General features: G+C 44.2%; 1 protein-coding gene across 1 annotated transcript; it reads left to right on the top strand.

Moving 5' to 3' along the window:
• The first annotated feature begins 23262 nt into the window (after positions 1-23262).
• On the top strand, positions 23263-55346 carry EGLN3 (egl-9 family hypoxia inducible factor 3). The gene is made up of 5 exons (XM_087747155.1): positions 23263-24046; positions 46173-46292; positions 48219-48355; positions 49057-49130; positions 50498-55346. The coding sequence occupies exons 1-5, from the start codon at positions 23690-23692 to the stop codon at positions 50533-50535; spliced, it is 726 nt and encodes a 241-aa protein (XP_087603281.1). The 5' UTR covers positions 23263-23689; the 3' UTR covers positions 50536-55346.
• Positions 55347-71818: the final 16472 nt, after the last annotated feature.

Here is a 71818-nt window from a genome sequence, read left to right as displayed (position 1 = left end):
ACCCTAGGACACATTAGAATACAACATATCATAGGGCACCATCCTGAGGCAGGAATGGACTATAGTTCTGGAATTTTTGCCTGAGGCTTATATCTGGAAATTAATATCTTGGTCATTGAATCTTTCTAAGTTTCTATTTGTATAGTGTAAACCAAATCCTACTGCTCATTCTTAACCCCTGACATTTGTTGTGAGGCACGTTCTATACAGAGTAAGGTTGTACAAGTTTGAGGGCGCTTGGGTACAAGTTCTGTCAAGGTGGCTATGAGGCTTCCCTTCATAAGCAGGCAGTAGGGTTAGTATGGTTTAGTGGTGGACTTGGCAGTGTTAGGTTTACGGTTGAAGATCTTAGAGGTCTTTTCCAACCTAAATGATTTTATGATTCATTCTGTGGTTTATTTTTTTATTACTACACAGTGGGTTGAAGCTCATAATTTCTAATAGGTTAGAAGACCTTGTGTATTTGGAGCACTTGAAATATGTCATTACACTTCAGATCTGTGCCCTTTCTCGTTATTCTAAATCTGTTCCACACTGTCAGGCTCTTCTCCCTGGGATTACCCTATTTAGGATTCACTGTTGGTTATGTTGTGTAAGCACATTGCACCAGATAACTCCCACTTAGATGGGTAAAAAAGAAAAAAAACAAACCACACAAGATTTTAAAGTGTAGAATTTGCTAATGCTATTCTGTCAGAAAAGGCACAAGGACAAGGTTTCTGGGCCAATGAGCTGGGGTTATTACTGAGACCTACTCAGCAACACTGATAGGGCAATTTGCACATTGTCTGATGTTCCCCTTCTGAAGAGGAGCTAGTAATACTTTTCTACCTCATCCATAACTCTGAAGGGAGGGGCAGTGTTGAGGATGAAATCCCAGACTCGCTGGCAAAATTCCTGCTCAGTGAGTAGAATTTTGCTCCCGTGCTGCCCATTTTTCTGGGGATAAATTCTATATAGTTGCATGCAAATTCCTACAATTACATACATGCCTTTCCATAGCAATTTTAATGCAGTATGAAGAGGAAGAATGCTTCAGGAAAAAACACCAGCATATGGATAAGTAATGTATTGCTAGAACACAGACCACCAGGTTTGAGACCACTTCATTATCCAAGCCACATTCTCCCAGTGGAGTTCCCACTGTGCAAAAAGATTTTCAAGGAAAGCTGTGTGCAGCCTCAGCAAACTTCATTATTTTAGAAATGACACTTGTGTCTGAGTTCTGGGTAAATGAAAGAAAGCAGGAAACAAAGTCTCAGATGTTTGCTTACCTGGTACATTATGGTTAGTTTTGCCCCTTTTCCTGCATTTTCTGTTGGGCAATCAGTTTCTTGGGAAGTTTTGTGGCTTTTTCCAAGATGTGATGTCATGTCTTGCTATTTATAACTACTCAGCGTTGTGAAAGAAGGGGATTTATCAGAGAACACTGAGGCTGATGTAAGCTATTTGCAGATCATAGTGTTGGGTAGAGGGACAGTGGAGATGCCCTTTCTGCTGCAACGTGTAGATTTTCACACCTGCAGAGGACACAGAGCACTGTGAAAGGAGACAGTAAGAGCATGGAATGAAAAGAGCTATACATGCAATGCATGATATGGACCACATCATCTATTAAAAGTCACAGCATCTATAAATAGATCAGATTTCGAAGCTGAGGTAAACAGCCACCAGCAGCTATTATGTGGACATGGGTCAGATGTTAACAGCTAGGGAGAACTCATATCTGTTTAGCTGTGGTTTAGCTTCTTGGCTCTGCCTTGCAGCAGGGAGAGGCAATGGGTGACCTCCTGAGGTCCTTTCCTGCCCTTATTTCTGTGATTCCAAAAGCTACACGTAAGTAGTTTGTGTTGAACTCAGAAAGCCATCAGGAGAAAGATAATGGCTGTGACAAGACCATTCATAGCTCAAATACTTGTTTTTGTTTGCATAACTACAGCAAAGCTAAAACAAAGTCAATGATGCAGAGCTCTATTTGAAAGAAAATCTCAGTCACAATTATTTCCTGTTTTAGTGAATGATAATAGAATAAACATGGAAATGGATGCACTTACATAAAAGAGAGGAAATAGAAAGATACTTAAATACTGCCATTTTGTCAGTTTAGCTACTTACCATACCAATATGAACGATATGAACATGGACTATAAAAGCAGCACTGTTGATTCTTTCATTGCTTGGGTGTTCAGGCTCTACAAAGTAAGTTTGTCATAGGGTTGTTATTACCTACTACTGCTTATGTATCTTTGCAGAAAAACAGCAGTCACATTGGACTAACATGTGAGTAGAAGCACTGGCTATTGTAATGTCCATACAGGAATGGTGTATGACATAACAAGCATTTCTTGTCATTTGCTAACCTTTACGAGTCAGTTAATAAACATTAAGATGATTGGCACCCAGTGCTATGCCCCATAGCATATCTTACAGAAAGTGGACAACACAGAAAATATATCTGCAAAATAAGGTGTCTTGTGATATAAGGCACACTTCTAATGCTGAAGAGGGCTTGACTGGACTAGTACCTGCATGGAAAATCCATTAAAGCTCCTGTGTATAGAAATGTTTAACTAATCTGAATGATGCTCCAAAGTGCAGTGGTTGTACAGTATTTATCCTCCTGAGTAGATACTCTTACTCAGAATGAAAGTAGGTTAATATAATTTCTTCTCTTAGGGCTAGATTCAAACAGAGATTTAGGAGTGTATAGCCTGAGTTATCACAAGGCCTGTGTCCCAAGTGTAAGGAGCACTACCTGCTAGACAGGGATATCTTTCATTTGACACTTAGGACTGAAAAGACTTGGACTTCTTATAATCTGGACCATTTGTTTTACAAGTACTTGCCCTGGCTAAATTCCAAATAGCAGTAAGAATGGACTTAAGGAAGAGGGGAAGGGGACTTGGAAGACATGAAGGATGCCCTCTTGTGAAGACTGTAGATATTCTGAATTTAACTCTCTGCTTAAACATAGCTTTCCTTCGTCACCTTGACACATCAGAGTTTCCGTCTTCTTTCCTTGGAGTTTAAAGAAAAGACAAGGATTGGTGACGGGGGCATGAGGAATAAGTATACTTTTCAGAGAGCGATCCTATGAAGGCACCTTCAGGATTGTCAGGTGTTCAGAGGTTCTGTTGGGGGAGAAAAATAAGTTCCTGATAGAGAGCCTGGGCTGTGTGAGAGATGGTAGTGCAGAGATAACAGTGGAAGTGGGAAAAACAATGACTAATGGAGCAGTGTGGCTAGACAAGTATGTGGACTATATTAGGGATGCAGAGAAAAAGTCTGTGGAGGAGAAGAGACTATAGAAGTTGACAGGTGGCTGCTTGAGGTCCTAAATGATATTAGAGTTCTTCCAGTGGCCATGCTGGATCTGTCTCTCCCTCTGCTTTTCGTAGCTCTGGAACTAATTTTACAAATTAAATAAAGTACTTTGTCAACTCAGTGTGTCTGGCACTGAATTTGTAAGTCCATCCTTTCAATTTCAGTCATGCATGACTGGGTGAACAACCTCTATAAGTAAAAGAAGTGACATGAATAATTCTTCCTTGAAATAAGGTCAATGTTATCCTCATGTGACTTGAGCTGTGTGGAAGGAACAAAGACCTACATCAACCTGGTGCTATTAGCAACACTGGGTGCAGACATATTTTGTCATAAGTCTCAGCTAATAATTAAAGAGTCATTACAGTTATCTCAGTTTTTACAGGAACCTCAGTATTCTTCATAGAAATGTATTTCAGCATCAAATTCACCTTGGGGTGAAAGAAATTTTGTCATTACAAAGCAGCTTTTGTGTTATGCCCAAAGCTCTGCATTCATAGTGCACATTTACTATAAAAGTTGCTAGTATTCATATTCGGCTTGGTCTTTGTCATTGTAAAGCCTAGTCTTTTCTTGTCACATTAGAATGCAGTTTATGGAATTTTTTTTTGGTTTTCTGTTCCTTTATGTACTTCTGACTTCCCATTTCAGTATATAATGTAACTGATTTAAACTGCTATTGTCAACTACCTTTGCTATACATACAATATTTTAAATGTAAAAAAAGTGGTAATGGTTGGTGCAGCCTGCTGCTGTTTTCAGATAGCATCAGAAGGGAATGGTTTTTTTTAAAAGATACAATATTAATCTAGCTTAATTTAGTGTGGAAATCTTATTTTGTCCTTACCACAAAAAGAAATGGACAATTCTATAGATGATTTTTTGTACAGAATGATAGAATAGCACCAGTGGCCATAATAGCAAAATGCAGTATGTCTTGCTAGTAGAAAATAACAGTATATTTAGCAAAATGAACTTGCATAGATTATTCTTTGATTTTTAAAAATATCCTTCATTAAACAGTAGGTAATCTCTTTAGAAATGCTTGTTACCAGTTTCACTGCCATATTATACTTCTGCTTATCTGTCAACACAAGTTCATATTCTGCACCATGTCTATCTCTATTCTAGAGAAAGGAATGATAAGGCAGGTTTTTTTACGTTGGAAGACCTACATTACTTTCTTATCATCTTCCCTACTTATCTGTAAACATTCTCAGTACAAATTAAACAGCATAGGTAGGAAAACTTGTCTTTCTCATATATACTGATTTTTCAGTTCTACATATAATATTAAATCCATGCTATACGACTTTTACAAACAAACCACCAGCTTCAAAACATAGGACTTCAAAAATAGCTTGTGATCTACTATCAAATCACCATGAAAAGTCTCTCTACCATACAGTCCCTTTTGTTTGGCATGGAGAAACGTTACTTAAGAGTTTTTTTATCAATTGATGTTTTGCTTCAACTCTTTCAAAATCTGCAGTTATTAATGGTATCTCTTAGCCCAATTCTTAACCCTGGCTGAGTGCTCAGTGCAGAACTTGGGATATAGGAGTAAAATCCCTTCTCTGTTTACTGGCCAGTCCAGCTGGATGACAAGTTGATCTGGATCCCAGCCCTGGGACCTGCAGGGGCTGCCCTCGACTGCAGGGGCTATGTCAGGAGCTGAGAACAGTGATGGAGCAGGTTCCATTGCCGAAAACAATGTTGGGTGACTCACAAAAGCAAAATCACAAATAACCTATGGGAATCACAACGTCTGCCTAAATTTTCATATTGCAAGCCATTTAAGACACGCACCTTTGAAAGGCCTGTGAACAGACTGCTAGCAGGTGTAAGCAGCAGCAGGAAGCCGGGTGCTGTGTGCCCTGGCGCGCTGCACTGCAGTCATCTCAAACCAGAGGATGCAGTCGCTCCCTCCCTCCTCCTCTAAGGAGCTGGGATAAAGCAAGAAGGCAAGATCTGCATTAGCCTTAGTGGCTTCAATATTTCAGTGGTTTGGCTGACACTATTAACTGGGTTTTGTACAGAGGAGACCATTGCCAGGTAGCAGCCAGCAGGAGGGAGGAGGATGTTACGGATAGGAATCTGTCTGAAGTTCAGAGGACACAATGCTATCTTTGGAAGCGCTACCCCCTTGTGCCAGTGTTCATTAGCATATTCAAAGGTTATATAAGGCACATATAAGGCACCGTGAGGCTTTGCAAAAAAGGTCAGAAAACAATATTCTGTACTATAGGTTTAGTGAATCTTCTCAGATTACTCAAGAGAAGACATCTAAAATACCAGCTAGTCTGGCAAAGGTGTGGAATAATTGGTGCTGCTGTATTATGGGAATCACTTTCTTTAACTCCCAGATTATCTTCACATCAACATATTTGACTATTCTGGTGAGTTTACCAAGGTTGGGTAAAAGAAAGCAGATGGACATATGGGTTTATATCTTTTGCTGATTTTACAATATTTCTTGATAAACTTATTTCATTATTGGAACTTGGCACAGGTCATAGAAGACTGTGTTTGAGTAGTATTTTTTCTTTATTATTGACTTAACTGGTTTTTGCCCTTGTTGCCTAAATACAGCTAAAAATAATTATTTTTACATTCTGTTTCGCAGTGGTGGCCAGCTATTTCCAGTGATGGTAATTACTTTTTTTTTTTTAAGTCTAGCAGATTGCACAACTCTGGTTTTACTTCACAGTCTTTCTAGGTATAGCTGTAGCCATTAACAGCAGATTTCAGCTCTTACATATTCTAAAGGCACAGAATTCTGGCCAAACTCATCAGTCACTTCAGTGATATGGGAATATGACCAAAAGGCAATTTCTTATCCATTGAAAATAGGTCAGGAGATTAAAAAGGGCTGAACAAAGGCAGAGAGCCATTAACATAGGTTGGAAAGTAAATTCTAGATATAGCAAATTATAAAACTAAATTAAAGTGGGACATATTTGATTTTAGGGAACTACAGTGATCTAGATCCTTTGCACCTTTTGATTTATATAAGTCAGTTTATATAAGCTGGCTCCTTTGAAGATGTGGGAATTAAATTTACCATAAGCTCTGTTTTTCTGAAGACTTCAGTGAATGTACTTCTCCTTAAAGCTGGTGGTTCTTTTTAACACTGCTCCTTCTTTTGGTGACAGATATTTTAGTGATTGGAGAATTAGAAATTAAAAACTGAGTTAATGCCTTTTTCTTTCTTACCCAAGCTACAGCTCTGCTAAACAAATTGTTCTGTACTTTCCAGGGTCCTGCCTCCAGGGTCCAATGCAGGGCAGTCAAAAATGGAACTTGCACACCCTAACTGTATTTAGACTGGTTTTCCAGAAAAGAAGCTGAGTCTGATCTCTGAATTTAACCTCACATCTAAACAATACAACATACTGAACCCATTAGCTCTTTAGCGCTAAACTTAGCGATGAGGAATTCCTTAGATGATTTTTGCATTCCAGGGCTGCTACCACACAAGATTCGTGGGGACGTGAGGAAGATTCAAGATGCTTAACAAACATATATATATATATATATATAAAAATTACACTATTCCCCAAACTGCCTGGTGAACTAACATTCTTTTCTAACCTTGCTAATTAGGTCTTGAAAAATTCTGTGATGTTGCAAATGTTACTGCAGAGGAAACCACACTGGCAAGCAAGAAGGAAATAGTAACAGCACTTTTGTTAATTTAACAGAATAGAAGGCTTAACCCTTTTAGTGTTAGAACAGGGTCTGATGTTTTACGTTAAATGTTTTCATTCATTTCAAGGTGTCAGTACTTTTCCCCTGGAAAGAGGTTTGGCAGAGACTGGCTGGTCATTTCACATAGGCTCCATTTCATTCTGTCCCAAGGGTCAAATGCCACCGTATCAAAAGGCGGATCTTTGAGTTGCAGAACACCAGATCACAGGTTCTTTGGAGTGATCTGGCTTCAGACTCTACTGATAAAATTCAGAGCAAAGTCTAGCTCTGCAGACCAGAGGGAAAAAAACATCTGTGATACAAGTAAAAAATAGTCATGCAATATAGTTTTCACATATATATGTAAGCAATGCTGGTGGCTACCACAAGTTTGTTTCATCACTTCATGACCCACTCAGTCTTGTCTGTTCTCAGAATCACAGAACCGCAGAACGGTTGAGGTTGGAAGGGAGCTCTGGAGGTCATCTGGTCCAACCCCCTACCCAAGCAGGGGCACCTAGTGCAGGTTGCCCAGGGCCATGTCCAGACAGCTTTTGAATATCTCCAAGGAGGGAGACTCCACAACCTCTCTGGGCAATCTGTGCCAGTGCTCAGTCACCCTCACAGTAAAGAAGTGTTTCCTGATGTTCAGATGGACCCTCCTGTGTTTTAGTTTGTGCCCATTGCCTCTGGTCCTGTCACTGGGCACCACTGAAAAGAGTCTGGCTCCATCCTCTTTGCACCCTGCCTTCAGGTATTTGTATACATTGATGAGATCCCCCCAAGCCTTCTCCAGGCTAAACAGCCGCAGCTCTCTCAGCCTTTCCTCATAGGAGAGATGCTCCAGTCCCTTCGTCATCTTCATGGCCCTTCACTGGACTGTCTCCAATATGTCCATGTCTGTCTTGTACTGGGGAGCCCAAAACTGGATGCAGTACTCCAAGTGTGGCCTCATCAGTGCTGAGTAGAGGGGAAGGATCACCTCTCATTGTCTTTCTCTTCTGTTTTCTTCCTTAAACTAGGATCAAGGGCATTGTACTTTCCAACATCTTTACCCCAATTTGATAAAAGATATTTACTCTTATAAAATAAAATAAATTAAAATAACATAAAATAAATTAAGATAACATAAAATAAAATAAAATAAAATAAAATAAAATAAAATAAAATAAAATAAAATAAAATAAAATAACCTTTTCTTGTCAAACTTCTAGGGAAAAAAAAATATTTAATAGCTGTAGATTGACATCTGGAGCAGCCCACTGGAAGTATCTTCTCTGCCCACAGGTGTAGCAGAAACCATTGAACTTTCACAGTGGCTCTTCATAGTTTAGTCCCTAGCTTGGGTCAAGAGAGAGGATATCCACAGAGAGAGGAAAGTTTCTAATGCTCATTTATGTACTTCAAATGGTGGAAAATTTGCTTCTGCATTTGGTAAGTTATTCCTTTTGCTGTGCCCCTTATTGCTAATCTGAAATTGAAGCTTTGGCTTCTAGCCATTGAATTGTTTTGTATGTTTGTATACCAAATTAAAGACTTTTCTCCCTATAGAGTAATACAGTCTCCTCAGGCTCCCTGTAAAGCAGGTTTTCTGCCATTCCTATCATTCTCTTTAGGAGCCTTTCAATTTTTTTTTACATTTTCTTTTGAAATATGGACACTGGGCTGTACTATTCCAGTCACGGTCTGTCTGCTGTTGCGTATGGTGGCATCAGATATACCTGTATTAGCACAAGCCACATACTAATGCTTCTGTCTTTCCATCTACCCAGAAGTTAGCTAAAAATGCAGCCTCCTGAGGCACAAGGTGGTTGATTTTGCTAATCCAAAAAATGTTATTATTGGGGTGGCTGACTCTGAGCCCCCTTGTTGTGCCCCATCTCTTCTCTCTGCGTGGCAGTGTGGAAGTGCACCTTACATGGATAACCAATGTCCTCGATCTTACTTGCTGCAGCCATGCCTCGTTAGAAATGTCAGCAGTGTGACCACGCTGTGCATCAGGGTGCTGCAAGCAGCCGGGGCTTCCCCAGAGCAGGCAGGGCAGGGCCTCCCGGACAGAACCATCCTACCACCCCCCAGCCAGGGTCCAGGGCAGGCTGGGGAGCACTGGGGAGAGGGATATGGCCAGGCTGAGATGTCAGCCTGCAGAAGGGGGCCAGGATCAGGCCCAGTGAGGGGAACCAGGGTCAGAGACAGCCCTGGGATGGTCAGCCTCAGGTGGGACACAAATGGTAGAGGCTTACCTTGAAGCACGTCCCATGGGAAGGGGAGTCAGCCCTTGCTGAGGCTCCCGGCAGTGCTGTGGGGCAGCCTCTCCCCACAGCCACCAAAGGGACCCTGAACCCCACAGCCAGACCTCCAGGAGCAGGGATGCTTTTGGGGCCCCGGCAGCATACCAGCTCTCATCATAACAGTGGCAGATGAGGTTCAAACACTGGCTTTTGCTTTGTTTAATTTATTAATTTATTTGGCTGTCTCATTCTTGAGCCTATCATCACCTGCATGGATGAGGACTGAGTAATTAAACCCTTTCCCATTGTTAGGTCAGGATATACCCCGCTGCAAAGGGAAGGACGCTTGAAAGTGCCTGTGCCCAAGGGTAAAGAACATGTATGAGAGGAACTAAATGTAACTGCTTGTGAGTGCTGTGTTTGCAGGGCAGACATACAATTTGGTGAATCTGGTTGTTATATGGGCCAGTGATGAAACTAAAACCTCAGGGCATGTCATGTCCTTGGAGCTGTGGATTTTCAGCAAGAAAACATACTGGGAGACTATAGTCCCCATATGCACTCATTTCAAGTTCCTAATTGATCATGGGTGCTATTTTTTGTCATCCTCACCCAGCTGCCAGGGAGATAACTGAGAGCTAATAACTCCCATGTTGTAGCAGGTAACTGGGAATGCCACAGTGCCATCAGCCCGGGCTGGAGAAGAGCATTCACGCAATTCAGGAAACGTGGCAAAGCTGTTAGTAAGGACTTCTCCCTTCCCCAATCACCTAGTTGATATTCACGATGTTAATGAAGATACTAGCTGTCCCAGCCTGTCTTTTCTTTTCCAGGCTGATAAAATGCAGTGCTCTCTTCCTGCTAAAGGAGGCAACAAGTGGTGGGTAGTCACAGAGGGTGTAGAGTAGGTCTGTGGAAAGCCGACAGGCAAGTGGAAGTATCTCATACTATGGTTTACGCTCAAGCAGAAAACTATACTAGACTACCTCACCTATTTAGGTTTTGGTACATAAAATTTGTGAAGTTCACTTTTAGCATGTGGGTGTACTGCCATTTTGGGTGGGGATGGAGAATGCAGTGCTAACTTATTTTGAGAGTAGGTGATATAGTATTTCCTTGTCGGATTGGTTGTAAGGCTGCACCCTGGTCCTTATCTCTACTGTCTCTATTGTTCATCTCCTGTCTATTGTTATGGTTATCACTTACAATAAAAGGACATTGATTTACAAAACACTTGAACTTTATTAACAAGGTATTGTTGCGGGATGATGAAGTCAATTGAGAGCTCCATAGGAGGAAGAGGTGACTTGATGGAGTTGTGAGGTACTTATAGGGCCGGTGGCAGTGGCTTGCATGCCTTTAGCTCTGTAGCTCAGGGGCTATATTGCCTGTGGTTGCCAGCTGTTCTCGACTGTGGTTTCCAGTAGTTCTGTCTTGTGTGTCATTATCTGGATTACCTCCAGCTGCGTGTCTTTCAGTAAGTACTCCTTTGCCTTTCGTAGAAGGATGGCCATACTAGATTGGAGCAGAAGTCCAGTGACTTACCATCCTCCTTGTGGCAGCAGTAGATGCTTCAGGAAAGTCCATTACAATAAGACACTTCTGGAGGAATGCTTTCCCAGGTATACCATCCTAACTTGCCACAGTCAACACTGTAGGATTTCCTACCTCTGTTGGTGTTTTGTTGGCCTCTGGACATAAGCTCACAAAATACACACTCACCACTCTTTTTTTTCCTATGATTCAAACATTCACCAGAAATTCTGCAGAGGTGTAGAAAGATATTGCAGAAATTTGCTCCTTGAGGTCACAGGTGAACTGAAAAAACAAAGAACAGATAATTGTTCCTAGTCCTTTTATTTCCACACTTAAAAACATATATTTAAACCTTAATTAAATCTTGAAGCAAACACTCCATTTAAAGCCTTGGGTGCTGAGTTTTTTTTTCACTACTGTGCAAGATCAGCATCTTGTAAAACTTCTCCTGGGAATACTGAAGTAAAGGGATAGGGAAGGGTAAGCAGAGGAAGTATGTAATGAAAGATGTTAAACCATTCCAGACAGAATCCTTGAGGGAATATCTTTCAAGAGGAATCCCTAAGTGGCAGGAGACAAGCTGGGAAAATATGCAGCCAATATCTTTTACAGCCTTCTGAGAAGGGCCGGTGGAATAATATGAGGAACGTTTTCCTTTCTTGCCACATTCAGCTTCTTTCTCTGTGCTGTGCTGTCAAAGTGTTAAGCGTCCTGTACAATACTGACTCTAAATACATGAATGTTAACAGGTTTCTACGGCTATAAGCCACGGGACTGAGTGTGGCTACCTCCAGTGAGTTTTTATAGGCTCCTGCCAAGCCACCTCTCTGGCTCCCTCCCCTCCTCTGCCTCTCCCGTGGTGGCTCATCACTGCGTGTCTGCACTGGGAGATCAGAGTGGACCCTCACTGGCCGTGGCAAGCTCTTAGAGCCCCATAACATTACAGTGTAGATGTTGCCGCTGCTTCCCATCCCCTAAATAAATACTGCCATTGTACATTCTTCTTCTATCACATGGCAAGACAGGCAGAGCATAACCTGAAATCTGCATGGCACAATCCACTACTCAAGTCTGTGTTTGAACAAAAAAGGTGCGTTTCTGATACACACGCAAGGCAAGTTTACGTATCTGTGACTGAGTTTGTAGCAGGGGGAAAAAAAAAAATCTTGCTCTAGTTCAAAACCACATACATTAGCTGGTAAATAATGTAATTTAATTTCTGTAAGCTATCTTAGATGTCTTTTCCCTTAGTTGCTTATATGTGTGTATCACGTTTCATACCACACATTCATTCATGTAACATAATCAATGTGTTTTGTGTGCACCAATCATATAATTTACTCCTCTACTTTTCTATATGATGGCATTACACTAAATTAGTTTTGTCATACAAATACTGCATAATACACTTCATATGGTTTAAATATGTTTCATTAATGGATTGAATCCCATGCTTTAAAAGGATCAACAAATTATCATGAAGTGAAAATGCTGCGATTCCCAAGCACTGTCCTTTGCTCTTGCATGCAGTCTATGCTTTTGGCAATAATAAAGGTGCCTTTTGGGGTTATGTGAGGATAGAGGGGTCCACTTGCTGAAAATTATTGAACTGTTTTAAAAGAGGATTTTAGTGAGTTTGAGGAAACTTACGATCCATTTTCAGGAAACTTGTTGTTGTTGTTGTTTTTATGTAGTGGAGAATCAGAAAAAAAAGCTTGTCAGAGAAGAAATGGAAGATGATTTGGAAGCATGTGAATGAGCTGGAGGAAAGACAGGATCCCCACATTTTCACTCATACCTGTCTTCATTGGCTGGGAAGGTAGTGGCCGGGGATGCTCACTCAAAATTTAAGTGCAATAAACATCACTTTGAATTCAAGGTTATCGTTCAGGAATTTGACAGAGATTAGTGTATCAAATGTTTAGCTGAGTTTCCTTTCTTGGAAGTAATAAAAGTTCAGGCATCTGAGTGAGATTTTGGGCTCCGTCTCTGTGTTAGGGTTGGACCTGGACCAATGCTGGGCTTTCAGACAATTCATTGTACTTGTTCCTTGCCTCTCTGTCCAAGACAATCCATGGCTTCCTCTCTGCACCTTACTGACCACGTAGTTCATGTTCATTGACAGGGAACAGAAGTGGGAGCGTAGCAGCTCGTAATATAAAAAGCCTTGTAAGATCATTGGGACTTTGAATTACGGACAGCAGTGTTCAGAAAGTTTACCAGACACTTGACTGTTGAATGTGAGAAGACTTGCATTCAGATGGCTGTATCAGTGTAAGTCACCGTTTCCACTGCTCTGATGTGGTCCACTGGGAAGGGGTTGCACTACTAGAAAGGAGTATGCCAAATTATCAGCAGGATGTGTCAGTGCCAGGTAGATATGGGCATGGTGCACACATATCTCTACTAGAGCAAAGTAAACTCTAACGGCGTAATTCCTGTGCTTAGACCAACACTTCTTTAATGATTGCATTGCTTTTTCAGCCATGAGCCTGCAAAGCAAACTTATTTTCCCTGACCTTTAAGACCTTTTGAAAATCACTATGGATCCCAAAGCACAAAATAATATATAGTTTAGCTATTATACATCTAAATATACATGCACACAGAGACCACAATCTTGTCTGTGTTCTGTGCTTCTTAGTGCATAAGTTTACTTTCATCTGTGCTAAAATGTGTGTTGTTGATACGAAACAGGTTAATGGGATGATCCACTTTTCTCTCTAAAATCAGCCTATCCTTATCACTGAAGCTGTAACTACTCCTGGTCACGTATTTAGTAATACACATATACACTCAGACAGTTTATTGCTGAAATAGCAGCTTACTTACAAGATGATCTTTAAAATACCGATTTATCTTTTCTGTCTTTCATGGAAAAGGTATGGGAATTTTTAACAGAAATCCTGAGAAAAAAAAATGAATATGAATCAATCCACTTTGTGATCAGTATCTTATAATATATTGAGATTCTGGCCTCTAGAAAAGCAATAACTCTGCCAGAAGAAATATGCATGTTTTTCTTCGTGAAGACTTTACTGAGGTCACATGCAAGACTTCAGTGGGCTTTTCATCAGGCAGTTTGTTCTTAGATTTAAAAGGCAGAGTAGCTCCTGAGATATAACACGGCCTTAAGAATAGACTCCTGGGCCCCCAGGATAGACTCGTACCTAGAGCTAGCCTAAAAAAATCAGTGTAATCAACCTCTCAAATTACAATGCACAGATCTCTTCAGGTGATTCCTCACCCACAAGCCAGAAGGCATAATCACATAATAATTCCTAGTTAAGTGAGGGTGTGGTCATTTGCTAAAATCTTTGTTTGCAAAACATAAACAAGTTTTTCTTCCTTAGGGAAGAGAGAAAAGGAACAATTTTAAGGCTGTTTTTTTTCTTATTCAGGTCATAACGTCAGACCATTCAGAGCACAGCAGTGAAGATAAGAGGCCAGATGAAGTTTCCATTCACCACCACACAATGGGGAGACAAGCTTAGTCATGGGTATTCTCCAAATGTTTTTCTCTTCCTTCCATACACCCAGAAAATATAGATATTTTTCTCTGAAAATTGCTAAAGAATGAACCATGTAGAGGCTCACTTACCATAGTCATAAAGCCTTGAACATGTGCCTAGCTGCTCCAGTCTCTGGATATGGGAATTACCTGGTATCTGCTCAAATTATCTTAAGTCAAGGTAAGTCTTCACTGAAGATACTAGCTGCTTCCCTCTGGTTTGGGCACCCACATTCCCAGAAGTGGTGTTGCTCTGTGATCTCCAGGCTTGACCTCCCTTGAGGTTGCTATTGAACCTCCAGTGAGTTTTTAGCAGTAAATAGCTACTTACCCTCTGACTGGTAAATCCCCAGAAAGGCAATGAAGGAACTGCAAAGTGGGATTGATCTGTTTATTAAGTAAGAATGACATTTTGAACTGAGCCAAATTGCTGCAGTTGCTGTGCAGGAAAGGCAGCTCAAAAGACCTCTCATGGAGAAAAGTTTATGTTGTGGGACAGCAATGTCTCTCTTCAAAAGGAGATTATGGTCACCATGTCTAGGGGGTTTATTTGGACATACCAACATCCTGACATGCTAACATTTCAGAGTCAAACAGACAGTGAAAGAAAGAATACCAAGCCTTTATGGACAGATGCTGGAAAACACGAATTAAAGTAAATTAATCCATTGTGAGAATGAATTATGAGTAACTGGAACCTTGCTTTGGCCGTAAGATGTGTTGTTAAGAGCATTGGCTTCTCTCCCAAATGAATACTTTGAAAGTATATGAATGAAACAATAAATAAAATCAGCATTTTAAATAAATGGTGACCTCCTTTGGTTATAATATTTTGCATTCTTTTTGCTTTTATAACTAATTAGGGAAGACAGTCTTTCCACAAGGTCTTTCTCCATTAAAAAAAAAAACAACCTTATCTAGCAGTTAAATCACATTGTGCCTGCAATGCACAGATTCCTTTTCACTTTTCCCATAGGACATACATTGTAAACCACAATAAAATAATTTCAGCTCTTATGAGAAAAGATATTGACAGTACCTTTTTTCACAATACTTTAAAATCCTCTTAAGAGTCTGCTTTTGCTGCACACTACATGAAGTCTTGGATTTTCTTTTCTGCACTGCCTTCTGAAAGGTTCACTGGGGAAAGATACTACTGGCTAGGTGGAAACAGCAAAGTATGATTGAAAAGGCAAATTTTAATTACAAGTAGAGGGTTTTTTTTTGCTGAGGTGCATGTGGTTTCTGAAAGGTGTCATCATTTGGCCAGCAGAGAAAGTTGGAACCTCATGTCGGAGATGGTAAAGCTGTGTCCACCCTATTCAAACACCAGGATAAGGACTTTGAGGTTTAAGAGGAATAGTGTAGCATTTGCCCAACTGAGCCGAAAGCTGTGCAAGTGTGATTGATAGTTACTGTGAATTCTGCTGTTAACTTTTAACTTATGATAATCACCGAATAGCATTGACTTTTGTTGCTATTGTGTGGCCAGATAGCTTGCTATCAGCTCTTGAGGCGGAAAAAGATTAAAAGAAGAAAAGAATTGCTTATCAGAAAATCAAATGTGTGAACAAGAGGTAGCCACCAACAAGATTCTCAGAAATGCATGAGTGTCAAGATCTTAATTAAACTTTATTTACAAAAAAAAGCAAGTCATATTTTAAATCGAACAAAGCGTATGTCCTGCCACGAGGGTGTTTGGAACCGTGTACAGGACAAATTGACTACAGTTTTGTTTTAAGCCTGGCACTGCAACTATTTATATATGTAAATTATTAATTTTATAACTCGATATGAACATGTATTTTACATTTTATGCAGTAATACTCAGGCAGTACTTGCTCAGAATAACATCTGGCAAATATCATACAAAATAGATGAATTTTATTAGAAACATTCATTTAAGAGAGGAAAACAAATCTTTTATATAAGTTTTATTAGCAAGCCATTCAGAAGAGGATTTAGGGAACAGGACTTTCATGGTTCTGCATTAGGAGGAAAAAATGCTTTAAGTAGATATGGTAAGTGATCAATTCTGCTTGCTATGATTAGGAGGACAGCTCTAGTAATTATATATACAATAAGATGTCCAAGTCCATGAACATCTGTTCCTAATCATCCAACTCAGAATACAGGAAAAGCTTACATTTGTATTCAATTTGTATCACAGAAACCCAAATCCAAAATGTTTTATTGTGATCTTTATGTAAAAATGTCAACTCTATTTTTAATAAAATAATAAAAAATAGCAAAGTATATGCTATATTTTCCTTAGCATAACCAAAAAAATCTTTATGATACAGATAAGCATTTGGGTAGGCAGTGGTACCACATTATTTATGGCCTGGCTATACACGACATGTATAATCAGTATTTGGTTTGTTTGGGTTTTTTGACAGAATAATTATATTGGTACAACTACTGGTGTGAATATAATTACAGCAATATGAATGTGCCTTATATTTTATAGGATTTATTCTCCTTCTGATGCAAAAAAAAAAAAAGTCTGTATACTAGTATAAAGCACCTTTGTAGGTATATATAAAATGCACCACTACTTGTAGGATAGAAAAGAAAGGGCGGAAATACACTGCTTTAATTATCTTAAGTAATCTAGAAGAAGACATTTCTACTTCTCACTCAGGCAGTTTAAAAAAAAATCTTGTTTTCTGTTTGTTTGTTTAACTTGGATCATACTGTATTCTAAAGACAAAGCGGAGGACCATAATTCTTGAGAGATAAGGCATGAGAGTTAAAATGTATACTCACTGAGCCCCTCAACAATTTTCCAGTAGTAGGTAGGGACTTCCTAAATAAAAAGGCAAGGAGATGAAATAAGATAAAGCAATATCACCACTCGCCCATATTGAAGACAATGTTTTTGTAGCCATAGCGATCAGAAAGATGTAAGAAGAACCAGAATTCTGATTTTCTTCCCTTATCAGATCTTCCGCTGTTCTCTGTTTCAGCAACTTAAAAAAAAAACCCAAACCAGAAAAAAAAAACCCAAAATGAAACCAACCCAGACAACTCTACTGTCTTACTGGCATTTCAGCAGGACAGTAACTTCTGACAGCCACCTGTGACTTTCACTGCCAGCTAGGGATTTCCCAGAAATGAAGTTTGCCTGTGCTGACAATTGCACAGTGGAGGCTTTAAATATAAAATCCAGATAATAAACTATTGCTCATTCATTGACTAGTGGAACTGGAAAAGTGGAAAGTCTGATCCCTAAAATTGTCCATCCCCAAAGATCCTCTCTTTTTTTTTTTTTTTTTTTGAGAAAGGGGATTTTCTGTTGACATCATATACTTATTTCTTGTTTTCCTTGGAAGCTGTGGGAGAACTAGAAGTGTGAAAACTCACTAACTGCAAATCAGCAGGGAAGATACTTTAAACACTGTATTTCTGGCTTTCTTCTTCTTCATCTATGTTAATGTTAAATGGCCACATAATGTCTTTGAGAAATAAAAGACATAGGAAAGATTTCAAAGCCTGCCTTTCCATAGAAATCTCTTTAATGTTGACAACTTTGATTTCTGGTCTGTCAAAATTTATGTTTCTGAGGGCTCTCTGATTTGAAATCCTTGGCAATGCAGCTGATTCAGCTACGGCTCCAGTCTTCTGGTCGGTGGATTATTACTTTCCTATTTTATTACAATGCACCATTTTGGGCAGACTTATTTCTCTGTCGTTGAGATTTACTGTTTAATCCCAGAAACACTGAGATACACTTCGTAACAAAGGATATGGTTTCTGCGGAGGAGTATCTATTTAAAAAGGAAATCAGTTTTAAGGTAATCGGGATGTTATTTATGGTAATTTTCTGTTTCCTTTCAAATGCAAGTACTTGCCCTAGATGTAGTTCTTAACTTAGCACTCCAAATCAAGAGGATAAGACAAACCTCTCTAAAACGTTGAAATATGTGTATGGATGTCTGTAAAGTCAGATTCCTAAAAAGATGTTAACAAGTTAAAAATCATTGAATCTTTGTTTTACAAAAATATACTACCAAAGTTTACTGCTTTGCCTTGTTTGTGCTATTTACTTACCACATTGAACTTCTCTGTTTACATAACGAAAGTCTGAATAGGTGCCTTTTTTTCCTCATAGCCATGCTTACTTCCAAGTTTTTGATAGTATGATAGTTGTTAGCCATAAAATTAACTGCCAAGTGCTATATTGTCAGACAATCATGCATTAATTGCATTTATTATGCAACTTTGACGGCTCCACTTGCAGTCTGCTCTCTTGCTAACTCCCTGCAGGACAGTTTTGAGCACCCTACGGCTCTTCAAACAGCTGACAGCATGCCACAAACATCCATTCCTCCAGAAGAGATGCACAGCAGGCCAATAAAAGCTGCAAGTTTAAGGTTCGGCATATCTCGGGGACTGCTGGAACAAGATAGGGGCTCTTAATCTCATCAGGAAGCTGGGAATCTCACTGCCCAAAGGGCCATTTTTACACCTAGAAAGCTTTAGAGAAACTTTGAGAAAACACTCAATTGTCGCTGATGCTAGCTGAGCTCCCTTAGTGCTAACAGCATTTATAGCATTGTTTTTTCCCCAAGACTAGGATTTGGAAGAGACTTACTGGTGCATTAGTTAACACATGTTAACAGCCTGCTACAAACAAGGCAATCTTTAGCAGATGTTAAGCTGAGTCAAAGCCTACCCTGAAGTTTTATCACGTTAACTAACTTTGAACCGTAGTGCAGGCCAGATGACTGTGACAGTGAAGGAAAGGTACCGGGGAGGGCTGAGCTATCGAACCTTCAGCCCTGCCCAAAGGGGTCAGTCCCGACGGTTCCCATCCTTCCAGCAGGTCTCACGGGACCTGACCGGAGACAATTCAGCTCTCTGACCTGGCAGACAATGACTCTTTCTTTATTGTTTTGCTCAGAATTGCTTTTCTGTCACCTTAGCAAATGGGATTGGCTGTGGAGGAGTCCAAAGTGTGCCAAAGCAAGTACAAAACGGGGGTGTGGGGGAAAAGCCACCGAACAAGTTGCTAGATCAGCTCAAGCCATGACATGTACCTTTGCCCTCACACCTGCTTTCGGTATGACATAATATTAAGTGTGCTGACAAAGGAGCTCCAGCAAGTCTCGCTGTTGTAGTTGGAGAAGACATCACACTGAAACATGGCTGCTTTGCCGCTCTACCAGGAGTTGCTGCCCACGCAGCAGGCAGAGGAACGGCGCAGAACTAAGCCCCCAGTGAAGGTGGGTTTAAGGCTCTGGACTTTGCACTTTTGAAGCGGCTGAGGCAAAAACACACGTTCCCATCTGTCAGCCCTGTGGAGGAGAGGTTGAAACCTCCAGCAGAGCGGTGGGAAGAGCAGGTGGGGTTAGTGACCTCCTAAGCAGTCACGGCAAGATTTGCTAGCGGTGCTGTGTCATCCCTGTACAAACACTGCCTGCCCCTCGGCGAGAGGGGTTGGTATAGCCATACCAACATCGTCAGACAGCTTCCCTCTGTAGGCAGGGCTTCAATTAGTGTCTAATTAGATCGTGAGACATTGGCTCCTCGTCACATTGTGAGGTACTAAAAATACTATTTTTAAGTTCTCAATGATATAAAGAATACTCTTCCTCTCATCCCTTTCTCTGGGGCCTTTGCAATTCAGCTCTTGGCACTGAAGCGGTCTGACTTTCCGAAAGGAAGAATCTGAAAACAAGACTCAAAGTGTTTAAAACTCTCTGCTCTATAACGTGTGAAGCATTTCGTCTGTAAACTCCGCTGTCAAGAAAAATACATTAGCATGTAACAAGGTACCCGGGCTTTACTGACACTTACCCATTGCTCTTGTCCTCTAAAACAAACCTCCTTAAAATCATTCTGCCAGCATGATAATGTCCTGTTTAGTCTACCGAACTCTATTATGTACCATGGAGGCAAGCGTAAGCAACAGATACACAGGACTCAAAAGAATTTTGAAAATAAGATTCTAGAATGGAAAATAAGAAAACATAGGATTAATTTTAAAAGAGAAAATAAAAGTTTATACAGTGTAAGGATAAACAGAGCTTTACATGGCAGAGGGATAGCTCATATATAATTGAGTGATGTAGGATTTTTAATTAAAATGTGGTGACGCCTTTCATGCCTGTGATACACAGCACTGTAAACAAACTTTGTGCATGTCCAAAGGTGCAAGTGGCATTGTGAACTGCCTTGTGTCACACCTTCATGCCTTTATCTGTGACCTGTGCAACACTTATATTGTATGTGCTACCACAGCTTTGTCTGGGGAGCTGTGGAGGGGTGACAAGAAGTGCTCGGGGAGCTTCAATGTCTGGTCCTGCTCCAGCCCTGATACTCCTCTGGGTGCTCCTTGTGCAGGGTAGTATATATAGAGAACTGCTTTGCCTCTTGTATTGGCAAGTTGATGACTTTGCTTGGGAGTCATTGCAATTGCAGCCCAGCATCACCCCGCTCAGCTTTGGTACCCCTAAGGGGAATGAGAGAGCTCTTGCAAAGTGCTTGTGGGCTAGGCAAGGATTTGCCCTTCCTTGGTGATGATGAAGGTGTGTGACAGAGATTGTGATTGCTTAGGTTACAGACGCGTTCCAGTATAATGATATGGAGACTATTGCTGGGTGCAACCTGAATGCGTGGGGAAAGAGTTTCTAACCTAAGCAATCACAATCTATCACACACCTTCATTATTGTCACGCTTCTCACAAAAGTCGGGGCAAACAGATGAAGTAAAATAGCACCAGTAAATAAAAATAAATAAAAATCACTACTCTTGGGGCTTGTTTCTCCTATCTTCACATGGAAAAGTAATGTGTCTGACTGCTACTGCAAATGCCAGGTGTGAAAAACACATCATGTTTCAAGGGAACAAGCACGTTTTCCACCAGAAAACCTGAGTCGCCAACAAAGGGCAGTGGATGCCCTCCTGAGGAAGACAGGACTTATCGATGCTTGTGGAGTAAAAGTATTTACAACTCCGTGAACATCACTCTGCAAGTGGGTCTGTGGACTCAGCTTTCTAAGACACATCTCTAACTCTCTAAGGTGGCTTTTTGTGATGCAGATCTGTCTAACTCATAATTTCAAACTCTCGAAAGGAGAAAAATACAGCTGTAATGACCAACTTCAGCTACAGCCAGAAGATACCCCTCTCAGCCCTTGACTTGTCAAAGTGGCAGCATTACACTTGTTAAAAAGGCTAGATGTTCAGGGTCTACAAATACTTGATTCTGGCACAGGACCATGCATGCGCATGTACATGTAAACAAGAAAGAGGGGGGAAAATCCAAGAAAAATATAAGCATTTTGGAACATCATGGTTTTTACACAACAAAAATGTGTGAACAGTACAACAATGCAGGAATTATGTTTCCTAATGTATCCAAATGTCATAACATTGACATTTTGCAGTTGAATTAATCTTGCGTCCCTTGCTGATTGTTATAGCTGCTCTTAGTTTACCATGCCTGACTGATTTTTCAGATAAGCATTAAGGGATTAATAAGGTTCAGAATTGTATCTTCTTAATTATAACCACACTTTAATGTGAAGTGTGTACCTTAATCAAATGAAGCCCTTCGACAATCCATATCTCACAGCAGACGAATTTATCTGATGTAAAAGTATTGCTCGGCTCTCGGCAGAGCTGTCGGGAAATAACTGTAGAGGACTAGACCCGTGCTTAGCGTTACGCGCTGCGGGGCAGATGCTGCTGGATTCGGGGAAAACAAACGTGGGATACGTGACCGGCTCCTGCACGGGTCGGGGCCTGGAGCTCCCAGCTCAAGCAGCATCAGCACCGCGGGCTGCTTGTACCCCTGGCAGGATTCGCCACTCGAAGGGGAAGAAAATCACCAGCGTGGGGCTGGCCCGTTTCGGGGGTGAAATGTGCCGGGTTCCGGCTGAAACGCGCGGGCCCCCCGCGGGGCACGTCCCGCCGCGGGCACGGGCGCGGGGCACCCCGCCTCCTGCGGGGGCGCCGGGCGGCAGCCGAGCCCGCGGCGGCGGCGGGGCGGGGGGGCGCGGGCACGGCGGGGCTGCGCGGGGCAGCGCCGGTCGCGGTGGCGGCGGCCCTCGCCCACGGGCGGCGGCGGGGCGGCAGCGTTAGAGGGGAAGGCGGCGCCGGTGGCTTCAGCGGCAGCGGGTTAGGCACGGGCGCCTCGCCCCGCGAGGCTTCCAGCCCGGCTCGGCCGCAGACAGCGCCTCTCCGTAACGTGCCTCTGCGTTAGCTCGGGTTTCCGCGGAGGCTTTGTTTGTTTGTTTGTTTGTTTGTTTACCAAATCGCGGGCACGTTGAGCGTTGAGAGCGGAGCCGCGTCCTTATTTACTTTTTCCTTTTCACGAGGCAGCTGTAATTGCATGCATGCTGTTCAGTCGGGACAGACCGAAGAGCGACAGCGGGATCGTATTTCGTGGCAGGGGTAAATAATTAAGGGAAGTACTATTTTATTAGAAAAACTTTAAAAAAATAGCGCACTCCTCGCCCAGAAAAGCTGTGCCTGCCGCCTAACGAAATACGTCCGTTTGGTGCTGAAACTGCCACTGCGGGAGGCGGGTGTCAGAAGCGGACGGAGAACTCCGGGGGGGGGGGGGGGGGGCATTCGCAAACCTCCCTCGGGCTAGTCCAGGAGCCCCGGCGCCCCGGCCGGCGGAGCGGGGCGAGGCGGGGTGCCGGTGCCCCCGGCCCGGCCGCGGGAGGGCTCGGCGGGGCCGGGGGGGCCGCAGCGCCGCCGACATGCGAGGGCGGAATTCCTCAATGGCGCTGGCCACGCCCACTCCCGGGGAGGCGGGGCTTGCCGGGCCGTAGGCCACGCCCTCCGCGCGCACATGTGGAAGCCGCCGCTGCCCGTTCCCCGCGGGCTGGCCACGCCCCTCGGCGGTCGATTGGCTGAGCGACCCGCGGCGGGCGGGGAGGGGGCGGGGCGAGCCGCGCCGTGCCGCGCCGGGCGGGCTCCACCCACGTGCGGCGGCGCCGCGCGAGCGGGCGGCGGGGCGAGCACACACATCGCGCACGTAGCCGGCGCCTTAATCAGCGCGGGGCCATCTGCCGCCTCGGCCCATAAATCGGGCGGGGGTTGCCGGGCGCCGCTCCCGCACGGCCCCAGGGGGACCGCACGCTGCACGGGCGGCGGCGGCAGCGGCAGCGGCAGCAGCAGGAGTAGCGGCAGCGGCAGCAGCAGGAGTAGCAGCAGCAGCAGCGCGGGGCACCGGCAGCATCGCTGCTCCCGCAGCGCCGGGCCGCGGAGCGCAGCACATCCCACCCCGCCCCGGCGAAAGTTTTGCCTCGCCTCGCCTGGCCCCGCGCCGCGGCGGAGCCCCTGCCCGGCTCGGCCTGGAGCCGGCGGCGGCCCGGCGGGCATCGCCTCCCGACGCGGGCGCCGGCAGGGCAGCGGCGCGCCCGTCCCCGCAGCGCCATGCCGCTAGGGCACATCATGAGGCTCGACCTGGAGAGAATCGCCCTGGAGTACGTCGTGCCCTGCTTGCACGACATCGGCTTCTGCTACCTGGACAACTTCCTCGGGGAGGTGGTGGGGGACTGCGTGCTGGAGCGGGTGAAGCGGATGCACCGCGACGGCGAGCTGGCCGACGGGCAGCTGGCCGGCCCCAGCCGCGGCGTCGCCAAGCGGCACCTCCGCGGCGACCAGATCAAGTGGATCGGGGGCACGGAGGAGGGCTGCGAGGCCATCAACTTCCTCCTCACGCTGATCGACCGGCTGGTGATGTACTGCGGGAGCCGGCTCGGCAAGTACTACGTGAAGGAGCGGTCCAAGGTAAGGGGGCCGCGGGGCACCGGCTCCGGCCGGCCCGGCCCGCCTCGCAGCTCTCGGTGGGACCTGGCGGAAAGTTTCCGCGGGCTCCCCCGCCGTGCCGCGTCCTCGCTGTCCGCGGGTCCCTGTGGCTTAGGCGGCACCGCTCCGGGCGGCGGAGGCGCCCTGGGCTGCCCGGGGGACGCCCGCGCCGGCCAGCCACTCGCCAGCCCTCGCCGGCGGCGGGCGAGTGCGGGGGTCTGGCTAACAACGCGGCCGCGGGGCTGCCCGCTGCGGGTCCCTCGCCCCGCCGGTGCCGGCAGCGCTCCGGGGCGGCTCACCGCCGTGCCCGTGCCGGGTCTTCGCCGGGCCGCTCGGTTGCCGGACTCCGGCCGGGCCCTTGCCTGTCCCTCCGTGTACCGTCGGGGGTCGCTTCGCAGCCGAGGGGGGGGCTGCAGGAGGCACCCCCCTTCCCGGCGGGGTGCCGGAGCCCGGCGGCACCCCGCGGCTGGCTGCTGCTCGCCCCAGCTGCGGAGAGCGGGGACCGCGCCAAAACAGCCTAGCCCTGACCACGGAGGATCGTTTCCTTCGGAGAATCGTTTCAGGTGGAGGGAAAAGCTCCCTACCCCTTCCCTGCGCACGTACGCGGCTCGGATCCGATTATTGGGTTGTTTGCGCCCATGTGATAGTGTTATCCAGCGTAGTTTCGATGGTCCAACTCATGCCAGCGTCCGACAGCTGAAGAGGTTATCCTTACTGCGTTGGGTATGTGGCACAACATAAGGGATGCTCTGTTTGAGCACGGCAAACTTTTTTTGAAGAGGAGAGTTACTTTTTCTAGGCTTTCTCGCTCAGAAATGGAGAGGACACTTGTATTGTAGGACACTTGTGTTATAGGTTTCTTTCCCAATGAAGTTTATTTGCACTTGCCGTGTCGTTACTTCAGTTTGGGATAACTTGCCTTTTCTTTCCTCGTCTCTTTTGCTGTGGCAAAGCAGACTGGCTTGGAACTGAGTTTGCTTCATTGTCCCGAATGCTGAAAACATCCTCGTTTCTTTATTTCTGACTTGAATTCTATAATACATAGCACATTTTCAAAACACCCATTTCTTTTAGAGATACGCTAGAAACAGCAACGATGAAACTTTTAAAAAATTACGAAAGTGAAAAGTTAGGCATTTCTTTTGGTCCTAACTTGCCCTGACTTAAGGGGACGTGTGAGTGGTGCTGAGATTTTATTTTTTTCACAGAAAACGAAGAGGATGGTATGATGATATTTACCAGTGGCTTGGGAACACCTTAAAGCCTGTGCACCCTCCCGCCCCCCACTTCCACACAGTGGTGGGAATAATAAAAGGTTGAAACGTTTCTCCTGTGCTTAGCTCCACTGAACTACTGATCATCAGTTCAGTTAAAGCTTGGGTAGATTTGGTTTAAAATGTGAGCAGACTGGATTTCACTTATTCCTGGTGGGAGCCTGGTGTTAAGAGGTATAAATAACTGTTCTGCTTCGGCATGCCTTTAAGGTCAGCCTGGTTCTTTCTCTGGGTGACTTCTCTTTGCCTGGTTACTGCTGGAAGTGCATTGCTGGCCACCTGGAGGGGAAAAAACAGGCGTTTAAGTTAAAGTTGGACTGGAGTGAAAGGAGGTGGTCCAGTATTTGTACAAGATATTTGGAGAAAGAGTCAACTGGATGCCTGAAGGCTGTTGGCACTGGCTGGGGAGAAGGGTCTTTTGGGGAGTGACCTTGGGTTGTAGAGATGATTTTAAAACAGAGTTGTAGTGTTGTTGCAGTCATTTTTGCACAAGTAGTAATAACAGATAGGACAGAAGTTGTTTTAAAAATAGGTACCAAGCTACTTTCTATAAAGAGAGACTTTTGGCCCTTGTGCTTTAGTGTGAAAGGTGTCAGACTCCAAACAGCACATGGAAGTGCTACACAACAGTCCAGGACTGAAAGGGACTCAATAGCGTTTGTAAAACTAAATGCAGAGGAATCTCCATCAGAATTAATAGTAACATATCCCCTTACTATAATATTAAGTACCATGGATATGTGAGGCCCTGGAATAGCAGCTGCCATCAGTAACTGAGATGTGGGACACCTTCAGCAGAAAGATTATTCCTGTGACTGTATTGGGTTTGCATGGCAAGGTTTTGGTAGCAGAGGGGCTACAGTCTACAGTGGTGGCTTCTGTGAGAAGCTGCTAGAAGCTTCCCTTGTGTCCAACAGAGCCAATGCCAGCCGGCTCCAAGATGGACCTGCTGCTGGCCAAGGCTGAGCCCATCAGCGATGGCGGTAGCACCTCTGGGATAACATATTGAAGAAGTCCTCCCCCTGAGGGGGACTCAGGAGTAAAGCTGAGCCTGGGAAAAAGGGAGGGGGGAAGGTGTTTTAAGATTTTTTTATTTTCTCATTACCTTACTCTGATTTGATTGGTAATAAATTAAACTGATCTCCCGAAGTTGAGTCTGTTTTGCCTGTGGCATTAACTGGTGAATGATCTCTCCCTGTCCTTATCTTGACCCGCGAGCCTTTCGCTATATTTTCTCTCCCCTGTCCTGCTGAGGAGGGGGAGTGATAGAGTGGCTTTGGTGGGCACCCAGCACCCAGCCAGGGTCAACCCACCACACCAACTGACTACTACAGTGCATGCAGGTTCCCATGTCACCTATAGACATTTCCCTTCCACCATTAAACCTGTCCATTTTGCTTATCTTCTAAAGTGTTGTGAATGCATACACAAAAATCCCAAATTTAAATTCAGGTTTTTTTTAATTTTTATTTTATCTGCTAGATTATACACGTAAATGGGTGCCCAAAAAACTTCCATGGCTTAACATCTGGAGGGGTGTGGGGTGTTTCTGAGCAACTGGACCAGAACTTCTTAGCTGGACATGTGCTATTATAATTTATTGTTTTGGGATATAGGTATTAGATGGGGCTAAGAGTCCAGAGCAATTTGTTTAAAGTGTAAGCCTTTGGCTGCATGGCTACATGGTAACTCTTGTCATGGAAATGAATTTATGTAATATCAGTCTTATCATTCTTTAGAGCTTTATGCTTTTAAAACAATAGTATGACTTTAATCTTCAGCCTAAGTGTTGGAAGAGAGGGAGAGGTTTGCATAGTAAATGAACTTCTGTCAGCTTAGTGTGATGTGCTTATGTTTTTTTTGTAGCTACACAAACATAAGACAAGAATGACTTTTGTCCAATAAAGGAAGCTTTCCTTGTAGCTACATGAGGGAAATGAGCCAGGATTTTGCTGTTTCCAAATGACTTACTTCCAACAGCATTACAAGAAAGTTAAGATTGCATCAAAGAGAATGGATGGAGGTAAAATTTTACAAGGGTACTGGATACTCTTGAGAGCTGATAGTTGACATTCGAGGGCTGATCATGAAATGTAACCTTTCATATTTAAAGACCAGTGATCCAAATCTATCTTTGGAATAAGTCATATTTAAAAATATTAGCCGACATGGCTAAGTGATCAAAATAACCAAATAACGTTCTTCTAAAGGACTCTTCTGTTGACAGACCCAGTGCACTGCTTGTTGGCTTCTTGCATTTGCCTCAACTAGAGTTTCCATCTTCTAGTAAAATAATACCATGGTTCTCATTTTGTAGTAGGTAAGTAGCTAAGGATCTCACCAAGGCATTGTTGACCCAGGTTGAGTCCTCTCCTCAGTGTGAGAAGATTCACATTCTTGTGCAGAGGGACATTCTGGCCTGAGGACAGAGGTCTGACTGGTTTTGAGGACCTGTCTCCACTCTGCTGGAGCTTTCACACTTGGTAGAGCAAAGCTGTCGGGTGGTTTGGGCTGGGAAGTGAGGCCACAGCTTGGTCTCCACGGTCAGTCACCTGGAGTGCCCCCGGGTCAGGTGGTGCTTCGGGGACTGCGGGTGAAAGGGTGATGCGCTGCAGCTTCTGACTCCTCAGGTCCCAAAGTCCCTTCTTGGGGGTGAATTGGGTTTTGCAGGGGCTTGAGGAGATGGTGGAGGTGATGCTGTCTGTAAAAGGTTTGAGCTCACTTGCAAATGAATATTGCTCTGGTGCAGATGTGGCACAGGGACCTGCTGTGTATTGTAAAATTTTCCAGGGGGCAATTACAAACTTTTGTAGGTGGTGAAATGTCTGCCCTGTAGAAAAATAATCCCTGTATTATAAATAAATCAAAACAACAACGTTAAAAAAACCCTTCCCAAAACAAGGCAGGAAAATACTCCAGAAGAGAAGCCGTTTGAGAAATTTCTCCTTCAAGGCATAAGACAGGAGTTTTTTTTTTAAGTTAGAAGCTGCAGATGTGCCAGGTGCTGTGGAGTTTGGGATATCCATCCCTTTGGCAGCCTCAGATGCTGCAGAGCCTGGGGAGCCCTGGAAGTCCCTCCTGTGGGGAGGCAGGGCACAGGGGCTGGCAGGAACTGGGTTGGCTGGTCGGTGTGTGGAAATGTAGAAGCTGCATTCGCAGCGGGGTGCCTGGATAGCTGCTCTGCTGCTGAGCGGCTGTGGCTATTCCACCTTTCACGTTTTGCCTCTGCTGGAGAAGGGCAGCTCTCCCGTGGTCAGGCAGGGTCCCAGAGTGATGCCGTCAGCACCTGGTGCCCTGGGCCACCTCGGCTGAGTCAGTGCTTGACCTGCTGCCAGCGGGCTGCGTTGGTCCTCACGGGAGAGGGGTGGAAGGTACTTTGAACTGGTGTGGCTGCGCCTTGTGTGGACTCTGCACCCGGTCCTGACATCAGCGTGTCCCGCTGTGAGTCACTGGTACCCTCTTGCGTGCCGTCATGCATTGAAATCCATGTCAGGGCTGCCTTTGGGGACCTCGACCTCATCTTGTGCCTGCTGGACAAGAGTGAGCCCTGCTGGTTAGAAAATGAGGCAAGAAATCATAACCCTAAGAGCTGACTTGTGTTGAAGGAAGCCCATGACTGATGTTTTTAGCTCAGAACCCAACTGCTTGCATTCAGTGTCAAGTATATGGCCTGAAGTTAAAAAAAAAAAAGTGTTTTCAATATGAGATGAGTTAATTTAGAAGTTCCTGTGGGATGTGGACCCACTTGAAAACTTGCTTCAAAATCTTTGTGTGGTCCTTTCACTTTTTTTGGATGTTTTCTGCATCCTCCGCCTGTAGCCATGACTCCTCTCTGCTCACCCCACCCTGGTGGACCCTCCCTGACTGTCACAGGAGAAGCAGGTCTTTTGTGGTGGTACTTCATGGCTAGTGAGTGTTTGCTGAAAACCAGAGCGCGTCCTTCTGCCTACCACACAATGGGGTGTTCTTAGGTAGCTGTTGAAACCTGGTCTGTCCAGCAGGTTGTTACCAAGATTTCTGTTCCTGAGTATTGAAGAAATGTGTGAAATGTCACAGGCTTGGGTTGAGTGGTTTTACCAAGTCCCTCATAACTCAGGTAATGTATGAAGAAAGAAAAGTTCTGTTCTATAGCATTCATTCTATCCTTTGCAATTAAAACACAGAGTGAAATAGTGCATTTTCTGATTTGAGGTGCAGATGTAAGGAGCAGGATAACAGAAAACTGGCTATAGAGCTGAAGAACAATACGGCCTATAGAAATTTACTGGTTTATTATATGTTACAGAGGGTTTTTGATACTTGTGTAGCAGCATGCCTTGCAATTAGTTTACAATGGGAGGTCTGATGAACACCACCATCCAGAAGAAATATGCATAATTTCTTTTCCTTCTAATCAAATGCACATGTTCTGGCATAATGGGTAAGTTCAAATCTGTTCTTCTGGCTGGCTGCCGGCAGAGTCCAGAGCCACTGGAACTGTAAATACAACAGGCAAGTCGTTTTATGATATCAGACTGAGGAATTCAACGTTGGCACAGATCCTAGAGCGGTTGCTTTGGCTCGGTGTCAAAGCTGATGTTTATATCTGTGTTTGTCAAGCAAGATTAGTTAGCCTGGTTAATTATACACAGGAATGTATAATTTTTACTTGACAATCAGAGCACTAAATGAGTATAAACCTGGGCATATTAGCTCTTGTTTTTGTTCTTCATCAAATTATTCTCAATGACTTTTTGAAACTTTCAAAAGATGCTTCTTCTCTGAAAGAGGCACTCAGAGAATCTTTCAGGTTGCTGCTTCACTCAGCAGGGACAGGGTATTGGAGAAATGGGTCAATATTTTACAGACAGCGATGCACATATCTGTAAGTGGGTTCAGAAGCGCGGGTAGCCTCTATGGAATGGTGTTTGAGCTCATACTTGGGTGTTGAAGTTAAAGCAGTATGAATTTGGTGCCTGTTATGTATCATCACTGTTGAGAACCTGACTGTAATGCATTGGTAGACTTATTCCATGCTAGGCAGTGGAAAAAAATGTCGTCTTAAGTGTGCGTTACACCAGAGCCTTTGGCAGCCAGGTGGCTGCTGTTGGTCCTCCTTTCCCTCTCTTGTGGAGAAGTCTGTGACTACCCAGCGAGCGATCGTTCTTACACCGCGTTAGGAGCCTGTCTGTGTGCTTCACAGTCATAGTTGCAGAGGAAGGCAGAAGGTGGCTAATCCTCTAACAGAAGGGGAATCAGTCTGAGCTCTCAGGCAATGGAGTGGTCTGTTTATCCTGACTTTGTGCACGTGTTTGTGGCATCAGGGCAGGTTACTTGCCTTTTTTTCATATTGTCTGTAGTTTTGCGGTCAGGCAGCGCTTAATGAGTCTTGTTAGACTCTGGAGTTACACAGTGATGGCAAAGCAGTGAGGTTTTCCACAACCTGTCCCATACTAGTAGCACATTTTCCTTAGTGTCGTCTTATCCATTGCACTGGTACCAGTCCTTTCCAGTACCACTATGTCAGCTCTTAAAGCCAGGGACTTGTGGTGGTAGCCCTGCTGGTGTGCCTGCTAATATCCCTGTTACTTGCAAGCCCTAAGTACGTATGTGTCTCGCTGTTTTTGTGTGAGGACTCGTTGCTCATTAAATGTCAATGTAAACCTTCCACAGGTGTGTGTGGGGATGGCAACTGTAATACAGGTGGCATTAATGCCTCTGGGTGCGGGGAGTGTTTGTCCTTTGGACTGGTGGGGGTGTGTACAGCATTGCAAGGCACAGTATCTTTGGGAGAGCCACTGGGGAAAACGTCAAGATTCGGAGTTCAGTGCCCCCTCCTGCTGAGCTGGCATTTTGGGAGGAAGGGGAGCTGGTCCTTGCTATTAATATTTGTACACAGCCTTTTCCTAAGGTAATTATTAATGAATAATTCAGTTCATTACAGCTCACAGCTAATAACAGTATATGTTTAAATGGAGATGCATTGATGCTCATAACACTGATGCAGGGCAGCATGTACACAGTAAAAGTGAACTTGTTTCTTTGCATTAAGGATTCCAGCTGTCTGTGTTAATCCCAGTGTCTTTATTTGATTTCACAGTAAACTCTAGTTTCTTTGACTTCCAAACTTATCTGGATGGTGGCTTAATGTAATACAGCCTTACCTTGCATGTTGCTTCCTGAGCAATTTGCTTGATTTAGCATGTGGAAATGTCTTCTCCCTCTTCTTTCTCTCAGGCTGCACAGTTTGGTGTCCATCCCCCCCCCACCCCGGGTGGTGGTGGTGGGGATGTTCAACAGTGTCTGTACTCCGTCAGCTATTCCTTTCCATATGTGGGAGGGGTCGGATAGAGGGATAAGATAAAACCACAATGACCAAAACATGAATGCATTTTTAATCAGATGAAATCTTGATGTTTGCTGAACAGGCTGGACACACTTGAAAGAGATCAATACTTTTATCAAATGCTTCAAGATGACTCTTACAAAGTCAAAAAGTACTTTATCCTTTTTTTTTAGGTATTCACTTTTTAAAAAGTTTTCTTCTGCTTCTGTTTCAATTGGATTGCCTTTTCCTGTTGTGTAATAGGTCAGGGGCAAGTGGTGCTTTGGCACCAGCAGGGCACATAGCGCTCATCCGTCTTGTGGTGGATGGCTTGTGAGAATGAGGAGGTCAGGAAGGGAAGCCTGCGAGTAAGTGTTGCCGATTTTAGATTTATGGAGAAGGAGGATGTGTGCATACCAACTCAAGGGAATCTGAAGCCCTGGATTGGATTTATCATGACTGTAATCCTTCTGTCACAAAGCTGAAGACTGAAACAACATTGTTAGAAAGCTGCCAGCAACACAAGACTCCCTAAGCTTCTGTGAAAAGGTTTTATTGGATTAGTAGAGGAGCTCTCGGGTAGAGGTGTTTTGGGAACTGCTTCTGGTACCTGTGCCTAGGGCAGCTGATGGCCCCTGTGGTGGGCTCCAGGGTGAATAATTGATGCATTGACACAGAACGTGGGGGGGCTTGACAGAATATTTTGATTATATTTTGATTGATGCATAACATTCCATAGCAATTTGTTTTAGACCTTTTATTGCTTTGAAAAGAGATGACAGGGAGTTTGTCAGAAAAGCAAGAAGGTGGTCTCTAGCTGTTCAGGCAGTGAGGTGGAGGAAGAAAACAGATGAAGAAGGCTCATGCCAAGTAGACTATCTCCTACTGTTTAAACTATTCACAGGCATGTCGTCCCATCAGCATACCACTCCTGACTGTTCCTGCAAGTGATCTGGAGATAGCTGTAAGCCCCATTTCCCCTCCATCACTCACGCATATGCATCTACTATCTCTTAGTGACAGAAAGGAGCCTTTCGCTACAGTCATTTTTCTCTTGTCATTGTGTTTTGATAAGATTAGTAGACAAAGAAACTTAGTGCCACCATGCAAAGCACTTAATAGAAAGTTGATTAAACAAGCTACTTGTTACTCTGATTTTTCACAAATAAAGTAATGCAAGAGATTTTACTGACCGTAATGGTTCCATGGAGGCTTACTAAATGTTCATGCCATCAGCCACCCAGTTTAAAATGAATAGCATAAATTGCAGGAGTACAGCATAGCACACTATCTGCACAGACTGGAAGCGGTTTGTCCAAAGCTTTGTCAGCTGGAAATGGCAGGGTAGCCATGTCTTTGGCCAAACATCAGGGAATTGCGTCCTACTTTGTAGCATAAAGATACCCATTTTGAGTCTTGTATGTATCTAGTTCATATGAATCCTTTGGTCACAACAGACTTTTCTGTGCTTTCTTTTTGGACCTGAAAATCCAAACAAGAAAAATGTTTGCATTTTTCTTGTCTGTAAGTCATAATAATAATAATGAATCACTGCTTATGTCTTCTTGCACTGTCATTTTTTATACAAATTGACAAGGCAAATGTTTTTAAAGTTTTGGCCCCAGTTCAGCAATTCACTTAAGTACTTTTTTTTTAAAGGCTCTTTGAAATCAATGGGACTGAAGCACATCCTTTGGTGCTTGGCTTAGGCTATGCTAGAATATGTTTAGAAAACTTCAGGAAAAGTTGCAGTGATTTCTTGTGCCACCCTCGGTCTTTGTCTGCATTTTGTCTTAGATTTGAAATACGGGCCATCTTTTACGTGATGTCTTGTGAGGGAGCAAAGAGCCTTACTTCGATGGAAGTTATAGATAGCAGTTGCGATTCTTATCTGATCTTTGCAATTGACTGTCTTGCAGCAAACCTGTCTTATACTATTAACAGTAGCAGTTATTCCAGTAATGCATACGGGGAGACAGGTGCTAGTCAGTGCAGGCTGGGAAACACCACCCTGAATGGCAAAAGCCTGGGGTACGAGGCACTGTTGGACATCAGGCTCCGAGACGGTGGATGCTGGCACGGCGCCTCCCGACTGGCCCGAGGCTCCAGGGAGTGATGAAAGTCTCTTGCACACAGCCACTTGCTGGACCATGCAGGTAGAAAAAGAAATGCAGAACCAGGAGAATTGGGGAGAGGAGATATTAAAAAAAAATGTGGGGAGTGGGGAAGTGTCAATTAGCCCTCACCTTGGCTGTTCCTAGGTTGTTAACAGTCTTAGGGTGTTGTGCTTGCTGATGAAGGCTCTGTGTGTAGCTGCACCTTCCCCTTCTGATTTCCCATAGGGCATCTGGTAGAAGTGGTTTGAGAAGTAGAAAAAGAAGCTTCACTGTAAATGCTGTAACATGTCCTGCTGTTAAGGCGTGTAAACCGTGGCATATGACTAGATGTGCACAAACAGGACAGGGTCCCCCAGGATGTATCGATAATTCTGTTCTTTACAGTATTCACCAATGTTTCCGCTTCCCTAAATTAACTTGTTCTCTGTCTTCCGTTGTCTGTGGAGCATGTGCATGGTGTCTCTGAAGCAGGCCAACAGGAAGGGTCACTGCCTGGTTGACTGTTTTACAGACTTCCTCTTCACGGAGGAGCAACGACAGGATTTGCAAACGCCGGTCCTCATTGCCAAATTTACTATAATTCAACATTTGATGGTGGTCAAAGGCTGAAGTGTCAAGGTTGTGCATTTTACCATTATATTTCTCAGTGCATAACTTGACGTCTAACTGGTGACCTAAAGGCTCAGTGCCAGTCTGACACAGTGATAATTTCTTGGCAAGGATGAAAATGTAGTTGACTTGTTTTTTGTTTCTTTTTCTTTACACTTACCTAAGATGTCTGCAACTGAAACAAATACAATTTTTTTTTTTCTTAGTTTACTTTTGTCTTTTGCTGGCACTTGGTTAAAAACCTGTTTCACTGCTTGCTTACCACCTGTAGAAGCTATTGCTGCTAATTATGAGCTGTATTAGTACAATGTCTTAGCTGCAGTTAGGAGAGGCACCGGTTGTGCCAATGGTGACCATAGCTATGGGCAGATACAGTACCTACTTCACCCCCACACCTAAATATGGATATATACTGCTATAGCTCTGACTTGCCGCCACATATCTGTACTGCCTTCCCCCTCTGCGTTTCCTACTGAGAGAAGCACTTACGCCCCACACCTAGCAAAGCCAGCTGCAGCCTCTCACCAAAGGGTTTCTTACCCCCACTCTTACCACAGCCTGTCATGCCTGTGCAGCTGCCATATCTCATCGCCATCCCACAGAACAGGAGGCACAGGGATGAGGGCTGCTTCCTCTGGCTGCCCAACCAGCTGGCATCCTGGGAGAGCAGCCCCTCTCCAACCTCCAGTTTGGGTCACCCCCAGCTGCTCCTGTGGTGGCTCTGAGTACATGCTGCTCTCATCACACTGGCTGCCAGAGAGGAAAGGTTTTGGAGAGGAAGAGGAAAAAGGAGGGAACAGAGCCAGAAAGACCACTCCAGGCTTTCTGCATCCTCAGGAAACATCCTGAACCCACACCAGAGAGACCACCTCCCTGCTCAACAGTTGCTGTGCTTCCTGCAAAAACTACTTTAAATGCCGAAGAACGTCCTGAACTGGGTCTTGAGAAACCTCTCAAGGGCTGTTGCTTCAGTGAGTTGCAGTGGGAATGGTTGGGTAAGGCTCCAGAGGGGACTGCGGTGAAGCAGAGCAGCAGGCGCGAACGGGGCCGGAGGGGAAGCTGGGGAGGGCACCCTTCAGGCATGGCTGTGTCCCTGTGCAGGACCACTGCCCTGGCTGGCGACTCAAAGCTGGTGGCAGCAGCTGTAATGCAGCCAGCCTGTAGGGTTGGTCTCTTCTGTCAGATGGTGGCAGCATAAATCCATGGGAGAGTCTTGACCAGTGGAAAAAGAAAAGTGGGAATTCAGCAGCCAGTGTTCAAATCCGTAGTCTGATGTTGCCTCACAGCTGGGTTTAGGACCAAGCTTCCTTGTCTATGAGCTGAGAGCTTTTGTGAATAGCTTTAAGGTGTGCAAATGTAAGGCTGGAGCTCAATTTGTTGTGTGTGTGCCTGTCTGTCTTTATGCATGCTTTCTTTGTTCAGAGTTGCCTAGTTTTTGTCTACACGCCTCTTACTGGTGCAAGTACCAACTGTGTAGGTGGTGCAGAGGGCAGGTACTACAACACTTAGGATTTATTTATTTTGTTTAACTGAAACATTTTTATTGTCTAACCTTAGAACAGGTGTATAGCTATATTATTACAAAAGTGCCTGGAATCTGAATAACTTGTTTCCCTTCCTGTGTGGAAAGATGCTGTGTCACTGTATGCACATTCATCCCCTTTAATTGCACCCACACTAGAGAGATTGTACCGTTGTAATGTACATGTGTAGTCAGAGCAGTACAACTTCATGTGCATGCAAAGCCTTAGAGGTAAAGACTACATGTGTTGCTTAAGCATAGCAGAAATTATTTTTGATGGTAATTTATTATAGGTAATTTTAATGAGTTTTACCCATAAATATTCATGTGCACGAAATCCTATGCAGGAATAAATGTGCTGTTAGCTAGGCAAGGTCCTCTGAAAAGGTGGTGGGGGAACAAAAGATGGGTGGAGGGTGAGTGAGATGGCTTCCTTCCGAAGTTAACACAGGAGATAACTGGTCTCATCAATTAGCCTTAATTTGGTGCTACTGCTGTGATAACAAACACTTGAGAACTGTTCCTCTCTCAATTTACATAGCACAGTAATGTCTCAGCAGCCTCAGAAGCCCAGAGGGCTCTGACAGTTTTGGGAGGACCCTTAAGGCATATTTGGGGTACCCACCAAGTGTGATGGTGCTAGTCTAAACCCTGCCTCCCTCTCTGGCAGCAGAGAGACTCTCACTGAGCCAAAAAGGATGAAGAAAACCATCTCCCCAGTGTGGTGCTGCCTCCGCCGTGGCGGGAGTGTGCGAGGCCACGAGAGGTGTCCCAGGTGGTGGCAGCGGTCCCAAGGAGGGACCATGCTGTGCAGCTGGGACCTCCCTGCCCCCTTGGCACATTGGCTTCGAGGCAGTGGCTTGTCACCTCCTCTGCCTGCAGGTGCCTGGGGTGCCTCCTGTGAGCCCCTGAAGCAAAATGCTCCTGGTAAGCATTAGGGGTGCTGCCTGCTGTGTGGGAGCTGATAAAGTCTTGTGGGCAGCATTGCTCACAATGCCTTGGGCCCACAAGCTAAAAATAAATGAATAATAGTAAAAAAGGGATGTTGGCCAGCTCGGGCAACTGTGACACCAGCAAAACAGAGCTTTGCCTGTGTCATGGCCGTCTTTCCTGACCTTTATTAATGCACCCACAAGAGCATCAAAATATGTAGAGTTCTTTAAATGTTGCAGGAAAAAAGAAGTGGTGTAATCCTCTGGGTGATTAGTAGCAGAACTGAAAAGGTCTTAAGTGCTGACAAAGAATGAAAGGCTAGAATATTTAAGGAACTATCAAATTATCTTTCTACCACAGAGATGAGGATATTCCGCAGAGGATGTCTGTGCTTGTTACCATGCCTTTATTCCCTGCTGAGAACCTGAACATCCAGGGATGGTCCTTACAGATTTCCTTAATGAGCCTGCACTTACTTATGAATTTGCTTTTCTGCGGGGGTGGCGCTTGTCACCATGTCCCCCAGGACTCATTACAGGGGACGCTTTCTCTATCTGCGTTGATTGCTTGCGATGCTTTCTCGTTAGTGCAGCTTGTCCAGATTTGGTTCTTCGGGGAGAGGAGGGGACTGAAATAGTTTTCTGAGTGATGAAAGAAAGAGGGCTTCAAGAACAAGCAAAAATAATCCTAAAATTTAATTAAAGAGAATATTTTTTTTAAAGTGTGGGAAATAAGCCTGTGTGCTTCTGTGTGAGTGTGCAGCAGGAGGGGGAGGGAGACCAGTAAGAACCAGAACAGAGAAGCGCCTTGAGTGTGTCTGTGCTGCAAGCGTGGGTTTCCCCTCTTCCCTCCGCAGCCTCTCTGTGAAGCGTACTCTGGAGTAAAGTTTGCGTTTGATCGCCGATCGCCTCACGCTCTGCACGTAGCACTGTCGTTAAGCCATCATCTCGCTGGCCTGAAGCCAGGGCTCGGCAGCACGGGGTGGGCAGTCTTTCTAAACTGAAACAGCCTTTATTGATACATTGATGCACTGCGCATGTTTACAGCTGCTAATTGGAGACTTAATCTGAATATCCTTGACTGAACTAATTCGCTGGCAATAGCCTTTTAAATTTCAGGTCCTGCCGTGATGGTATGCCTGCTCTTCACAGCATGCTAGTCTCCTCTGAAACTGTATTGTCTCTGTGTGCGTGCAAGGCACGACGACCGAGTAACGTTGCAGCCTAAAATGTAGTTTTAGGTCAGAGGAGGATGTAAAATAAAAATCTTACTTGATTTTGCCATTGTAGAATACAAGAGAGGAGCACTGGGCAACTGGAGAAAAGCATTAACTGACATACATGCAGAAATATGTAAATTAATTAAACATAGAAGAAAGGAGGTTAATCCTTTTAATTATTAGAAGAGACAAAGATGCTCACTGCAAGGACAGTTGTATGGCAGTTATATGGCAATTTAGGTTTCTTTCCTTAAACTTAAACAGTATTCTGCTTTTTCCTGGCCATGCCAAGAAGCTGAACAGAGAATTTGGGTGGTGGTCTGAAAGCAAGAGGCATTATTTTACTTGGCTTTAAAAAAAAAAAATGCAATGTAGACAGCATACAAAGGAAGATGAATACCTGGGACACTCTTGCGCAGGAAACCACAGGTCAGATTTCTCTCCTCAGAAGCCTGGAGAACTCCCTCAGTCAGGTCCTTTTGCAATTTCCTGAATTGCCCCTTCACTTTAGGATCCCAGGGAGTATCCAGCAAGGGGAAAGCTCAACAAAACTCACCACTGTCTCCAAGGCTTGGTTCACAAATGCTCGCTATTCTCTTGGCAGTGGCGGACGGCCACCGCCAACATGAGGCATGGCTGTTCCATGCCTTCCCACTTCACAGCAGCATTGCTCTGGCAGCCAGCTTGAGCTTGAAGGGCATCCAGATTTATCTCTAAGTGGGTGTTCTGCTAAGAAAAGAAATAAAAAATAGTCATGAGCCGAAGCTGTCCTTCACATTAATAGGACTCTTCAGGCCATGAAGAACTAAATTTTGTTGCCAATCATTAGAAAAGCTTCCTAAGCCCCATCACAGATTCATTTAATAGGGAACTCATTTTTACAGCAGCATCAGTCTGTGATCTAGCTTCCTTACAGACAGATTCCATAAGATTTGAAAGCTTATTAGGGGCTCCTTGAGCTACCACTAGATAACATGCCAGTCATCAACAGCTGTGTGGCATGGAGATACTCCATGAGCAGAGCGTTCATGGGTAATTCTTTGGTTCTACCCTTGGTTCCAGAAGAAATCTACTAAGCAGGAACAGTTTTCTATTTTATGGTAATTAGAGTAATATCAGGTAATAACAGCCTTTTGGTTGGTAAGCAAAGAGAAACCAGTATCTTTGCATCTTTTTCCTGCAGATGAGAGCAATATTCTTTCCCACAATTCCCACTTTCAGGCTGTTCCTCAAAAAAATCTCCAAAATGTGCCTCAATGCACCTGGAAACAATAACCAAGCTAAAATGGTGTGTATGAAAGACCAAAATAGAACAAAAGGGGAGAGATGACCTTTCCAGTTCTTGGAAGATCTGAATCTGATGATCAAGGTCGCATACATGCAGGGAGAAGCAAGTACCAGACCACCTGGCTAAAATACTGTCCATGAAAACAGGATTTTTTGTACAGTTATAAGTACTTGCCTGGCAGGAAGGTACTATTTAAAAAAAAAAAAGGTGGCGATGGGCATCGTGAAAACAGCATTGTGCTCCTGAGATGAAAAATTTTGAGAATGGATGCATTTTCACTTGTGTGGCTGTGTCTCTAGCCATAGAAGTGTCTTCCCCTTTCCTCTTGAATTTTCAGGGTTGCTGATATAACACCAGACCAAGGAGCAAAAGTAGCTGTGATCATGTCAATCGGTTCAAGATATAGTGCTCCAGAGATGAGTCAGCTACCAGTACAGGGTCATATCAGCCTTTCATATCTTGGTTGCCATGCCTTATTTGGCCCTTCAGCAGACGCTTGTCACCTGCATCCAAGGTACCTTCGTCGTGTAGGGACTACTTCTGCAAGCGAATGAAGGAAGTCTTCAGCAAACTGTGCTCGTAGCTGAGTTTGTAGAGTTTGATCTGCTTTGTGTTTCATGAAAGATGGTAACTGCCCCAGCATTTTTATTGTTATTTCTGTTGGCTTTTTTGCTTTTTAGATGTCTTCTGTATGACTTTGGTTTAGGCCTCTGTATGAAGATGAAAGTTGAAGTGAAAAGGTGCAGGTGACTTGCCCTGCCAAATTCTAGCCCTTTCCCCAGTGTTTCTTAATTTCTAAAAAAAGACTTCTTCCTCACACTACCTTTCCCTCTCTTGCTTCCATCCCTGAGCAAAAAGTTGATCAAAGAGAGGAGGCTAGGTTTAGGTCTATAAATCCAACTGCTGTTTGACTGAAGACTGGTAATCAAGTTATGGATGAGGAAATGAGGTACTGGTTTCTCATGCAATGCTGCTACTGAAGCCCATTTCATGTTTTGCGTGACTGAAGCAAGCAGGGTTTCACCCCCCTTGGAACTGATGATTCCCTTTCCAACAGGCACGAAGCTAATGTCTCTGATATTTTGGTGTTTTAACATAATTTTCTTCCCTCTGTTCCCTCCCATCTCTATGGAGTATTAAATTAGACCAATTTCCCTACTTCATGCTTCAGTATAGCAGTTGAGTGTTTTAACTTTTATAAATTCAAACAAACTAATATTTAATAATGTTCATGAATATTTTATACTTAACCATTATAAGCTACACAGTAGAAAACACTTGGGCACAATTGGGTGCAACAAGAAAGTACTTAAGAAACACCCCGTTGTGCCTGTGTGTCAGACAAGCCTCAACTGCGAATCTCTTGTCTTTGATCACGAAATGTCAGACTACTCATGTTCTTTTAATGTAGAGCATGCTGTGTGCCTTTCCCTTTCTGGCTGTACAGACTGTGCATGTCTACAAACTAAAATCAGGTTGAGTACAATATGCACTCAGACCTAAGTCAATCAAGTGAATCCTGGTAGTCCTAATTTCCTAAAGTCTGGTCAAGTGATTTTTGTTTGCGCTTTAGTTCAGGACTGAGAACCACATATTGGACTGAAATTTGGGATACCTGGAAGTGTGCAGCCAAATAAAAATGTATCTGAAATCTATAGTGGCTATAGAACTGTTAATTCTTATTAATACCTTGGTTTTCTAGACAACCATCATAGTGATATTGTAGATCAGTATTGCTTTGTATGTATATAGTACCTTTAATCTAACAGACTTTACAAGTAATTTCTGAACGTAACTATTTGATGTACAAGCTGTATGCAGAGACGATCTATACTAGGGATCAAAAGTAGTAGCTGTTCAACAATACACAGGACAAATCTGGTACAGAAAATGGAAGAGCATATTGTGGAGTCTTTAGCTTAATCTGCAAGGGTGGTTGGTGTTGGCAGGATAGAGTTACGCAGGTCAGAATTTTCTCTGCTGGTTGCAAAGGTCATACTAGTTCTGAGAGGAAAATACGGGATCAGTATAGGGTTGCAATACCGCCTGTACAGTCTGCACTAGGAGTACACTGGGGCCCTGGCTTAGTGCTAGCAGGCACGGAGAGCATCTCCTTCTGACCTGCTGTCATCACTGCTTCCTATTAAGCAGTGTTCGTTTCCACTTATGAGTGTTTTCTAGCTAAGGTATTCTCTGAAGCGTTTTGTTCCAAGTATCAGTCCACTCCAGCGCTGCTTATTTTATGAAATGTAGCAGAATGATGCCTCACAGCATGGTCCTGGCTATCAGCTCAGAGATTTTCTTTTTCCCCTTGCTAGAAGCACTGGGAGGCAGGCAAAAATCCTCTCTATGGAACCGTTGTTTTTTATCTGCCTCCAAACTTTGCTGATGTCCTGCAGTTTGACTTGCAGATTTCTCTGGCTGACTTGGGTGTAATACTTAAAGACTGAATGATGAATAACTTATTTTTGCAAGCTTCTGTGCAACATGGAGTTTACTGATGATTCCTGGCTCCTTACTAAAGCTGGTAATTACTGCTTGTTTAACTGGTCGTTGATTTGCACTCTCTTGGGAAACCTAACATCTCTGAAAATGACAGTGCAGAAACCGCAGTCTTTATGATTTGCTTTTCATTTTCCAAGTTTTGTAGGCTTTAATTTACAACTGTCGACTAGACCACCAGAGCATTGGTCTTCAAACTATGGCATGTGTGTGTGCGACTGCAAAGGCATGCATCTGTATATCAGAGGTTTTAACTGTTCAGCTGTTGTTTAAGACAAACTTGTCTATTTTAACTTAAAATAGGGGGGGGGGGGGGGTCATTGCTGAAGTTTGCTCTGAGTGCTTACACCGGGAAATTAAGCCAACTAGCAGCCATTGCAATGGATTGTGTTGCAAAAAAAAAAAAAAAAAAAAAAAAAAATTAGGTACATTCCTGCTTATTACTGCCTGCTATAGTTAGTTTAGGTTTGGGGTTGGTTAATGAAGGGAGATGCTTCCGAAAACAGAGTGTGCTCTTCTGGACACAATAGCCGAAGAAGTATAGGAAACATTTTTTTACTGACACTCCGCTTGCTCACCTGGTAAATGATTTGATTATTATGATCCAGCATCCAGCTTTTGTAGCTAGCCCGTGCACTAAACTGGCAAATGCCAGGGTTCACCAATTACCTAAATTAAGTCTGGGTCACGCATCTCATCTCCTGTTTCTTGTTTGCTTTGAATGAATCCAAAAGTAGTGCTAACAGCTGGAATCCCTGCTGAGGCCAGCTTGATCTGCTCTGGAGCTGCTCCAGCCAGTGCTCTGATAAAGCTTGATATCGTTTCAACAGGCTCTAGGAGGACCAGAATGATTTCCTTTCATTGTTTAAGGTTTCATTCAAATATTCACCTTGCCAGGAAAAAGGATATTTCACTTCTGCTTTTCTCCCTTCGTTGCTGCTACTAGAAAACTTTTTTTTTTATTTTCCTAAAGTTACGCTAGAGTGTGGCCGGTGCTTTTGGATTCTGTGGGAATTGTTCTACGTCTTCATCCCCAGGGACTCTGTGCATTGCAGTTGCAAAAGGTGCATGCTGTAAATAAATAAATAATGCATCGATGTCTCAGAGTCAAAGCACATGTTCTGCTAAGAGAACATATTACGTGAGGGAGGTCGGGGAGAACTCTGGCCTTCTGCCCAGATTTTGGTAGTAAGCAAAGCACCTAAATCCCTTTAAGAATCTGGCCTGCAGTCTATTATTCTTCAGCAGCTTTTTGATTGTGGCATTAAAAAACACTAGTAATATTGGATTGATTTTTAGGCAGTTCAGTAATCGTGGAGTAATGTCTGCTCTCCAAAGAGAGACTTCCTTAAGGCCTCCATAATTTTGTGTTGTACATTGACTTAAAAACGAGGTATTATCAGTTAACAAAGTTTTATTCCCACCGTGCATCATCCATCCCTCTGGTACGATTAGCAGAGCTCTGCTGAGCCAGACCTCGTGCTGGCAGTGTAGGCACGCATCCTCTCTGTGGCAGCTGTGCTCGCTGCAGGGATGAGCCCCCTGCTCCCCTGGCTTTCCCGGCACAGCCCTCTTCCCTGCCCATCTGCTGGTATTGCTGCCCCCTCTCCTCTGCTCTCTCAGCTCCCTGGGTCATGTTCCCCAGCATACGAGGCTCAGGTTTATCAAAGGGTTACTATTTTAATTGTTTGACCTAATCCAGCTTGCTGTGCATGGGATGGGTGAAGGGTGCACCTACGTGAGCTGCTGTGCTAGCAGCTGGGATGAGGGGATGCACGAGGTGGGTTATCCTCCCCGGTGAGGGTACAGCTCCCTTGGACCATTTCTACATTGCAATTACAGTTGGCTTGTGGTTTCCATCAGGCTTGTGCCCCTAAGCCAGGCTTGTTTCCAGTGCTAGGCTGTAGACTGGCCCTTACTGCTGTTATCAGGCTTATAGTGAAATCTAGGTTCAGCTGTGGAGCCGTTTGTAACAGCAGAATGACAACAGAGCAGACAGGACCTATGGCAAGGCATCTAGCGAACTGCCAGGCGTGATGGAAGAGGGCTTATTACTGGGAATTAAAGCTACTTGCTCTTGTTCAGCATAATCTCCTGCCCCGGTGGGCCACCAGCCCCAAAGCAGCTGTGGCCTGAGGTGTTGGGATGAGAAGCAGGCTCTGATGACTTACTGCTGCCTGCAGGTACTGTTTGCTGGTGCTTGTGGGGAAGAAGGAAAGTCAATTCATACATGACTTGAGATGCAGAGCAGTATTTTCGCAGCTGTACGTGTACACCCATCCTAACTGGCCAATTCCTGTGAATAGAATTTTGTTCTTGGTTGCAGAGGGTCCAAGGGATCCACCGCGCTGGCTGGCAGTAACTTCTGTGCCAGTGTTGGCACAGTAAAATTACCTTTGTGATTAAAGCAGCACATGCTATACTCTAGCTGGTCATGTGTCCCATGAGGACAGCATGCCTTTAGCATGTGCTAGGAAGCAGAAAACATGACCTCTGTCTTGTTCCTAGCTAAAAATTTGAATTGCTTTTGGTAAAGCCTATACTGTCAGTCTTCAATGCTGTCAGCTGTGCTTGGCAGATTATTAGGGGCAGGTCATGCAAATGGTGCACAATCACATCCTCATTCTGTGGATACAATGCTCTTGTATCTGGAGTTTGGATGTTATGGTTTGGATGGATGGAAAACTAGATGGGTAAAAAACTGGTTGGATCGTTGGGCTTAGAGGGTGGTAGTTAATCAGTCATATTATACCTAGAGGCTGGTAACAAATGGAGCACCACAGGGGTCTGTCACAGGACCTGACCTGTTAACCACCTGTCAGTAATCTGAAGCAGATGGCAGAGTGCACTCTCATCAAATGTGGACATGACACCAAACTGAGGGGACCAGTTGATGCACCCCAGGGCAGGGCTGCCACCTAAAGGGACCCAGAAGGGCTGGAGAAACAGACCAATGGCAACTTTTATGAAATTAAACAAGCACAAATGCAAAGTTCTGCCCCTGGGAAGAATGAGCTCCTTGCAGCAGTACAGGCTGGGTGCTGCCCAGCTGGGGAGCAGCTCTGCTCCACAGGGGAGCTTGGGAACCCTGATGGTCTTGGTGGGCAGTGAGCTGAATGAGCCTGCAGCGTGCTCCCTGCACAACAGCATCCAGGGCAATAGTCACAGGAGCACTGTCAGTAGATTGAGGGGAGTAATTATCGCCCTCTCCTCAGCCCTGGGAAGACCACATCTGGATACTGTGTCCAGTTTTCCAACTGAACTTAGCCCATCATCTCCCATAGCTCTTGCTGCTGGCAAGCAATGAAAGGAGATGTCAGAGGAGTGGGAACAAGACTTCTATTGCCACAGTTTTAGTGGAGTGAACCCCATGGAAGGTGACTGGTATCACTACCAAGTAGTCCTAGTAGTGAAGAAGTGACTCTGAAACCAAGATCTGGTACTTTACCAGCAGTCTCACCTGCCCTTCCCTGCATCCTGCTTAGACTGCTAATGGTGTCAACTCGTTTAATGTTTTTGTTGTAAAAACCCTTTTAAGACCTGTTGACTGTCATGTGGTTTGGAGTAATTCATGTTAGGCTTATCTCATCATTCAAGGTGAAATTTAAACAAACTGTGAATTAAGCGATCGTATCAGCAAGTCTGGAGATGATCAAAGAGAGAAGTATGCTTCTGAAAGCTGTTTGGTTAGTTCTGTGACTCAGTCCATGAGAGCAAACATGCACTGCCCTGTGCAAACACAGCACAAAGGAGTTGCAGATTTTTGCAGACTTTGCTTTATGGACTTTTACCCACACCTCCTGGGGACCCTCACTTTGTGTTGGACCATAGGAATGTATATGACAGGGACTGGAAGATATGAATAGAGCAGGATGATGGTAGTAAGGCCTGGGATTGCTTTCTACTTTCATTATGGGGATTGCTTTCTACTTTCATTATGACTGGGAAATCAGTTTTACAATGACTGCTCATCTTTGGAAACCCAAGCAAACTTCAGCTGAAACTCCCTCAAAGTCACATAACTTGTAGAGAACAATAAGCTTGTATCATATAGACCAGTGTTTTAGTTTAATTCATTTTTTCCCCTTCTACTTTAGTATATATATATTGTGAAAAATGACAGGTATTTATTTCCAGTTTGGAATTTCACACTGGCTGACTCATCCAGTGAAAGAAGCTTGTGCAAAGATATCTTCTGGTGGTGTCTGCTGTAGGTTTTGGATCGATTGTCTGAAAAATACTGAGCCAAACTGGTCGTGGGAAGATGCTTAGAAAATTAAAACTGAAGATGGGCATCTTGTAGAATTTGTTTTTTTTTACAATCTTTATCTTTCATTCAGGCTATGGTTGCTTGCTATCCTGGAAATGGAACTGGGTATGTTCGTCATGTGGACAATCCAAATGGCGACGGGCGCTGCATCACCTGTATTTATTACCTGAATAAGAACTGGGACTCCAAGGTGAGTAAGCCATGGGGTTGAGGCAGAACACGAAGGAAAAAGTATTTCAGAAACAGAGCTTTGGAGCTGTCTGTTGCTTCTGTGAAATCTGGTGAAATTTTGAACAGCTGGTCCATTCTTCATCTCTACATTTATTTTCTTGGTGTTTATGGCAACCCTTTGGAAGTAAGAATCTGAACTGTTTCCTTGTCATTCTCTCTCATCCCACACACATACTGTTTTGTTGCTATAGAATAAAGCTTCTAAGGACTGGGCTGCTGGCTCTTACGCTTTGTTTAGAGGAAAGAGTAATGAAGCGCTAGAAAGAAAAACATAATCCGCTAAGGAGTAAGTGGATTCTGGGAGCAGAGTAAAATGACAGCCCAAATTTAGGACTTTAGCAGTCTTGATACTGTTCCTTCAGGCTAACCTGCAGATCTTCAGGCAGTTGCGTTTGTGGTTTTCTTCCTTATGAAGTGATGGGGCTTAATAAGAGGAACGAGCACATGGCTTGGTTTGTCCTCTCCATCTTTAACTTCACCGGGGGTCTCCTGACAGGATGGTGTTCTTGTTTCTGCCTGTATTACTATAAGGCAATAAAGTCAGCCTTGAATTTACCATACATTTAAGTTAGAAACAAAATAAAGGTTTGTAAAATTGCAAGATGTCTCTTTACACTTCTGTTGTCATAATGCAGCACAAACCACTCGCGTGGAGTATCTAGTGAAAATTGCCCAATGTTTTTTGTCTCTCTAACCTGTCTTGGCCACTTTAGGTGGATGGTTTTTCAGCACACGTAAATACTATGAACCCCCAAAAGCGAGTTCAGATTTTGAGGCAATGCCACTAAAAAATGCACTGTTGGAGAGAAACATATTCCTTTACGGAGAGTATGACAGTGAAACATCTCAATGTAATAAAATGAAGGAGGAGATGTGGGAGGAAATGCAAATATCCAATTTATTTTGTGCACTGCACTCTTACTTAAATAGTGAGGAAGCACCCAAGTGGACACTCAGAAAGCTAACTGAAATCCAGGACACTGGTGGAGAGTATTACATGGGAGTGATGGTAATTTTATGCAAATGTATGCTGGAGGAGATAGATACAATATAACCATGCTGGCCTTTGAAAGCAAACATGTTGCTTTAAACCTGACCTAATAGTTTCTTACTGAGGTTTGCATGCCATGTGGAGGTACTACGTCAGGTCAGTGCTGGGTTGACAGCATCTTCCCTGCACTCTGTGGTGCAGTATAAAAGCCTCCCAAGAGCCCTCTAACTGCCTTCTCCCTGCTGCTGAGTTCATCTGCATCTTGTGAAGTTTCTGCAGTGTGTGCAGATCAGCAGACTTTTTCCCTGAAACTGGTGGCTCATGGAAAGAGAGAAATGATGTGGTAGCAAAACCAGGCTACGTCATAAGCAGGAAAAAGACTGGCTGGGAGATACAATACAACTATGAGACGTTTATTACAAATACAACAATAGAGCAGACTTCACTCTTCCCAGGGTGTAAAAGTTAATTCCTATATGGTCAGACGCAGACTCTGAAATACCCTAAGCAGTATCTACCAATTGCTGGGAGGAGAGTCTGATCTCAGACCGGTCAGGTGGAGCACCCTTACCTGCCTCGTGGTGCTCACTGGTTTTAGAGACGTGAGTGGGAGCTCAGAAGCTTCCCAGTGTTTGTTACAGGGCCAGTGTTGTCTTTATCTTGGTTCATTTACTTTAGCCAGATGTTTATGCTGAAACATTACAAACTGTTTGGGAAAATCAAGGTGGCCAAGAGATTCAGTGTACGGTTATCCAGTGTTGTCATGTAGCTGTCTTGGTTATCATTAGATGTTTATTCTCCATTTGTTGGGTGCTGAGGGGGGAGAAATAAGTCATTGTTTGCATGAATGTGTGGGTGTTTATATGTGTAAAAAGCAACTTTTCCTTTTTTTAGCTGCATGGTGGAATTCTTCGGATATTCCCAGAAGGAAAGTCCTATGTAGCAGATGTTGAGCCGATTTTTGACCGATTACTTTTTTTTTGGTCAGATCGAAGGAACCCACATGAAGTCCAGCCTTCTTATGCAACCAGGTAAGTAGCATATTTAGTATTGATATTTGGCCAGGAAAAAACAAAGCATCTCTTCTACCAATATTTGTGTCTAAAATTATGGCCATCGTGTTTGTTTAAATACACATGTGGATAAAAACTAGGTAGCTAGATTTTGAGTGGATTTTCTGTTTTTGAGTCACTGGGAATTCTCTTATCAAGTGAGGAAGAACAAGTTTGAATGATAAGATTCCTTGTGTGATGGAAAAAAAAGCCCTTTTTACCATTGACAGAAGAAATCTTCCAAGCCAGGCGTAGCTATTTAGCTGGGAGATGCTAGGTTATGGTTTTGCCCTCGTAACACTATAGGGATTTTTGGGGCTACCATCTGTCAACAGGCTATGAAAAACTGATGTGACGCAGGGCAACCCCCAAGCTGCCTACAGGCGTCCCAGAACAGAAAAACACGCAAAGGTCTGTAAGCTACTTGTGCCCTCTGTTACCAGGGACTGTGCACTCTTTTGTGCCTCCAAGCAGAAATTCTTACCTATATTTCTATCTTACTTGATAAAATACACATTTAAAATGCTGTCTGTATTTGTCTGTAAGCATGTGCCATTTGCATCCTATTTTTTATCTACAAATCCAGTTTTATTTTTTTGCTTTCTCCATGACCATAAAACTCCAGGGCTCTATTTTAATAGCAAAAGTTGAAACAAACACAAGATTTCTTTGTTTTATAGATATGCCATGACTGTGTGGTATTTTGATGCTGAAGAAAGAGCAGAAGCCAAAAAAAAGTTCAGGAACTTAACCGGTATGATTCTTTAAGTGTTCACCAGAAAGAATCTAAGGCATTTTGGTATTTCCAAAGTCAGAGACAGACTGGGAAAACTCTGTAGCTAGATGGGTATGACATTCATTTTTAGAAAGCTTTTCATCTCTAATCACTAGTTGGTTATTTTATGTGAAGTGGAGAAATGACAGAAGAAGATTCAGGCCTGGCCTCGGTGTCCCTGATGGGCGTGATGGAGAACACGGGAGAGGCGGTTTCTGATTTCTCTCCCAAATGGTTGCTGAGATTTTGTCCTACCCCAGGTGGCTGCTGCAGTCACTGGGAGTCTCTAAGCTCTTCTTTTGTTATTTGGGAAGTATATTTTGTCTTCTCCAAACTTTGTTTAGCACAAAGTCATGAAATACAAACAGTTTCATAACCATGATGTTCTCTAAATGTTCTGGCTGAATAGGGCCTGTCTTCTATATTAATGAAGGGCAGTTGGGGCCTGCAGTAATGCAAAGGGGATTTGCCTCTAATTTACAAGTAATTTCTGAGTGGGGAATAATGACCTTGGAATGTATAGATAATGAGCTGGAAAGAAACTAAGTTTAGAAATATATATATAAGTGTATCTTTTGTCAGGCAGTTGCTAAAGTAGCTGTGATCATGGTGCACTTCAAGAGCTACATAATTTTGGGTCTCACAGATAGCTTAAAGCCAGCCCAGAGACACTTCTGCAGAAGCCTGGGAAGAGGTGACCCCAGCATTCCTAATGGCAGCCACACTGCCTGCTACTGTAGTAATGGCATATGAGTAATGGACTGAGTGGTCCAGATGTGCTCCAACACCCTACCTGGGGCCATGCTCAAAGGTTTTCTGCTGGGAGCAGTTTAAGATCTGGTCTTCAGGGACTGCCTCTGGCAGTTCCTCAAAATACAGTGTGGAGAGCATTTGTCTTTTTTAAAACGTGTGGTGTGCAGCAGGGGACCAGCAAAGTCATCATTAGTCAAATGCTTTTCAGCACAGACTGTTGTCATCTATGTAGCTGGTATGCAAAGCAAATATTGGCTTCACTCTTAAAGTGGATCATGAGCAAGGGGCCAAGAGTTGGGGGAAAAGTATCACAGATCTGGGGTCTGAAAGTTTATTGGGCTATTTAATTACTGCATGAGTTGTCTTCAGTTTCACCAGGGCAAACAATACAAAGCCTTGGTATGACTATCTCGTTAACGTGCTGTGGATTCATACAGTGTTTTAGTCCATGTAGTGAATTCATCTCATGAGTCTGAAATGGAAAGTGCTGTCTGTTGAAAACAAACCAACTGTATTCTGTTTGAGTTTTCAGATGAATGCTGTCAGAACCCTCTGGCTTAACGGCCTCTCCTTTTTTCATCTTTTTGATGTAGATGCAAGGAAGAGAGAAGCACCTATTAATGAAGACTAATCAACTGTTCCTGAACTCTTTGTGAGGAAATAAGATCCCAAAGATGACTTCTGTTTCCAGTGAACAAGTGCAAATTCTTATTATGCACAAGAGCGCACTGGTTGTGTCTAGCATGTGCATCTTATATTGATGGTACTTCAGGCAGCCTCCTGTCATGCCTGCACCTGGCAGAAGGAACACTTGTTTTCTGTTTGCCTTTTGCTGGAAAAAGTAACCAGGGTTTAAAAAAAAAAAGGGTATCACCAAGCCTAGTGGTAGTGGTTCAGCCAACTGGCTTTTGATCACTCTTGTAACCAAGATAATGATCATTGGAACTTGTGGTAAAAACCAGAGTCTTATTTGCACTTTAAGGGGGGGGGGGGGAATCTAGCTCAATGGGAAGGAGCTTTACAAGTTTAAAATCTGTGGCAGACTGCTAATGGGTAAGGAGAGATACTGGGAATGTGAAATTAAACTGGATTTTTGTAGAGTGTCATGTGGTCTGTCCCACATGGGCCTGTCGATGTACTGTTCATCACTTTGCTGCACAGAACATTGGCTCAGCTCTTTGATAGCATGACTTTCCAAACAGATTTTTGTCTACGCAGTCATTCCATTTCCTGGGTTTTGTTTGCTTGTCAAGAGTCAAGTTGTAGCTGTGCTGTTGTGCTGCCCTTTCTGTCCCAGGACTGAGGGGGAAGCAGTTATGCATCTGTCCACAACGTTGTAAAACTGTTTCCTTTCTGTTCTGAGCGGGATGGGTTCTACGGTTTCTATTCACTGTTTGGTAAAGCAGCTGTTTTCTCCCAAAAGTTTGGTAAACTTGGAAGGCTGATGGCACAAATGCATTGGCACTAAAGGCCAATGATATAGAGTTACGTGTTATTTTCGTGACTTCTCCATCTACTATGTCTTGTATGACACAGGTATAAATCTGAAAGGAAAAGATGTGTGTGGCAGTCTGAATGTATGATAAATAATGGGTAACTTAGACTTGATTTTTGTGCTGCTTATCCTTAGTTAACACACTTGTTTAACTTTGCATATATAATTTGAATGAAGCAATGACTCTGTTTCAATTGATCTGTTACGCCAGGTAACTACTTCTGCTGTGCTCAAGCTGTGAGATCAGAGTTATTCAAATGGCAAAGCATGTATTTTTTTTTCCTCCTTTGTTTTTTTTGAACTTATTAGACTCAATGAGTAAGTGGTGAGCTATCTCCAATCTGCCTAAGCTTCTACAACCAGCACTTACTATGCAGTTCAGAATAGCTCTTAATGAAGCTGAGACTTGGCAGTGGATGTATTTATCACTCACACTAATATTTCTCAACCTAATACACTCACTTGCATTCATTTTTGTCTCATGTTGTCAGTATGTATGTCAGACCCTACTAAATATTCCAAATAGATGCCTTCAAGTGTCCCATGTTTTCCTGTGCCACCTGCCTGCAGCGGTGAAGGTGGCCTGTGTGAACCGCCGGCCCCTGCGCCAGTTCGCCATGCTGTGCCAGGCTGTTGTGCTCATGATGGGTCTGCGGGCCAGCGCTGTTGCACTTGAGCAAGGGAATGAAAAAGTAGAGTGCAATGGCAAGTATTAAATGTCAGTGACAGAAGGGTAACAGCTGCATAGGACAGAAAAGAAAACTTTCATGACATAAAAAGTGGTCATAGAAATGGAGTATTTTTTTAAGCAGTTATGTCTCTTAAAAAGAAGCTGGGCATCCTTCAGCCTGTCCTTGAATTCTCAATGTAGATACAGTAGTGCTAAGAAACTCCTCGTTCTCTGTGACTTCTCCCAGAGATCCAGCTATGGTTTTATGGGCTGGACTTTGTTCAGCCTGACCACTGTGCACCTTAAGTGAGGAATATGAGGGAACACGTGTGACAAACGTTCTTATAACTCAAGACTAGAAAAAGACAAATAATCTGATAAATGTCCTTTAATGTTAGGAAAAACATTATCCCACTACAGTTGCTTCTAAGTAGCACAACATAGACTTGAAGGAAACTTAATGACAACTTGAAATTCTCATTCTGCAATGTTCATGTGGGAGGAGAAAGGGTTAGGCTTCTTTCCTGAGAGTGAGAGGTCACCCTTTGAAAGATGGGAGGTGTTGAAAAAGGGAGGGCACAGGATTATTATTTTAAAAGGTAGGGGGGGAGCCCAACCTGTTGTATTGCTATGCAAAGTTGACAATGGCATGTAAATTTGAAACTCCTACATGATTGTAAGGGGGGCAAAGACAGCTAAAACAGAGCAAAGCAAGTCTTGCTTTGCCATTATAGAAATGGTCACCTTAAAAAAAAACGCACTAGAAAGAGATGTTAGTACACATCTCACTGGAGCCAAGAACAGTGGAAAAGCAATGGGGTGGGAGAGGAAAGGCCTTGTATAAAGGTTGAAAAAGAAAGGTACTTCAGTTACCACAATTGCTACCACCTGGCTTCAGCAGTGGTCAGCAACATGCGTGTGGTGGATAGAGCATGGAGCAGTATAGATGCATTTAATGTAAATAAAGTACATATTTTCATTTTTAGCCAATATCTTCCTGATCTAGATAGAGGAGAGAGCAATTATTCTGCGGCAGAGAGCATTGTCTTTTTCTTTATTAACACATATAATTAAGTACAAAAAAGTTGAGGGCACAGGATTTTGAAACCAATTTCTCAGTCCCCTGTTCCAGACCTTTATCCCATATCTGGATCAGTGGGATGATCTCTTGAAGATGCTGTAGTTTAATTGGGGGGTGTGGGGATGTTGGTCATGTAGAAATCCACAGGCTTGATGTTTTCTACACAGATTTTTCTTGCCTGTTTCTGGAATTGTTGCAAACTGCTCTGCAAGAATGAAGAACTGTGGGGGCAGCAGGCTGCTGCAGTAGGGAGGGCATTTCAAGGAGACTCTTTCCTTGTGTTTTTTGTCTTCGTGGCAAAGTGTTTGAAACATCTATGGCTAAACAGCACTTGTCATCCAGTTTTGAAAAGGAGTGCTTTCGCGAAGGCATTTAATTTTTAGTCCTCCAAAAGTTTTTTTTTTGTTTTTTTTTTTTTTCCCAACCTTTAGGTAATGTGCCTTCATCGTTCATATCTGTGAAGATGTTACATGCCACATGTGTGTGTCATGCAAGTTTTTTGTGGCTCTTTAAGAAATACAGTTGCCTTTCCAAATGCAATTGCATTGGAAAAATATGCAGAGCCACCAAGCCACAACTTCCAACAGGTGGGTTTTATTGTGCAGGGAGGAAAAAGGCCAGGAGACAGTACTGAAAATCAAGAGACTATTTTTATTCTTAAACCTGTATCCACTGGCCTTTTCAGCAAAGTAGCCTCTAATAAATCTTATTTTCTCTAGATTACTTCTGGTTCTATGAGGAATGGCCTCTGCAAAGTAGTGTCTAAAAAGATCCACCCTTTTTTCCTTCTCTCTTTAAACAGCTTTAGTCCTTTCCTATTGTGTTTTTTAAAATGTTGGAATATATTATATATATTTGTTGTTGTTGCAAAATAGCTGGCTCTAACACCACTTGCATCTAGAAGAAAATGTATCTATTTGCAGGCAAATAACTAGTTCTACTTTGACTGTGATGTACTCCCAGCAGATATCTGAGAGTGAGTTAGGACTACATCTTCTCTTGTCAGGTTGTATGCTGGTCAACAATGCTGGCACTTTGCATCGGATTGATATAGAAACCCCTAGTAGTATTTTACCATCCATCACATCTTGTGTTCCTGTTACTATTAAAAAAAATATATATATATGTGGCAGGAGTCAATAAACACTGGGTCATGTTAAACGTTGTCCTGTGCAAATCTTTTCAGCCTTGATTCTACCATGGCCAGGGTTGTGGCAGGTGGGTGCAGTGCCACACAGCTGGGTGAAGGGTGGTGGCACGGCAGAGGTGACACCGAAATCCTCTGCTGTCGGGAGAGCTGTTTGTTGCCATCAGCTTGGCATGTTTCCTTGGTCACTTCCTGCTATTTTGAAGTTATTTACCTTGCTAGTGACCCTCTTCTTGAAATGCCTATTTGTTTTCACACTCCTGTTGAACCAGATAACATTCTCATGATTCAATTGTTGTCTGATAAGTTTTATTTTTAACAGAGTTCACATCCTCCCCCTGCTACTTTGCCAGCCTGAGTCCCACAGTTTTCTCCTGCAGCTGTGGGGGAGGCTTCTCCCCACTCCCACTAACATTGCAGTTGAATGAAAGCCAGGACATTTTCACTCATCTGTTAAAGTGCTGTGAAGTTTTTTTGACTCTTTTGCAATATTGTGAATAGTGGGAATTTCCCCCGCTATGTAAAAGATACTTTCTATCATGGAGGCCTTGGATTTGACTTTTTTTGGTTAAAGAGGGGACAGAGCTCTAGATAATTTGCCACTTCTTCAAGCATTTCTTTTACACTGAGGAATGCTTAGAGCATGTGGAGAAGACCTAAGGAAAGCAGAGCGGTTTCGCTTCTGAGCATGCTCCTCACTGAGTGAGGCTTTGTAGGGACTGCTTGAGAAGAAGCTGGCCATTGGCCATCCAGCTGCCAAGGACTTGTCTTTTCTCTGAACTCTGACTAAACTTTCTCTAAGCAAATATGCTTGCAGTAATTGTTATCTTACAGCTATTTAGGGGTCTCTTTCCTCCCCCACCTACCCAAAGGGATATGGCTAAATATACTTGCACTGACAATTCCCATGACTCTTGAGAATGCATCTGATATCAGAGGTTGCACTGAAAATTGCGAAGTAGCATGACAGTTGAAGAGAGGTTAGTAAAAATTGATTCTCCTTTCCCACATAGTTTTGTCTCTGTGGAGTACTTCCCCTTCAGAGAGTTGATAAAACTCCCATCCTCTTTCACAAAGTGTAGATAGATATATATTTTTTTTTTAATCTGTCTGTGGAAAGAGGGGATAACATCTGCATGTGTGCTTATTTTAAACAATGCTGGAGATGCTAAGTAAACTACACTATGCCAACTGCAGTCAACAGCAATTTTCCTGTGGTGGCAAACCCAGTCAGTGCCAGTGTGCAGGTCTGCTCCTTTGCTGGGCACCCACAGTAGTAAATCTTCCCGCTAGAGGCGAGAGAGGAGGCAGTTTGTGGTCCCCGATGACAGCCAACACCCTGGAGACTGGTTTAATCAGGGTGTGGCTGCCTAGTCCAAAGATTTTGGGAGGTGTTAATCTGCCTGGCTCTTAAAAGTCTCCTGTATGGGTGGTTGGTGAGAAGCATGGAAAGACAGACCCTCTAGTCCAAGCTAACAGACCTCTGAAGACCACTTGTGATTACATGCAACTGTTCTTATTTCCTTTAATTTTGACATTTTCTCAGCTTGTACCTGTTGAGTGTCTTGTGCTAAAACACCTCAGAGCAGCAAAACCAGAACAGAGGTTTAAACTAGAGCACTTAGGGGGAAAGCGCCCTCCAAACACTAGAGCCAGCGCATTTAAACAGAAGGGTTTCTGTGCCGGAATGTGTCCCTTTTTTCCCAACTGTGTCAGTCTGATTAATAAAAAAATACTATCTCCCCTTACAAGCCTTGCCTCTGATACAGCTGTTATTATTTAGTAACTTCCAGAACTGTGGACTTAGAGCATTTTCCTGGTCCCTGATGCCCCATGATCTATGAAGCATTGCTGCTGCATGATTTTTCCAACACCATAATGCTGTATGCGGCACAGAAGATTTCTCAACTGAGAAATCATTGTCCAATTTAGCAAAGAAACAGCAGAAGGGACGGCATTACTCAGAAGAGGTGGGAAAAGCTATTTGAAGCCCCCTTTGCCCTACAGAGCTGGTGGTGGTGCTGGCAAGCTGGTTTTGTTATGTGTATCTATAAACAGGACATATGACAGCAATAGGTGAGAGCAGACCTGGGCTAGCACAAGAATTGACCACAGGGCAGCGGTGTGGGCTCTAGAGTGTGATGGAGAAGTTTGCCCAGCACCCTGGGAACAGGGTCCGCTGGCACTGAGCTGCTCACCACCAGTGTGTGCTATGACCGGGCACATCATCCTGCAAATGTAGAAGAGCCCAGGGATCAGCTGAGGAGCCTGATGCAGAAAGCTGAGAGCAGGAGCCCAAGCATTTACACATTTGAGGTTACAACATGGAGCAATGACCACCCTCCGCAGGCTTTGCCTTTGCTCCTGGCAGAGGGGAGTGAATTCACAGCTCATGTCAGGATGCTGGGCAGAGGGAGCAGACATCCTCTATCCAGGCTTTCCTTTCAGACCAGAGCATTATGCAGGTAGGTATGGGAGCTGTGTGAGGGATGAGCCAGCAGTAAAAACCCTGCCCTGGGAAGTAATGAATCTCAGGTTTGGAGCAGCACCTGTCCAAGAACTGCAGATTCAGCTGGAATTGTGCAAAAAGGGGTCTTTTTACCCCGTCTTCAGCATTAGTGGTGGCCTGGCTGAGGTGTTTGCATGTCTAGGCTGCTGGCCAATGTAGCATTGAGAAGTGCCCATTTCTCAGGTGTGGGTGTTAGGGAAGGAACTGCTCTGGGAATGGAGGGTGTGACCTGTGGGTGCTGCAGCACCCAGTACTGTAACGTCTGCATCTTTTGAGCACTTCGAGATTCAAATCCCTCCAGTGCATGGAAGCAGTGAAAAAAATAGGTTAAAAAAAAAAATTTTGTATGGTGGTGCACATGGGAACAGGCAGGGGCAGTTTCCTCTTCCATGGCAGCCCTTGCAACTGGAGCCGGGAGGAACACGATCTCGTTCCCTCTCAGCACAGGTCAGTCATTCGCACATCTCCCACCTCACAGGAGAGTGCCCAAGCACCTCACTCATCCCGGATCCTGCTACGCGGAGTGGTGATAGCATCGCCGGTGCTGGTGAGTTTTACAGAAGACTGGGTGAGGCAAGGACTCCTAGGGGTATCTGCTGCTGTAGACAGACTGCTGTCCCTCACAGGGTGAACCACATTGACCACCCAGTCCCTGCTGGCCACCCCCCCGTCTGTAACTCATGTCCCACCTTCCTACGCAAACGACTGGTTTTGTCCCAGTTTTGCTTTTGCTTTTGCTTCCTTTCTGCAGAGTGAGGCTGCTCCCGCAGCTCCGCCGCTGCTGCCGTGGCTGCTGCCCTGCCTGGGTCAGCTGTAGCAACAAACTCTGCTTTCATGGTGGAGAAAAGCTGCTTTTGAAGCCAAGCCCCAGTTATCCCTGAGGAGAGCACCCAGCACCGAGCACACACGCCACCATGGGAGCCCATGCAGAGGCCGGCCGCCCCCGCTCTTCAGGCTGGGTTGGCCCTTCCCTGGCAGAGGACGGTGAGCTATTAAAGTTTATGAAAGGTGACATTACTGTCACTGTTCCATCTCAGTACAAGAAACCAGCTATGTCTCTGCAGTGCTGTAGCAGAGCCTCAGCAGCCACTGCCTGTGGGAAGATAAAAGCATCTGATGCACCACAGGTCTTGGCTGGGGGCAGGGGGGTGTTGGGGGTGAGGGGGGTGTGTGTGTGGGGGGGGTGGTGGTGGTGGTTTTTTTTTCGCTGGGCAGCGAGAGGGAAGCCTGACTTCCAGGGGGGATTCATTTGAGAAAACTGAAAGTTGCTCCTCTGCTACCAACAAATGTTGGTAATATAAACCAGTTCTTTTTCCTAAAAGGACTGCAAAATGAAACCACATAGCGCATCTTTTGAAAGTGGAATAGTTTAGACAGCAGTAATTTTACATCAAGCCTTTGTTATGGCTCAGCTAACCTCCCAGGCTCTTTCTCTCACTACTGTTACTGAAGAAAAGATCTGTTGTGCTTTCCAGTGTACAGGAGGGACTCATCCCATTTGCCAGGACTGACATAGGAAGGCATCTATAGTTAAAATATTTACTGTTCCTGAAAGGTGCGTCTTTGAACTTGTTTTTTTTTGTTTGTTTGTTTGTTTTTTTTCCCGTAAGTAAGCTGAAGGAGAGGCAGTTAGAAAAACATTGAGTAATAACATCTGCTCATGGTATAACTAAAACTTAGTAGAGCAGTTCTCACAAGGGACGAGGCTTAGGCTGATGTGCAGCACTTAAGTAAACCACAGCAGTCCCCATGCCCAGTCCACTGCCAGCTGCTTTGCACTATGGCATTACTGCATGTCAGTCAAGAGCATGCAAAGTGGGAAATAAAATCAGTACTATTGCACTCTTGCCGCCTCTGGATTTGTTTAACTCAGCTGTATCTCATCTCTCAGCAAATGCCTTCATGGGGCAAAGCTCAGCCCTGGGCTATTTTACAGAAGGCTGCCTGTGATGGACCTGATAGCTCTGAAAAATACATCTCCAAAATCCTATTCCCAAAGAGCTTAATGTTCTTACCTGGGACTCAAGGCCTTTGTCCACTTACCTGCTGTGGCCCACCCCTCACCACTGGCTGCTAAGCTGTTGGGGATGAGCCCCTGTGTGCTGTCCTGACAAGGCGAATGGCCTGGGATGAGCTTCAGCAGCCTCAGGCAGTGTCCTGCATGACCACAAGCACACGTCCCAGCTGCTCTGAGACCTCAGGGTCTGCAGGGGCCTTCTGAGCCTGTGGCCAAGGTGTTGGCCAGACCTAATGGCAGAGATAAGAAAGGACCATCAGTGTGCAAACCTGAAAACAAATGTAAAAATTTTTGAAAGCCAGGAAAACTGCATGACACTTCCATATTTAATCTGAAAGGAGAAAAAAAAGAAAAAAGAAAGAAAAAGAAAAAGAAGACAAAGAAAAAAGAAAAAAGAGACCAACACTTCACATTTGGCTAAAAACTCAGGCTTGATCAACCTGCCAATCATGTTACTTCTAACCACATGCAAAGCACCCAAGAGGGCTTGGTATTTCCCTGTAGTGGTACTGTAAAGTCTCCTGATCACCCGTGGGAAACGCCTGCCTTCCTCCCCAGTGACTGCTGATACCCCAATAAAGTGAAGAAAATGCTGCTTTCTTTTTTTCCCCAAAGGCAGAGAAAATAATTCACACTTTATGTTGGAAATATCTTTGTGTTTCAATATATGGTGTATTCATGTGAAATAAAAGAGAAACTAATGAAGGCTTGGTTTTCTTCTTGAGCTTGAATCGAAAACACTTCCAGAAAAGTAAGAAGAGAGGATTTAATAGCATTTTTTCTGTCAGGAAAAGAAACTGGATCCTTAAAGCAAGAAGACAATTAGAGCTCCATGTTGCATTTAAGCGCTCTGTCTTGGTCACTAGTCCATAGAGAGAGCAGAAAGTTATTATACAAAAAGATTACATGCAGTATACAAAGGGGATAAAGTGGCAATGCCATTGCTGTTTCAAACCCAGTGCAGTGGCTGCTACTGCATTTGGTAGGACCCTTGAGTGCGTAGCTGGGACTGCACTGAGCGTGCCTGCGGGTTGCAGGTGGGTGGTCCGTCTCCCTCAACGGGAGGATCACTTAGGCAGTGGAGCCAAAATGATCTCAGGGGCTCAGTCAGATGTCAGCTGCTGGGCCCTGCCAAGACGTAGGCAGCGGAGGCACTGGGAGAAGCGCAGATCCAATGCCTGGGGTAAGTACTTAGAAAATGGCAATTGGCAGAGGGGTTTCGGGATCTCCTTGCGAATCTACGTATTTTAAGCACCACCATTCTCTAGCATGTACAGTGGAGCACGAGGGATACAGCCAAGTTCACCAATTGCCCAGCAGGCTACTCAGAAAAGTGCCAGTAGGTGGAACTGGGTTGCAAAACATTCAGCTTCTCCACCTACATAAACAAAGTTTTAATTTTCACTGATAAAAGATATTCCAGCAAGGAAAAAGAGGTCATAGGCAGTAAAACTTGGATGAAAGTTGCCCCACACATGACCAAGAAGTTGGTCAGCTTCTTAAAAGGGGCTGGGCATCCCCTACAGCACACAGAGGTTGTCTGTGTCAGGGATACGGTGCCGATCCAGGCAGGCCAGGCAAGGTGGCTGTGCCTGGGAAAGGTCTGGTCAGCACATAACCTCGGAGTGATGTTGTGGCATGCAGCAACAGCGGGTTGCTTTTTATTTACTAAACAGCATACTTCGTGCCAGCTTTGACACTTGTCCCACCTTTATAGTGGTTCAGTGGATGCCCTCTGTTCATCACTGTGATGTATGGTAGCACATCACCCCATGCTCCAAGCAAGGGAGAAAATGCTTGTTGTTAAGCAGTACTAGGGGCTTCTCGTATAAGAGGAAAAAGAGAAAGGAAGGAAAAAAAAGACGACATCTGAACAGACATTTAATAGGTGAAGGAAGAGGCTTAACAGACTTAAGCTCGGCTGTCTTCAGAGAGTTTTCAAAAGCTCACTGCAAACACTTCTGTTTCAAAGCTTATGCTCCTTTATCTATGAGAAGCTAAACACTGGCTAATTCTTTAATTAGTTCCCAACAAGATGTTTTTCTCTGTAGCCAAGGCTTGCAACAGGATAATTATGTCTTTCATTTAAAAACAAGTGTCAATACAGAAAGTTGTTTTGATTTCACTTTCTTTAAATGTTTTATTTCCCCTTCTACTTAGCTCCCACTCTGTTGATCCTCACCTGCAATATCTTTCCTTCATTTGAGAAAGGCCAATTACTTTATTTTTAGCTCTCTGTGCTGCAATCCCAATGCATGGACATGACAGGGCTAGAGCCAAGCTGGTGCTGTGATCTGTGGTGCAATTGTATGAATGCAGTGCTTGGGGTGTGAATCCCGCCCAGGGCCAGGGAGATGGAGGACTCTGAGCCACAATCAATTGAGCAGTTTGGCTTATTAAACTGTAATAACTAATCAGCATATGTGTGGCCCTGGGTGCCCAAGTGCTACACTGCATGCTGAGACCGACATTTGGAGCTTCCCAACCTCCTCCCTACCACCACAATCATCTACATTTATTTTAGCAGAGTTCCCAGAGCACCATCAGATCTCCTTCTAGATCGTCAAGAGCTGCCTCAATCTTAACAGTGCTGACCAGACATGAATCTTCTGGGACTGGGTCCCATGTGGACCATGGCAGGAGGAAGAGGAGCTGCCCCCTCTGCCCTTCTCTGGTCCCCAGCAGTCAGTGCATAGAGCCAGGATGCTGAAGGTCTGACACCAGGCTTACCCAAGCAGATTCAAACCAGCTTCATTCACCCACCAGGAGAAGACCCTGAGTATTAGGCTACACAGCATGTCCTTGTGGTAATGGAGTGTGACCTTTCTGGTTAACCCATTGAAGCTGTTCCATTTCCAAGGGAATAAATACATTTTCATGGATTCAAGAGGAAATTTATCTGAACTGGAATATTGTGGCTCAGCTGTCTTCAAGAAAGATGTAGTAAAAAATGTTCTCCTATCAGTCCACTGAAAAAAATGAGTATGATCAGGGACCTAGAAAACATGACCTGTGAGGATAAGATAAAATACCTGGGATCGTTTCTTCCAGGGATAAGGAGAGTGGGGAGAGGAGTGAAGGAGGAAGTAAAAGCACAATAAGAGTCGGAAAATGCAGGAAAGGTTACTGCAAAGAATAAGGAAGTAGTTTGTTCTCTATACCTGTGATGGATAACACACAAATAATGGAATAAAATTGCAGCAAGGAAGTTGCCAGTTAGCTATTAGGAAGAGCTTTCTTATGGCTGGGACAATGAACCACTGGAGTGCCTGAAGAGGTTGTGAAGATGCCATTACCAGAGACGTGGCGGGAGAAACATCTGCTAGGAGCAATGTAGGTAGAAGTAATCTTTTTCTTGGAGCAGTGAGTAGGGACTGACCAGGCTAGGTGACATGTCCTGTGCCATGGTAATGTAAGAGTGATTTTGGAGCCTAAGTGGTCGAGATACTCCATGGAGGAAAAGAGATTTGGGGTTGTCCTATTCCAGTGAACAGTTATGGGGACCACTAACACTCACTGATGTGGGACTAGGCCAGGGCTGCCCTTCCCAAGGAGTGAAATCCAGCCCGACACTGCTGTGAGTGGCTGGCCTCTCCTGCCCCCTTCTTTCTGGCCTGATACACCTGCAGGTTGGGCACGGTGAGCACGTACCCCAGGAGGACCCTGCAGCCTGGCACTCCTTTGTGCTTAGCAACACCTCTTGTCTTCCTGTGCAGCAAAGAGCTGAACCCATGTTTTCCACACCAACAAGGTATCGGTAGCTGCTTTTGTACCCCTTCCCTGTCGGATAGTTCATGCAGGTTGCACTTATCCTATTATTTGATGCCTAAACCTTTTGATCTAGTGGCTAAGGCTGTGGATTGTCCTCCTATTTTTCCTGTCTCAGATTCAGGAATTGCGATCTGAGCCTGATGCCCCTTTCGATCTAGCCTCAAGGTAGAGCAGAGAACTGTTTTAGAGCAGGGAGCACATCCTGCTTTCCCTCCTACCCAGAGCAGCCGTGCAGCTGGTTGGGCTCTCTGTTTTCTAGGAGGTGCTGAGTCATAGGTCATCTTCAATCATTCATTACAAATGGAAATAATACTGGGGAAAAAAAAGGGAATGAGGAAATACAGTGGAGTATCAGAAGTTAGCCTTTGGGAGCATATGGAGTTTTGAGGTCAGGAACCTCTGCTCCCTCCCCCAATTCATGTCCTGATTAAAGAGAACGTGTATGTCCACCTGAAAGTCAGCATTTGCTAGCTGCATTGAACATTTTCCTCTCCTTTGTAAAGCTGTGGTGATTTCCAAATATATTGCAAGTCAATTCTCAGTTCAGTCATCAATTCTTTCAACACATCTGAAAGAACTTGATTTAACTAATATGATCATAAATTCAAGCACTTGGAATATCAGTACTTGAGCCTAGATGTGTTTATTATTAATATTAAATACCATGGGTACCCCTTGCAAAATTTTCTTTCACTTTTAAAACTGGCAGTCCATCAAAATTTTATATAAGGTTGGGACCTATAGTATTCTTGCTGCTATAAATACATTAATATCATAAGCCAAACATTTCCCTCCTTATTGTTAGTGTATTTCCTTTGCTTAGCCTCTGTGAATATGCACAGGGAGCACATGAAAATTGTTGGAGTCTCAGCTTCCTTTCATTCCCCTTGTCAGCAAATCATGGCCAGAAGATTTAGACGAGGCCATTTTGGAGGAGGTGAGGGGCTTCCCCAGCCTCTGCAGATGGCAGATCCTCTCCAAGCTGGCTCAGCACTTTGGAGGGGATGGACCCTGCTGCCATCCCCTCCGGATAGGACACCCGTGCCAGCAGCTTGAGCAGCATCACCCTGTGTAGCAGGCACGAAGGGCAAGGGAATATCTAGGAGACTTCTCCCCTGCAGTCTTAAGACTCCAAAAATGTCTCCATTTGCTGTGTCATCTGCTGATCTCAAGGATTTTGTGCTTTTAAATTTGTGTTCTGTCTCCTGAGGGGTGAGGAATAGGTAAATGCAGGTGCCTTTTGCATTGTCCCTGTTCTGCCTGAGGCTATGGTGATCTGGGCTGGAGAGCACACCTGCAGGCTGTTGCAGCACATGAAGTGCACCTTCATCGTCTGTGGACTGCTTTGCTACCCAGAATCTGCCTGTGGCAGTGAACAGAGACCCAGGAGCAGCCCCATGCTCACTACCACCCCTGGGCTGCTGCGTGACTTTGAGCTGCTTTTCCCAGAGCTATCCTGCCTGCCCCTTGATAGCCTTGGGGTGATGTTACTGTAGGGACATGTGGCAGAACAGGACACCACAAACTGCATGTATGGGCCCAATGCCAGTGAGTTTGCACATCCTGCAATTTGGGAAATTATTAACGACATGACTTAGGTTTAGTGGGGGGTCCAGAGTTGAGCAGGTGGGGATGCTGAGTGATCTTTGCTTGAAGAATGAGCCTTGCAGATCAAACTTAAACTGCAAGAAAGAGCCATGGTATGACTTGGCTGTTGTTCGGGCACCATGCAAGACTGCAGCCTGAATGCCATTCGGATGTGTACCTGCAGTCTTAAAACACACTTGCAATGGGGAACCTTACGCAGTTGTAGCCATCTACTCTGTCTTTCCAGAGCACCTGGTGCTCTGCAAGCAGCTGGTCAGCACTTTCTTTCATGGTTCTGGTTGCACAGTGGAAGAAATTGTTTGCTGCCAGTGTTTAAGATGAGATTGCTGTACAAGGTTGCTCAGTGAGGTCTCTCTGGCATGTGAAAGTTTCCTATTAGAAATGTCTCAGGACCTAAAGCAACATGCTCTTGTAAACTATTTCGTATGACTCCTGGACAGAAAGTAGTAGCAAAGCCATTCAAAACTTTTATTCTCTGGAGTAATTAATTGCACATATCAGGGCCTACACTTGTCCTTTCAAGTGTCAGAAGAAAGATTACGAGAAAGGTTCAATAAATCAAACATGGAAGTGTTGCCACCAAGTGGTACAAGCTGTGTTAGGCAATAGCTCATAATTTATAGATCACAGTGTTGTATCTGAGACGCCCTGATATATTTATAAAAAGATTCTTTTTTGCTTTGTTTAGCTATCTTTTTCTTTTTGTGATGCATTTTACTTCCCGTGGTGTTCAACAATAATACTAGCACCCATTTCCATGCAGTCACGGGGTGTATTACATGCCCCTGTCAGCTTCTTCTGGAGCTGCAGGCAGCAGAGAGGCAAATATGAAGGGTCTTCTGGGTGTATGGGACTGTTCAGGCCATCTTTGCCACAGTCTCCTGTCTCGTTGGGATGTGGCGTATCCCTCCCTCTGCAACCTCACATTTGAGCGGAGAGAGTGGCCCCGCAGGGGAACGTGCCCCCCAGGCCCTGACAGCTGGCTGAGGAACAGCCCAGCCCGCCCCTTTCATTTCCAGCGCAGCCCCTCCTGAGTGACTTTGACACTTTAAAATCATCTGCAAATTTATGTGTTTTTTAATGGTACTTACATGTGTGTTAAGGTGTTTTGGTTTTCAGCCAAAGTCCTAAGTACGCTGTACTTTAGCCACAGGTTTTTCTTTACTGTGCAGGAGCTGAATAATGTCCTTTGCTTCCCTGTTTTTTAGAAAGCCTAGATTAAAAAAAAAAAAAAAAAAGATAATTTTTGGGGAGACAAGACTGAGGTGCTTCTTTATTATATATTGTGAGGCACACAACATATTATTCTTGAGCGGTGCCTTTCCCACGGGGACAGGGCTCCCCAGAGCGGCTCGGGGCACAAGGCAGCAGCAGGCAAAGTGAGGGCTATAGAGACTTGTGCGCACACACACACACACACACACACACAGAGATCCCACCTCTGGGCATGCACGTTTAAATCCCAGCACATGCCAGGGGTGCAGAGGGTCTGCAGGTCTCTTACTTCTCTGCCTCCCACGCAGTGTGGCTGCCAGCACCAGCAAAATCACCAGCTGGTGGGTGGGAAGGGGCAGGTGGTGCCAGAGCCTGGAGAGCTGAAAGTCGCAGCGGGCCCTCATATAGGGGTGGGAGCGCGGTGCTGGGTTGGCCGCGTGGATAATCTGAATACTTGGAACAGGAGCCCAACAGGAAAGATTTAGGTCAAAAAGATGCTTTTTCAAAGCTGACATCTTTTCTCAGCAGACACCACTTCTTAGCTTTCTTTCAACAACCTCTCCCTTTCTCTCTGTCTTTGGATAATTGCCTTTTATTTCTCAGAGTGAAAGCCTGAAGTACTCCTCATTTTTTTTCTTTTTCTCTTTTTTTTTTAACATTGTCAGTGTTGCCACCATTATCTTCAGACCAGGGAAATGATGGCAAAAGGCAGAAGCAGTCACCAAGCTCCTTTTATCCCAGGTTCAGTCTCTAACTACAAATCACAGTAGAGGAGATAAATTAACGCAGCTGATCTCCTGAAAGGAACCACTAGAAGGGAATTGGCAAATGTATATGTTAGTGAAACCTGACAGGAGAAAAGGTCTCCAAAAATCTTGCTGCATCACTTCCAAAGCTCTTACAAGTGTGAGTGTGAATACATTTCAATTTCATTTTTTTCATATTATAAAGAGAAAGAAAATAAATGTAAAGGCAGATGTTAACCTGAGTAACACCTAGCATTGTTACCCAGAGGGAAAAGATTATAATTAGGATATCAGATCTATTTAGAATATGTCTTATCAGGAGCAGGGGAACTTGCCTGAAATGGCTTATGTTTTACTCTATTATACGGAGTAAGTTTAACTTGACCATTTACGAATAGCTAATTCTTTTCCAATATGATGACTGCTCTTTAGACACCACATTTATATGTGATTCTTCCACTTCTTATTTTTACTACTCCTCCTTTAAAAAATAATTAACACAGATAAATCAAGCAGACAATACAATAAATTCACTAGCAGATGAAGTAATTATTTTGGAAATTATTATAGCAAAATTAGGTTTTCTTTATTTTCCGGTGAGATTTTGCAGATGGAAGAGGCCAAATCTTTATGACACAGTTGTTTGTACATGGTTATATCTGTTGTATATCTGTATATCTGTCACACCTACATTTCTAAGCAGAATATATACTTTTTTTCCTCTCTGTTAAATTCTTTCTCTTACTGAAGAGACAGAAACATAAATAGAAAATGTCATAAAACCATGTTAAAAATGAAATGCAAAGGAATCTCTGGACAGCTTTCTATGACTTCAGCTAAAACCCTGTCCATCAACAGTTTTAAGCACAGTATTTGGCAAATATTTAGGACCATCTTATTTTTATTGAAACTTTACAAGGGCCAGGAAGCTTTCTAGCTGTTTCTACTTTTGCTTATGGGCTTAACAGTGCCTGCACTGAAGGTGTTAAATCTCTAGTGAATACTGTGCTATATCTCTTTGACAAAAACAGAAATAAAACCAAAGAAAAACCCCAAAACCTCAAGTATGTTTGGTTGAGCAGAGTGTGTATGTTTTGGTGAGCAAAATGCTACACCAAATATTATAGGGCTGTAGTGGGGTGAGAAGAACTTTGGAGGCAATTCACCCAAATTAAAATGGCCATGAGCAATAGGCAACCCACTAGCAGCAAAGACACATTCTGTTTTTTTCTGAGGCGGTAGGTGACAGATGTGGCACACAGCAGGCCATGTTCCAGGATCGTCATTTTTGGAGACGGATCCCTGCCTGCTGGATGCTGGAAGCAGACACACACAATCCATCAGGGATGAGGGGGTAGAGGATTGGGTTTGCTACTACTGACTTCTTGCACTGTGACTGAATTAGGTAAATAATCTTCCAGGCTAACCTCTCCAGGTGTGTGGAGATAGACACCTCCAGAGCACAACCCATATCTTGCCTGGCTTGAATCACCTCCAGCAGTGCCAGCTGCTCCCACCGGCGAGGCCGTGTGGGCACGCAATGCGAGCACCCAGCTAGGTCAGACAGACCAGCCCCGCGCTAATGCATAGCCCCAAGCCCTGTTCTAGCACTGCCTGTGATTTGCTTATTTTACAGAACTGCAAGCAAGGATTAAACCTTGGTAATGACCTCTGAGGAGCAGCAAAGAGTAACCATTTCTGGCCCTGAATTTTCACTTTATTTATTTGTTTGTTTGTTTGTTTGTTTTGCAGCCATTTTTGAAGGAAGGGGAAAATTATCATGGGGCATTAAAGCTGAAATACCTAAACTACCCTTTTTTTTTGGTATGTCAGCAAAGGCTTAAGCATTTAAATAATTGAGCTATATGGTTAATCTACTGTCAGCCCAGAACTTTAAATTAGTTAAAAATATATTAAAGGATTATAAAATAATTGTCATATTAGAATTACAGGGCATGAACGTCAGCACAAAGAGACCTCTCTGCATGCTACTCATGCACACTCAGTGAACATGTGTGCATTGGAGACACCCCCCCCCCCCCCTTTCTGCACACCTGATTTCACTGCTGCAGCACCTTCCCCTGCCATGTCCCTGGGACAGCACACAGTGGGAAAAGACACAGTCACACAGAGCTGCTGCTGGTTTTTGAAGATATCTCAAGCACTTGTATTTGGAGCAAGAAATGGCCAACATTCATACTTTCCCGAGCTTTCTAGTTTTTTCTTCCCCCATATTAATTGCTTTAGGAAATATTCCAGCCTGAAGTTTCTTACTCAGAAATCTCTTTTTCTCACTTTCTCCCCTATCTCTCTATGCCATGATCTAAGAAACATTTTGGGGGTTTGCTACTAATTAGCTGTGGCAGTGGCCTGGTTAATCGTGTCACAGGGCTGCTCCAGCAACAGCTACTGGCATGAGTTGACCTTGCAGTTTTCCAGATGCAACATTTCCTTGGTTCTTGTGGAAAAAAACCCAGGAAAACAAAGCAGCACTTGCAAAGAAGAAATATAACTGCAATGCACTGTAGCCTTTCAGTACAGAGCCACAAAAACCTTCCTAAAACAAACAGATGTAATGTTCCACTAGAAACTGAGGCCTTTTGGCTCACAATTTGTCATTGCTGCCATCGCCGTCCTTCCCCTCCCCACATGCCTCCCTGCTTGCCTGTGCCACACAGGGATGGCAAGTGCCCGGGAAGGCCGGGGCCCTCGTTTAAGCCCATTTCAGCTGCTCATCTATCACAGGAAGAAGGGACCTTGTAATGGACTCCAGGTGTATCCACTGCAGGGGGGTCAGGCTTCAAAACACTTGCACTGTGGTGTGGGGACTTGCTGGAGGAGTGCTATTGATCTCAGTGGGATTGCTCCTGGGAATAACTGCTCTGCGAGGAATAGTGGTGTTTTGTCTTCCTCCAGGACAATATGGGTCAAGTCTTTTTCTGAACAAAAAAGAAAGTCTGGGTGCAGACCCACTTTGGTGCAACTGGCGAGCAGCGGCTGGAGGTGCCAGGGTATGACCAGGCGGCACTTTTTCCTCCTTGCCCCGTCCCCAAGGAGCCTCACAGTTGCACAAAATCTCACTGGCTTCAACCAGGTGCTGTGGCCAAGAGGCGGTGGAAGAATGGTGGTCGTGTAATGAAGATGATGTTTCTTCCCATGCTCTGCCCAGCCTCCGGGGCAGTGGGGCCTGGGAGCCCAGTGCCTTGTATGGTTCACATAGATAACCTTTCGTTTTGGCTCTGAGAGCCATTGATGAGTTGGAACCAGGACAGGGTGCTCGCCTGTACACAGGGACACGATGTACGTGCCAGCTCAGCAAGGGATGCAATGGGAGACCAGGCCTATGCAGCACGTGGGGAGACAGAGCTACTGTATGGTGATAAATTAGATGTAGATAAAATGATTAAACGTAGGCTAAATGTAGACAAATTAGTATGTAGATAAATTAGAAGAAATAGTTCCTCTGTTTAAAGGACAAATGTGTTGCAAAGGTGCCGGTCTGGGCAGTGGAACAGGGCCCATTCACATTGCCTATGTATATAACCCTCTGGGTTTTTCCTCAGAGATAATTTTGACATTACAAGGACTATAAATAGAGCATCCAGAGCAGAAAAGTACAGGAAGGAAGAGGAAACCTCTAATAAATTATATATCTTAAAAGGATCTGAGTAGAGGGAAGAAAAATGTACCTCCAATAGCAGGAAAGTTTAAAAGAAGCTTGTACTGAATATTATAAATTTACACGAGAAAAAGGGATTTTACTTCTCTCAGTGTGGGAAGACATAAACGTTTTGGTAAAGGTTGAGACCACTCTTGCTGTATTATGCTTAACAAATCATGCTGTTAAAATTGTATTAAATGGGACTCCTGCTTTCTTGCAGGAGGTGACAGATTTCAAAGCAATTGTTTCTCATTCAGTTTGTCCAAAGGTTTGTCTACTGAGAACCTGGCACTAAACAAAACAAAAAGTATTATTTAAGTTATAACAACATACAGCAGTCTCGTCCTTTGCTGGAGCGTGTCCAAAGAAGGGCAACGAGGCTGGTGAAGGGTCTAGAGCACAAGTCTTATGAGGAGTGGCTGAGGGAACTGGGGTTCTGTAGCCTGGAGAAAAGGAGGCTGAGGGGAGACCTTATTGCTCTCTACAACTACCTGAAAGGAGGCTGTAGCGAGGCGGGGGTTGGCCTCTTCTCCCAGGTGACGAGTGATAGGACAAGAGGAAATACCCTCAAGTTGCGCCAGGAGAGGTTTAGGTTGGATATTAGGAAAAATTTCTTCACTGAAATCACTGAGGGTAATCACTGGGGGAAATTACTGAGGGTAATCAGGCACTGGCACAGGTTGCCCAGGGAAACGGATGAGTCCCCACCATCCCTGGAGGTATTTAAAAGATGTGTAGATATGGTGCTTAGGGACATGGTTTAGTGGTGAACTTGGCAGTGCTAGGTTAACGGGTGGACTTGATGATCTTAAAGGTGTTTTCCAACCTAAATGATTCTATCCCAAATGCCTACTGCTATGAATCATAGACAAATCAGGGACGCCAGGTCTGATTTTGTGTGTGGGAACCCGGAGGATGTCTTAGATACCAGCATGATTTGGCTTGTGGTGAGTTTTGTGGCAATCCAGATTCCCTGCGTGTGATGCCGGAGATGGCAAACGCTCCCCAAGCGAGCAAAGTCTTCGGATTGTCACTTGCTGGGGACTGGGGCATGTCCTACAGAGAGCTCCTCACCATCCCACCCTGCCCAAATAGTCCTCTCCAGGCAGCTACTGTTGGAAATGGGCCCTTGCATTACCCAATGGCTTTGCACATGGGCTGTGAGAGAAAGCTGCCTGCCCAGCAGTTTTGCTGGTGGACTGTGGAGAAAGGGACCCGAATTTGAATGGAAGGTATGATAGCATGAAGATGAAATTGTGTTTTCCAGCCTCCAGCCTGGTGCTTCAAGACTCTCCTGCTTCCTTTTCTAGTAAACATGAAGAAAAAAATTCATGCAATATAAATTCACATGCACACAGAGCGAAGGATCATGCAGTTTTTACAGTCAAATTTGAAGATGAATTAGTTTTTGAGATATCGTCTGTTTAAGGATTATGTTGTTAATAACCTAAATTTGACACACATTTTTTTCCCCCTTCAGTCACTACCTGCAAAGCTTCTCTGAAAATTATCTCTTATGAAGCTGTGTCATTAATGGCTTCCTGTGAGGTTTCTTTTGGAAGTGGCAGAAAGGTAAATAAAAATGAATTAATACAGCGTTTTGGGTTTGTAGGCAAAATATGCAAATATCTTACTGACAAAGCTTTAGTAGCATTAAAGGCTTTCAGATCCTATCCTCAGAGGCTCTGCTTGTGGAATCAGAAGCCTTTAGGCAACCTTTAACTTAGTTTACGTGTAATACACACACACGCACTCTCTCTCTCTCTCTCTCTCCTTCCCCCTCCCTCCCTCCAATGTCCTCTTGGACCAATTCCCTCCGGTGCAGTTTTCAGCTTCACACTTCATGAATTTTATTTTTAATCAATAAATAAACCTATTATCAAGTTTTGTATTCTCATCATATATCGTCATTTCTCATAAACCATTTCACTGTATGGGTCAGCTTCACTGAGCACGTGCCACTCATCTTTATTTCTCAGCAGAGGGCTGTCAGG

Source organism: Nipponia nippon, unplaced genomic scaffold (genome assembly GCF_047370975.1).
Source record: "Nipponia nippon isolate SJK-2023a ecotype South Korea unplaced genomic scaffold, ASM4737097v1 scaffold_11, whole genome shotgun sequence".
Lineage (NCBI taxonomy): Eukaryota > Metazoa > Chordata > Aves > Pelecaniformes > Threskiornithidae > Nipponia > Nipponia nippon.
The sequence above is the reverse complement of the archived record's forward strand: the minus strand, read 5'-3'. Positions and strand labels throughout refer to the sequence as shown.

Bases quoted from the DNA above. Each gene is read 5' to 3' on its own strand.
- EGLN3 (XM_087747155.1), top strand. From the start codon at position 23,690: ATGCCGCTAGGGCACATCATGAGGCTCGACCTGGAGAGAATCGCCCTG. The intron at 24,047-46,172 runs GTAAGGGGGCCG...TCTTTCATTCAG, and splicing joins ACGTGAAGGAGCGGTCCAAG to GCTATGGTTGCTTGCTATCC. The intron at 49,131-50,497 runs GTATGATTCTTT...TTTTTGATGTAG, and splicing joins AAAGTTCAGGAACTTAACCG to ATGCAAGGAAGAGAGAAGCA.